At 37.3% G+C, this 72,089-nt stretch overlaps 1 protein-coding gene across 1 annotated transcript; it reads right to left on the minus strand.

Moving 5' to 3' along the window:
- Positions 1-21,624: 21,624 nt before the first annotated feature.
- Positions 21,625-28,043, minus strand: CLEC14A (C-type lectin domain containing 14A). The gene has a single exon (XM_073010940.1). It carries the CDS (start codon positions 27,948-27,950, stop codon positions 26,475-26,477), a length of 1,476 nt encoding a protein of 491 aa, XP_072867041.1. The 5' UTR covers positions 27,951-28,043; the 3' UTR covers positions 21,625-26,474.
- Positions 28,044-72,089: the final 44,046 nt, after the last annotated feature.

Raw genomic sequence — 72,089 nt, forward strand, 5'->3', positions numbered from 1 at the left:
AACACTATGTACCATGGGCAGGTTATTTGTTCACTCATGCCTCATACTGCTTAACTGAAAAATGAGAATAAAAATAATTTCTGTCCCACAATATTAGCAAAGTTATGTTTAAATTCTTTCAGCATTTTTACTTTAATAATCATTCTTATTTACATAACTATCATAGAGATACCAATAGTTCAAGAACACCAAAAACCCATAAACATGTTTCTTTTTACTCATGAAGATACAGTGAATACGTTCTAATTAATAGGAAATAAGTAATTAAGAAATATTAAAATAATTATTACGTACTACCCCCTTTGATAGCTATTAGAATAGGACAAATCCTTGGAGTTTATAAAAGCTAAATTCTAGATGAGTAACATTAGTTCAGTCCCATAAACTACTATAAACAGATTCTAGGACATTCGTAATAAGTAAGGATTTTTTCCCCTCTATTTAAACTAGTAAATTCTGCTATAGCAGTAATGTATAGTAATTAAAAAGCATTAAAGGAAATCTTTTTATCAGGCATTTTTCACAATTAAGTGGTCATACTATTTATCAGAATACCAATTAAATACAATTCACTGAATTATTCAAGTGAATAGAGTCTGGTTAAGGAAAGAGGAGAAATTCAGAAAAAAAAATACTTCTCAAATATTGAAAACTGATATTACAAAACTGTAAAACAACTTATTTTCTTGTAAATTATTCTTATAAATTATCTCATTGAGTCCACAAGCAGAAAAATGAACATGCAAAACAAAGAGGTAAATAGGCAAAATAAAATTTCAAACAGCTGTGGAGACTTTAAAGCTGGGGTCTACCAAACATTCCTCTCAAATGAGTGCTGTCTCACCTGCAGCTGCATCTTGTCTCATTTGCAAACCTAGGATGGATCCATAAGAATAAAATTGATGATTGCATCAATTTCTCTGAGTTTTAATCCTTTCCCTATGATAGCATCTTCAAAGTGAGAATCTCTAGAATCATCACAACCAACATCTGGTTACATTCCTGTTCGAGATAAAATAAAACTGACTCCACTCTTAATTGAACATACATTACAATTTTCCTTTCATTTTTCTGACAAAAGCACGGGAAGGAACAAGGGCAAGAATATGGCAAACCAAGTGAAGGGTTCTTGCAAAAATAACCAGCCATGAGGAAGATGGAAGGTCAACCAGGATTTGCTTGGGCAAGACACAGTTTTTGTTCTCATTTTCAAAAACACAGATGGAAGAAACTTGATTATCTAGTTGTTTTCTATTGGCCTATAAATTCCTCAGGGGACATTTCCTCAACGTCTAACTGTCCATCTACCACAACTAAAGGGCAACAGTACACAATAGTTAGGAACAGGAACTGTGGCACTCAGCTGCTTAACAGCTGCTTGACCTCAGGTCAATAACTTCACTTCGTCATCTTAGATTTCGTTTTCTCATCTATAAAATGGAGCAAATCAAGGTACTTACATCATAGGACTGTTGTGAAGATTAAATAAGTTAATATTTGCAATGTTCTTAGACAAAACTTGACACATGGTCAGTTTTTAAGCACTCAACAAAATATCCTTATATTGAATTGGCGGGTTTATTAGGACAAGGCAAAACTTTGAAGTCATTGATGCTGGTATTGGGAACCATTGCCTATCTGTTGAGAGTCTCTCTCCCTGCTTTTGGTCTTCTAGTCTTTCTCATATAAGCATGTTAAGGCAAACTAAATATGGCCTGAGAAGGACTCTGTATTTGTATATTTGAGTTCTGGTGGATGAACTATAACCTAGCTTAATAGACAAAATTGAAAACTTAACAGGCGTATGTGCCTGTAACAATAACTGAGTCTTGGCCGATCCCAGCGGCCACACTTCAACCACTCATAAACTGCTAAGTGTTCAAGCCATGTTCAAATAAGGTAAACGCCAACCTGTAACCCATCCAGCTGTTTCTGTACCTCATGGCCAATTTCTGAACATCTTTTCCCTTTTTTTGTCTATAAGTCTTCTTCCACCACGTGTCTGCGCTGGAGTCTCTGTGAACCTGCTGTGATTCTGGGGGCTGCCCAATTCATGAATTGTTCATTGCTCAATTAAATTCCTTTAAATTTGATTTGGCTGAAGATTTTCTTTTATCAAGCACCTCACACTCACATGTCAACTAATTTTCCTGAAGAACAAGTTATTGATGACTTAAATTATTAATTCCTTTATTCTTAGTGTGTTGGCTTTTTAAGGGAAGTAACAATGATTTTCTAACTTTGCTGCACATCAAACATATCTGGGAATCTTTTAAAAGCTTTAAGTCCCAATGCCCAGTTTTAGAAACTTCTGAAAACTAGGCCCAGGCATTCATATTTAAACCAGGTTTCCTTGGAACTCTGACACTGGCAGGGTCAGTAACTGGTATTTGGGAAACTTCAAGTATAGAAAATTTGAAACGCTTCACAGAGGAAAGTACTGCATTTTTAGTGAAGGAGTTTTGAGTGCTGTGATTAGTCTATTGGTGGTAGAGGAAGTATATTTTTTGCAGTATGGAAACCTCTTTTGGCTGTTAAAATTGCATTATGCCATCATTAGTGTTGCTTGGTAACCCTAATGGTTCTTCAGAAGCCTTCCTGTAAACTTCCCAAGTACAAGAGTGTTGCTGCCAACTCCTTTTTTACTGGTATCATTTTCAAGGGTAATAGAAATATTTATTCTGATATTCCTCTTTAATATTCTTCCCACAAATACTGCTCTTCAAGGGAATCAGACTTATTAAATGAGTACATTTCCATAGCTTTCCTTTCTACATCCTTCAATACTCCCTTGGGTATTGGTTCATGCTCCATCAGTTATTTAAAATTAAATAATGAGTAAAAAAATATGCTTAACCTTCTGCACCTTTTTCTAGGCATCTCATGTAATTATCATATGCAATATAAAAATCCAATTTACAAAGTACTTTGAGATCCCTGAGCAAAAAGAGGACTTTGTTTCTTGGGTGTATTAGTTCATTAACTGCTGTAAAGAATAGAGAATATACTGAGGCCTGAGAAAGTTGTGGTTATGACTAGTGGGATTAATATGATGATGATGAGAACGGCTATTATTATTTCCATCATTCTTATTATGACCTCCTGGCTGGGCAACTGTAATTAGCAGCTTCAAAGTAGTGGCTTATTAGCTTTCAGATGAGAAACTGTAGGGTCTCCCTGAATATTTAAGGCCACGATAAAAAGAATGAAATAGAGAATTAATGACTTGGAAAAAAATCAAAATGACAGATATGGCTTTGAAAGGAGAATACAGCATCTATCTTTAATACATCAGGACAATATTTAGCCTAGGTGTAAAAGTATAGTGGATCAAACATCAAAAAATAGCTCAAATAAATGTAGTGTTTCATTTGTTTTCCATAAGCTACATACAACTAGAAAAATAAAAATCGACTGATAACATAGAATAAAAGACATTTTGCAAATAACTTTTCAGCAGTAGGAAAACCCTTTTTTCATTTGGTTAAAAGTGTTAAAGAAGGAAAACCAATGCTTATGAGACCAAATGCACTTAATGTATTTCTTATAGTCTTTAGTAATACATAATAAAATATTTTTAGTATTGGGAACAACTTCTTTACAAAAGTTACCCCTCTTCATTACGATTGACTATCATGTTTTGTTATGACTTAAAGGTTACTTCTAAGTTAGAAAACATGTATTTTAATATTATATTCAGTACATTAAAAATTCATATAATATTCTTAGAAATCAAGAATTTGTGATAATATGACTCTAGAAATACCTTGACTTGGCATCCTTGTTTTAATTATTGCTCCTCAACAATGTTTTGTTTCTTTCAGAAACATTGTAAATTTTAGATAGCAAATTTGCACTTGTGGATTCTTAAATATTCTATTTATTTCATTTCCAAAATTATGTACTATTTCTGGATTAACATCACTAGGCAAGTAATATTGGTTAAGGATACTTTTCACAACACAAGCGTTATAATAAAAGGCTCCTTAAAAATATGTTTTTATATCACCTTGGGATTTGCTTTTTTATGAATTCAGAATACACTTTTATGAGCCATCATTCATATCGGCCAAGAAAGTCCCATCTTTGTTGTTAGGAATTGAATATTATTTGTCTTTATTTGTAGCCTAAATAAACAATCTCAGAAATTTTTAGTATGAAAATGAGAAGACATTGAGAAATATTAATTTATTTCACATATTTAGAGAGATATTTGGTAGCACGAGTGCTGATACATTTATTAAACAAATTCCTTACAGAATCTGATTTTTGTTAGAGCACATGAATCTTCAGGTTATCAATGAAAATTACCCCAAATCTTATAAATTGGATAGTTAATGATTTACAGATTTCTTAGTTGATTTATGTGTTGCTTGAAAAATAACTAAATTAGGCCGGGCGCGGTGGCTCACGCCTGTAATCCCAGCACTTTAGGAGGCCAAGACGGGCAGATCACGAGGTCAGGATATCGAGACTATCCTGGCTAACACGGTGAAACCCCCGTCTCTTCTAAAATACAAAAAAAAAAAATTAGCCGGGCGAGGTGGCGGGCGCCTGTAGTCCCAGCTACTCAGGAAGCTGAGGCAGGAGAATGGCGTGAACCCGGGAGGCGGAGCTCGCAGTGAGCCGAGGTGGCGCCACTGCACTCCAGCCTGGGCGACAGAGCGAGACTCCGTCTCAAAGAAAAATAAAAAGAAAAAGAAAAATAACTAAATTAAAAATCTACATAATGTTTCTAGATTCCCATTTCCAGAATTTATTTTCTACCTCAGTGTCCAAAGTTAAATAAAAAGATTCATCAGAGTTATAAACAAAAAAAAGTACTAGCATAATTTAGGGGAGAATATAATTCTTTTTGCACTAAGCAGTGCTGTAAGGAAGTAAACTAGAATTGCGTTTAAATAAGTCAACATATTTACGTTTAAATCTTAACATCTAAGTGTAAATCTGAAGTAGACACAATTATTCTTGCTCCATGTTTAGCAACAATTTAATTAGAAACTCCTTTTTTTTTTTTTTTTTTGTTGAGATGGAGTATCGCTCTGTCCCCAGGCTGGAGTGTAGTGGGGCAAATCTCAACTCACTGCAACCTCCGCCTCCCAGGTTCAAGCTATTCTCCTGCCTCAGCCTCCCGAGTAGCTTGGACTACAGGCGCATGCCACCATGCCCAGCTAATTTTTGTATTTTTAGGAGAGACAGGGTTTCACCCTTTTGGTCTCTATCTCTTGACCTCGTGATCCACCCACCTTGGCCTCCCAAAGTGCTGGGATTACAGGTGTGAGCCACCGCACCGCCTGAAACTTCCCCTTTTTAAAATTAACAATTGTCACTGCCTTTGAAAGAGCCTTTCTTTCTTTTAAGGGTAGTTTTAGACCCACAAAGGATAGATAAGTACTACAGTTTCTAGGTTAGTATTTGAAATAACAGATCAAAGTCAATGTAATGGTTTCTAAAACTTCGTTAAATTTTAGATCCTCTTTGAGTATGAAATCCTTTTTAAAAATCCCATTTTGGGCAGGCACGGTGGCTTACATCTGTAATCCCATCACTTTGGAAGACTGAAGTGAGTAGATCACCTGAGGTCAGGAGTTTGAAACCAGCCTGGCAACATGGTGAAACCCTGTCTCTACTAAAAATACAAAAATTAGCTGGGCCTGGTGGTGTGTGCCTGTAATACCAGCTACTTGGGAGGCTGAGGCAAGAAAATTGCTTGAACCCAGGAGGCGGAGGTTGCAATGAGACAAGATTGCATCATTGCACTCCAATCTGGGTGACAGAGCTAGGCACCATCTCAAAAAAAAAATTTTATCCATATGGCATTAAATATTGTGACAAACATGGAAATGCAATAAAGATATGGTTGTTAGTGAACAAATAATGCTTGTCATTGTGTTCTCATTCACACAAGAAACACTTCAAATTACCTACAACCTAGAACAAAACAGACAAGTTCCTACTTTCATGGGATTTATATTGTAATGAGACAAGACAACAATGAACAGATACAGTAAATAGAAACATGTTAAGAGCTATGATAAAGATAAAACAAGGGATATAAACTAGCATTTCTGGGACACTAAGATTGAGTGGTCAGAAAATGCCCTTCTGAGTGGATGATATTTAAGGCAGGTATTGAATGACATGCAGGAGATTGTCCTGGGAAGGTAAGAGGGAAAGGACACTCCCAGCTGAGGACCTAATATGTGAAAGATATATTCCAGAGACAAACTGGAGATTGAGCAGAGGAGGCTGAGCCAGGAAAGGAGACATGACCAGCAAGCAAGGAGGATTTTAGCAGAGGAAACTGTTCTATATAAAGGAGTGGTGAACAATGTGAAATACCTATGAGAAATTTAGTGAGATAAGGACGATCAAGTGACCATTTGACAGAATGTAGGTTGTTACTGATCTAATATTGCACAGTTTCAGAAGAATAGAGAGTGGTCCAAGGAAAGAATGAAAGGGAGAGAAAATGGTTATAGCAACATAGTCAACACTTTTTGAAAGGTTTTTCTCCAAAAGGGAATGGAGAAATACGGTAGAAGCTGGAAGACAAAAATCAAAGAAACCTGCTTGTGTTAGTGGAATAAATCAGCACAGAGGGATAAATTGGTAAACAAAAGGATTTTTCAGAATGTGAGTCCTGAATTAGGAGAGGCATGTGTTCGAGAGCATGCACGCAGGGCCTGGTTTTGGGAGAAGCAGGGATGCATCACCTCTGGTAATGGAAAATATGAGAAAGTGGGTGCATGGAGGGTGATTTGCATCATGGGACGGAGGTTGGAAGATTGAGGAGATATGAAAATTGTGACACAATCTTGTTTTGGAGAGTGGGAAGTGAGCATTGATTAAAGTATAAGGGTAACAAATCAGTATGGAATGCCCAGTTAGGATTTGTGGTCCTGAGTTTAAATGAAGATCAGTCAGGAGAAATTCATGCTTTTCTCCAGGCCTGTTCAGCTTCCTGCGTAGAATAAAAGATAACCAGAGTTAGAGGTTTTTTACAGAAAATAAAATGGTGGAAAAGAAGAGCAAGAGAGTTAAATGTATTTTTTGAATGTTGCTATAATGATGTAATATGAAATATCAGGTGAATAAAGAGGAAAAAATGAGAGAGATCACAAATAACAAACAAGAATAAAGATTGGTGATTTGGAGAATTCGTTAAGATCAAAGCATAGCTGGAGTGGGAATGAGAGAGAAAGATGGGCAGGAAGTTTGAAGAATTACATACAGAAAATTGGGGGAGTGGTACAATTATCACTTTAAAAGGTCAAGAGTACAACCGTGGGGGTGGGTAACTGCTGTATGATAGGGGAAAAGGACACTGAAAATGGGGTGGGAGGCGGCCAAAGAACCGAGGCCAGGGTGTTGGAGGAGTTTTTCATGAGCGTATTGAAGTCACCAATAAAAATGGCAGATACAGGAGTGGAGAATATGACAGATTCACGTAATGAAATCTTCTGTAGATAAGAGGAAGGGGCCAGGAGGTTAGTAGATGCCAACTGTAAGAAAGGTGGTCTAATACGAGCTTCAAATAAGTCTGCATATTTCAGGTGGGGAGAAGTGACATGGAAGCACGAAGAAAACAGACACCAACTTCATTATCAAACTCCAAAGGTTATCTGCATTAGTGACCAAATTACTATATTTACATCCAAATAATCCACATTGTATGGACAACACAAAATCTATTCCATCAGTTGTTATAGCTAAAAAGGGGTGGTATTTCATTTGAGTTTAACCCTCCTGTCTAATTTTTATTCCATAGCATAAAGATATTTGACGTTACTCACAGAGGTACTCTAGAGAATAGTTATTAGTATTTGAAATTATTATACATTCAACTCTATGTTCATTTTAAGGTTTGCCTTATATGAAATAAACATTGAAATCTTAGCGTATTACACTGGCAGAATAGAGAATTGTGATATAATGACCAGAAAAGAAGACTAGGAAGGCACTTTTTTCTCATGGGTAATAAGAATTCACGCTCATCCTTTCCTTTCCTCTTTCAAACTGCAAACATAACAATTTAACTCTAAAGAGCTGATCTTCCCTTGGCTGAGTGAAGTTAATAATGCAAAATAATCAGCGTATCTGAGGTACAATTTACAGGAACAACTTATAATATACACGTCTTCTAGTTCTTTTGACAAATGCGTCCGCTCCAACACCCTGTGTTAGATCTATTTCTATGTCTTTTTTTTTTATAATGTATCTCAGAAAGAGGGTAAGGAGAATTCGTATTCTACAACACAACAGTTTGTTTTTTCATTTCACGTTCATGATTACTCAAGTCACAAATGACATATGATGCAAACCAGTAATATATGTTTGCGCCTGACAGAGGACATTTTTCATCTTGCAAGTTTAGGTTACAGCTTCAGCAGCAGGTGTTGTGAATCTCAGTGAAGTGAAACGAGCTTCTAAACTCACTTCTTAGGTCCGACATACTTCAGAGTATTTCACGGGACCAGAAACAAAAGGAGCAGTCTGCTTTTTCTACTGTCTAAAATTTCTCTACATCATGAAAGTCTTCAGCTTCCTTCTAGGCTCTATAAGCTAGACTAAATCATTTTGCTGTGGTGGTTTTTCTTTCTTCAGATTAGAGCCTAGTTACCTAGAACCCAACTTTCCTGTCCTTTGCCACACCTCTTTCCTCTGCCCAATTTGATCTTGTTGGATCACAGCAGTGTGGGAGCAATTCCTGTATGCCAAATAATTATCCATACCTCTAGAAAAAATTCTGACTGATAAGACCTGGGTCACAGGAGGCACTTGATAAATACAATCAGTTCTTTATATCCGTGGGTTCTATATCTGTGAATTCCACCAAATGTAGATTGAATATTTGTTTAAATGGATGGTTGCACTTGTACTAAACATGTACAGACATTTTTCTTGTCATTATTTCTAAACTGATACAGTATAACAACTATTTACACAGCATTTACATTGTATTAGGTATTATAAGTAACCTAGAGATGATTTAAAGTCTACATGAGGATGTATGTAGGTTATTTGCAGATACTGCATCATTTTATATCAGGGTCTTGAGCATCCCTGGATTTTGGCATCTGTAGGGGTCTTGGAACAAATCCCCAACAGTTACTGAGGGATGGCTTTACTGACTGAACAATTTGAGTGACTGCAGCAACAGGTTACTTGTGAGTGGACTGTGAATAACTGGGGGTAACTCTCCTACCTGCAGCCTTCTAGAGCGTGCCTCCAAGTGATTTCCAGTCATTCAGGAATGCACTGCCCTAGAACTGCTGCTTTCCTTGCAGGAGAGCTACTTGAGCAGTCAGCACAGGTCCTAATTTCTGTTTGTTTCTTTGCTTTTTTCTATTTTACAAGCACTTTTTGCCATTAACGACTTGGTAGTAACTTGGGGAAGTAAAAGGGAGTGTTATTTCCAGCTGATGCTTACAGAAGTAATGAATTTGTGAAATATACCATCAGGATGAAAATCATCTTCTCTCCAGACACTTCCTCCTGCCTTCTTTTACCAACACAAAAGGACTTTGACTTTTTGAGAAGACTTTAACTGTCCAAGCACATCAACACTTTTGACTGCCAATTTGGTCTAACTTGCCCAATAACCACAGCTCTCAGATTCCTTCTAATCTAAGCAGCCTTGTATAAAAAGACACAGGAAGAGAACATATTTTAGGGGCCTCAGATACCATGGCCTATGAAACACTTTTATGGTAGGGAGGACATGGATATTGTCATCATCATTATGTAACAGCCCCTGCCTGGGATAAAAACTCACCAAGAGACTTCATGTGCTTACCATCATAGCGAACACAAATTAGGTCACTTATAGCCTATCAAGACATTCTAGATTCTGGAGGGAATGAACTAGAGTGAAGCTGCCTGGCAAAATTTGACTTGAGAATCTAGACTTCAAATGTATTCTTCTGAGGGCTGGAATAGGTTGGAACATAAAGAATGTAATTTTGATGAAACAAGTACAAATACCTATCTGGAACAGTTGTATTTGGGGGATTGCTGGGCAAAAATTCACTTCTTGTATTCCCCTGAACTAAGCAGAAATACTACCAATATTAATAAATAAAATGGCAGGTTAATGTCATCCCACTCAACCATCAGTTATTTAACCAACTTGTTTCTAATGACCCACTTAGGCGTCAGAAGCTCTGGGGCCACATTCCAGAGGCCAAAGAACTCTTCCCCTCCTTCCTTTGCCTACATGGCTTACATTACCTCATGGAGGTATTTCATCTTCCATGCCCCAAACTCTTTATCCATATAGCTAAGTAATTTTTTGGCACCATAAATTCGATCATGTATTTCCCTAGCTAAAAACTCTTCACTGGACTTTCATTCACTTAGAACAAAATCCAAAAATTAAAAATAAAAGTATTATATGATCCAACAATCCTACTTCTTATCCAAATAAATTGTATTTATCCAAAAGAATTGAAATCAGGATCTCAAAGAAACTTCAGCACTCATATGTTCATTGCAGCACTATTCACAATAGCCAAGATGCTGAAACAACTTAAATAGATAAAGACAAAAAAGATAAAGAAAATGTGGTGTATATATATGTAGTGGAATACTCTTCAGCCTTAAAAAGGAAATTCTGCAATATGTGGCAACATACATGAACCCTGAGGACATTATATTAAGTGAAATAAACCAGTTACCGAAGGACAAACATTGCATAAGATCACTTACATGAGGTGTCTAAAATAGTCACATTCATAGTATCAAAGAGTGAAATGGTGGTTGCCTGGGGCTGGGGAAAGGGGAATATAAAGAGTTAATAATCAATGGGCATAAAGTTTCAGTAAGAAAGATGAATGATTTCTAGAGATCTGCTTTATGACATTTCACTTATAATCAACAATAATGTATTGCACATTAAAAAATGTGTTCAGAGGATAGATCTCATATTATGTGTTCTTACCAGAGTGAAACAAATTTTTTAAAAATCAAACTCCTAGGCACATGCTATAATGTCCTGGCCCCTCTATACTCAGCTCATATTACTCTTACCCTCCTTTACTAAACCCTAGCCAGTCTTCTTTTGAAGCCTCAATTATTCCATGTGCATTTCAGCCTCAGGGCCTTTGCACATGCTGCCCCTCTGCCTGGAAGGCTGCTCCCTTTTCCTCCATACAACTACCTTCCTCCTCCACACACACTTTATCTTGCTCTAAAGCTCTCATTGTACTTGGTAACTGCACATAGGTGTGCTTGCTTATCAAATGTTTTTCCTCTCTGGAGTGTAAGTTCTAGAAAGAAAAGTGGGGACCTGATGTGTTTTGCTTACCACTCTGTTCCCTGGTACGTAGAAGATACTCATTAAATATTTTTTGAAATATGATAGAATAAAATCATAAGGATGGCAGAGATGGCCACTGGGCTCAGACACCTTCCAAATTCCCATTGACTGTTAAGTGACTCCGAAGTAGCAACATCCCCTCTTTGTCAGTCCTGGCCACTGATCTGACCCAGACAGCCTTTTGACAAATAATAAATATTAGGACTAAAAGGTACATTGGAGATATTAGTTTACAAAAGGGAAAATCTGAGCCTTATAAAGCTGAAGTGACTTATCGTGGGAGGGATTGCTGCTTCTCCACTCCCTGACGTTCCTTGATGAGGGATTTTTCCTAATCACTCCATGCCTCTTATTCCACTTCTACTCACCTCTTGGAGGTGGAGTGAATTAGATGTGTAACGGGTCTGGGAGAGGAACTTGGGATGTGGGTTCAGCCTCTAAACCCCGCTTTCTCTTTGGGATCTGCCACAGAACACAGACATTCTGCACTGCTCCTCCTTGCCTTAGGGTTAGGCTCTTCTCCAAGGTGTGGTGTGTAGCTGTCTGATTCTGCATCTCTTTCGGGTGATGAGACAGACTTTGAAATTCTGGGTTCAGTATTTGCAGGGCCTGCATACATAAGCTGTGTTCTCAAACCTAGCTTTTATGAGTTTAAAAGGAAGTAAGTTTCTACTTCCTCTCTCTTAGTTGATTCATAACTGGGTGAATTTATTCCCCTTACATCCCAACACCAAAGCCCAAAATTCATCACTGTCAGAGTAAGGGATTAGAACTCATCTTCCCAAGCTCCAGCTCTGATTTCCAATGTGTGATCCTAATAGCTTAGCCAGTTCCCTGACAACTCCCTTCTTAGCCACGGCCTAAACTGTCAACACTACAGTCAACACCCCCACTGACCCAGCACACAGGGGCAAGACCGTCCTCCAATCCATATTTTTCCCAATCATTATAAATATGTCCGTATTTATAATGATTTCACATGAATATGTTTTCAGGCTAGTGAAATAAATGTTTATATAGACAACTTAATAAAAAAATTGAGTAATGATTAGATTAATGAGAAAAATAACTCATCATAAATTAAGTTGTTAATACATATTTTAACATCAACATGTTGATTTTTACTTTTCCCTATTTTGTTAATAATTTTCTCAAAAGACAATTGTTTTATTTTAAATTGTCTTATATAGCTTCTTTAGAGCTGGACATTTATCTGGACATGCAATCACAATATTAATCCTCTTCTGGTTGATGCATATTTCAGTTAGTAATTGGCTAAGTAAAGACTTCTGGTCTGTTATTGCTATAACCGAATGACTATAATATTGCTAATGGGCCAACAGGTGGGCCTTGCCTATGTTCTAGTAGAATATAAAAATTATTGGGTATGATTATGACCTTTCTTGTTAAAACAAATACCTTCCATGGTCATTCCAGAAACAGGAGGAAGAGAAAATTACCTGCAATGAAAAAGTAAAAGAACCACATCTCTTTATCAAAAATGTTAACCACTATTACCTCTTAGGCAAAAAGAAAAAGAACAATAATAAAAATATATAAATAAAATAAACTTTCAAGCAAACAAATGAAAGCATCTCCCCTATAGTCATGTTTTTTAGACTGAGGTAGCAGTGTTGAAAAGGGTAAAGCTATTTTAAGTCATGCATTTGGAGGAGCAATGAATCAATGGATGTTTTAACATTTTCTATTAGGAGACTGACATTCTAAACTTTTTTCTGTGTCAAGGTGGCATATGTCTTTCTTAGTTTGGAGGCTGTGTGTTATTTCAAAGATTCTTGTGTTTTGGGTATAGAGGATATAGTTTTGATTTCTCATATTTTTGTTTTTTCTTATCATTAATCAGCCAACAACTATCTGCAAAGAACCCCCCTCTGGATATAGAAATGTTCTAGATCTTGAAGAGACCAGATAAAGATTATTTCTGTTTTGGCCGGGCATGGCAGCTCAGGCCTGTAATCCCAGCACTTTGGGAGGCCGAGGCAGGTGGATCACGAGGTCAGGAGATTGAGACCAACCGGGCTAACACAGTGAAACCCCGTCTCTACTAAAAAAAAAAAAAAAAAAAAAAAAAAAAATTAGCCAGGCACGGTGGCGGGCACCTGTAGTCTCAGCTACTCGGGAGGCTGAGGCAGGAGAATGGCATGAACTGGGGAGGCAGAGCTTGCAGTGAGCCAAGATTGTGCCACTGCACTCCAGCCTGGGCGACAGAGTGAGACTCTGTCTCAGAAAAATAAAAAAAAAAGATTATTTCTGTTTTAGCTCCTACTATCTCAAAGCTTATCATTGGTTGGAGACAAACAGATGTCTCTGTGTGTGTGTGTGTGTGTGTGTGTGTGTGTGTGTGTATCTTTTTTTTGAGACAGTATCTCACTCTGTCACCCAAGCTGGAGTGCAGGGGTGCAATCTCTGCGTACTGCAACTTCTGCCCCGCACCACCCCTGCCCCCACTTCAGCCTCCCAAGTAGCTGGGAATACAGATTTGGGACACCACACCTGGCTAAGTTTTGTATTCTAGGTAAAGATGGGCTTTCACCATGTTGCACAGACTTGTCTCAAACTCCTAAGCTCAAGTGATTTGCCTGCCTTGGCCTCCCAAAGTGTTGGGATTACAGGCGTGAGTCACCGTGCCCGTCCACAGATGTGTCTTGACATTCCCTTTGTGTATTGTATGCAGTCACACTACTCCCTTACACAAAAACTATCTCCAGTCAGGATCGTTGTCTCTCTTGATTTTTCATCTCTTAGATGGGGTATAGGCTAAGCTACTGAAAGAAAGAGACCTGGAGATACAGGGGCTTGAACCTGAGAGAAGTGTATTTCCCTCACACACAACAGTCCAGAGGAAAGGTTCCAGGCTGCAATAGTGGCTCTGTTCCACAAAATCATTTGGGGTTAGGTTCTTTTCATCTTGTGCTTTTACCATCCTCTTGAGTGTTTTTATTGTTATGACCAAAAACTGGTTGATGTTACATGTGTGTTTCAGCCTTCAGAAAGCAGAGATTAAGCTTATGATATGCAGTTCCATTTTATGTAAGTGTCATTGACATAACAATATTTACCAATATCCAGTTATTTTCTATTTTTGGCCACACAGAGGATTATACTTCTTCACTCTTTGTAGTTAGGCATGGTCACATGGCTAATTTTGAGCCAATGTGGCATAAGTCACTTCCTTGCTGAAGTTTTAATTGTTACTGCTTGACTCTCCAGCCACAAAAACCTACGTTGATGTGGAGGTGATACAAGATAGAAACCTGCAGGAATCCTGAGTCAACACATAGAAGATGGCTGCCCAAGAGAGTCATCTGGACTTGCAACAAATTTCTGTAAGAAAAGAAAACATTTGCTGTTTATTGCACAACGTAATCTATCCTAGTCTGTCTATTACAACAGATGATGTGAAAATTGTACACATAATTTTTGTCCATGTTTCATTGCTGAGAACATAGTCACATGGATATACCTGGTTCAAGGGCTAGCTAGGTTGTTTATATTGCATTACTATGGAAACAGAGGACATCAGATGGTGGAGGTGTTGGGGGCATTAGTAGTCTGCCTTATTTCCTTGTTCAGTGTTGCACTTGCTTGTAATAGCCTCCACCCACTTCTCAGTCTGTGCACATCCCACTCATCCACCAAAGCAAAGTCTTCTGCAGACTTTCTTCTTAGAGAAATTGACTCTTTAATTTCTCTAAGTTTTGATTGCTCGATATTCATATTTTATTATGGGATTCATTCAGAAAGGTTATGGACTACCTACCCATCTTCAGGCATTGTATGACACTGGGTATATGATGGCGACATAATTCCTAACTTCCAGAGCCTGCATCTTTCAACTTGCTTAGCACAAGTCCCTATCCAAATTACACAGTTAATAAATACTCCTTGATGGAACTAAAAAATAAGTCAGTCATGTATCAGCAGGTAATTAAACATTAGGGGACAGAACCCTATTGGCAGATAAGAGAAGGGAGAAAATCCTGTAGTAGATTATAGGAGGCATGAGGGCAGTGATCATGTCTGTCTCAGATCCAGGACAGGAAGGAGGAAATTCTAGCATGGAGAACTGTGAGGCAGGGGGCCTGATGGGTGATGGTGGGTCTTGAGGAATCTTAGGACATAAGGTTTGACAAGCATGTAGGGTGGGGCCAGATATCAGGAAGTCACTCATGGATTTTTGCATCTTCATGTGCTACAAAATGGAAGCATAACCTTTAAAAAAAATTCAACGGGCTCTAGAAAGACGAAACTGTTTTGTTAAATGGATTTGAATATAAATATTAATATTATAGTCAAAAGAGGACTAAGGGAACACTAAAACGATGAAAACTTAGACTGGGATGGTGATAGTGTACCTGGATGGAAAAGGGCAAATCTCATGGACATTTCAAAGGGAGGATAAATACGAATTGGCTACATGAAATATAAGAATTAAGGAGAAAAGAAGGGTTGAAAAGAACAATTGTGGATTTCAGCCTGGAATTCTGGAATGAGAGTTACACCAATAAAGAGATAAATGTATTTTACAGAAGGAACATGCAATGGGTTTAATCTGAAACATGTAATTGCTATGACAGGGGGATGTCTTTGTGGGGATGTTGAGCAGGCAGCTGAGGTCTGGAAAGCAGGGGTCAATAATGAGGATGTTTGGAAGCCACATTCCGTGGGCATGCAGACTCAAACAGACCTTGGCTCGGCTTTAATGTTTCCCAGCACATGTGAAGGTAAACATGACCAGTCCTCAGTACAACTGTCAATTGCCTTGCCCTCTCATGGACTCTCCCCTTGTTGGTGGAGTTCCTGGCCCATATGTACATACCAGGGAAGTGGAAGATGCCAACTCATCTGGAGGAAGGGTAGAGTGGATGACGGCTGGAGAGAAGGAGAATGGTAGAAGGAATGCATCCCAGAAAAAAAAAAAATATCATACCTAGGAAGCACAGAGCTCTAGAGCAGAAGCACACGGGCAACTTCTGCAGAGCTGCAGAGGTAAAAGATACACTTATATATGTGTACATGTGTGTAGGCACAGTCAAATGCATATGTATTCATAAAAGAGCAGCAAATGTGTCTCCCTTACTAACCCTGCCCCTCAGCTATGTTTCAAACCACCTATCTCTTCCCCCATTCATTCAATAAGGACTTACTGAGTTCCATTTATGTGCCAGACACTGGGAATGTACAAAAGGCTCACACAGACATAGTCTCTGCCCTTACAATACTTATATACTAAAGAACCCATATGTAGGTGATGAATACATACAAACTAATTTGCTAAATCTGTGGTAAGTCTGAAGGAGAGAACTATGTGCTCTTGGTTTTATCAATTTTGCGTCCTCAAGGTAAGAGAGTTTAAGTAGAGTTTTGTGGAAGTAACATGTATTTTGGGTCAGCTGATACTTTGAAAATGGATCATTTAGGAAAATACTAACCTGAAGGCTTGGAGAGGAGGGCCTGACCTTGGGTGCTTAAAACTATTCCCACTCCATCTACCACCCAAAATCTTGGCACCTCATTCAAAACGCAATCTCAATGAGAGTAGAGGCCTATGTGCAGCTTCAGAGGCCTGGAAGTGTCTGTACAGACTTCTTCTCAGTTATTTCCAATTGTAATGGATTAGTCTGTCTTTGTGTTCAAGAAATAAGGGAAGTAAGGCTGGTGGAAAAATAATACAAATGGGATGTCAAGAAGATAATGGTGATGATAGTGGAGATTTGGGGTGAGGTTAAAGAATGATAGATGTGTAATTATTTTAAATTTAATTTGTATTTCCTTTTCTTTTTTAACCCATTGGTCACAGATTTGTTGTGTAGTAGAGTCAGGATTTTTGTCATTGACTGGAACCACTAGACTTCTAGTTCCACAGACCTTTGAGTAGAGAAGCCAGTGTTCCAGGGAACCTCTGTCCTCCTGAAGTTACAGTTGTAGAGCTGTTGGATAGGTTCTACTAGAATGCAGTTTTGTCCCTGAGGACACAGACCATTGCCATCTGTCCTTCAGCTCCCTGCTAGACTTAGATTTGCCCCCAGCAGTACTCCTCCAAACAATGGCACCTCAGCTAACTCAGCTTTTCACTCCAGAATTCCTACTGCTTTGAGCCATCAGGACATCTGACACTGGTCTAAAGAGGGGAGGACGTTTAGCAGCATGGGTGGAAGAGGTGGTGTTAGAAGATATTAGGAGAAACAGATTCCATCTGCAAGTCTTATTTATAGATGTCTTTGTAAGAAAAGAGATGGTCTGGGGAGGAAGAGTGTCTCAGTTCTTAACCATGTAGGAGGGTAGATGTGGGTGAGTGGAAAGTTAGACTTTCAGGAATACAGATCAGAAAACTTTGTTTCATAATTGTCTGAGTTAATATGTATATACCATAAAGTGAAAAACTATATAATGTGGCTATGATACCTTTTAGTGATAATGTATAATACAGTTACTTAATTAAGTTTAAGGATTTGAAATTGTTGAAACTTGGATTTTCAGTAAAAAATTAATAGCCATTTAAACTATTTGTTGCCTATATAACTTATTTAGGAAACATCTGTTGATAGCTTGCAATATGAAAACAATTTGCTTTTCACAAAATGTGTAAGGCATAGCCCTTGACTTAAACAACATGGCATGTGGTTGAGAGATTCAAATAAAGTGATAAGGGATATCCGAGGATTGGTTTGGCTTTTAGGTAACTGGGGAAGATACCTTGGAAGAGGTAGCATTTAAACTGGGATATGCAGCATGGACACATTTTAGCATTCCAGCTGGTAATGACTGGAATCTCAGGTAGAAAGAATGTGGATTAAAATCATGAAGCTACAATAAAGCAAAGGAGTGGGTAATTTAGTTTGGCAAAAGCACAGGGTGTAATATGAGAGAAGTGTGGACTAACCTGATAAGGTCTTGAAGGGCCCTGAGCCAGCACAAAGAGCATGAACTTTGTGTAATGAGGATGCCTGGGAACCTTTTGAGCAGCAGAGCTGAATGGTAGAGTGGTATATTAGGAAGGTAAATCTGATAGCAGGCTGGGGTAGATCACCAGAACAGATGAAGTGCAAATGGAAAAAGCAAGATAATGAGATTTCTCCTTGTGCTGGTGTTTTGGCACAACAGACCTAATGGATGTATAACTCAAAGGAAAGATCAGTGCAAAGAGAAAAACTGAAGGCAAAAAAGAGACTAAATTATTTTTAAGGAATTAAAACTGTTGAAACTTCAGTCTCAAACAATGGAGGGAAGTGTCAAGACTACAAATGGAAGCGTTAGCCAACCCTCCCACACCTATTCTAAGACCTGAAATGGAACAAAAAGAAAAAAAATTAAAGTATACTTCAAAATTACTCAAAGAGTATATTTAAACATTTCCAACCTTCTCATCACAAAAAAATAAGTAGGTGAGGTGATGGGTTGTTAATTGGCTTGATTTAATCTTTCTGCAACATACATGTCAAAATATCACATAAATATATACAATTATTTTTGATCAATTAAAAATAAAATTAGTTAACCAATTAATTTTTTTTAGAAGGTGGCATGAGAGGTTCTAATGAAGGTGCTAAGGTCTGAGATAGAGAATTTCCTAGCATTGGCCCATATCTCCTTATTCACCTGCCAAATATAACCGAAGCATTAAAAAAAAAGTTTTAATTCTGACTTGGCTTTCACAGAAACCTGAAAAGTTCAGTCAAATGTGACTCAGCTTCAAGAACACAGAAATTTTACTCCCTATAAAACTCTTTGGTTTCTTACCTTTTCAAGGAGAAGGACTTCGTGTTAAAATGAGGAACCTTACTGATCTGCCTATGATAACAGTCTCAATGATTCTGTAGGACCCATCTTGAGAACTGTTGTAGATACTGCAGCTATTCCTCCCCCAGTTTCACAGGGATTTTGTGAGGCTAAATAAAGCAAGATAGCAAATGTAAAATATTTTCTCTATAAAAAGTTGCTGTGCAGATATTATAGCCCTATAAAAAAGTGCAATGTGGTTATTGCAACATATCAGAATAATCTGTGATTGTTTTTCTGTTCTTTGTTATTTCTATTCAACCATCTTAGAAAAAGAATTTAAAGCCGTTTTATTTGGCTTATCATTTTAGGAGCTTCCTATATATGCTGATGAGGAGAGTAATGGGGAAAAAAATACTTTAAGCCAAGCAGGGGGTGTATGGGTAATAATGATACCTGCCAAAATGACACCCTTAACATTGTTGATAAATAAACAATTACAGCACTGGAGAGCAGACCATCTGGGGCTTGTCCAGGGAATAAACTATTGTTACTGCATTCTATGGCACAATAATTTCAGAATAACTTACCTATTGAGGTGGATCATTCAGAGGACATACTCATATTCTGGGCTTTAAGAAGGAAGCTTTCTGGCCACGTGTAAGTATCCATCTAGTACCCTTCAGTTCAATACTATATGGACCCAGTTCTGTCATTGGAAAGAGGGGTAAATGTGGGAATTGAGTAGAGCTCTCTTTTCCAAATAATAATGAGAATCACTGCCAGCTCCCATAACATCTCATATCACATAACTGGTTAGTTAGTAACTAACTAACCAAAAGTATGTATTGGTTAGGAACATTGCCTGCCATCCCTGGATACATTTAAAGGCTTTTCACTTTTTCAGAGTTGTGGACCCGTAGACTTGTTTTCTCATTCTCAGGACTCTTAAATTGTGTTCACTAGTTTATAATGACATTAATAAGATTTCCTAAAATCTCTAGTGTGTGTGGTCTGAGCGATTTATAAATATGATACGGGCGTTTCATAGCTTTTATCTTCAATCTGCTACTAAGATTGTTGATAAGTGCTTACACTACTCCAGGATGCTGTAATAAGTCTCTATATTCATTTTTTTCATAATATTCTTATGAGGCAGTTAACATTACTTCCCTTGTAGAGACAAAATATATGTGATATTTTCTAAACAAACCACTACTAATACCTAAATATGTACAAATAGAAATGTCTTTATTCTTCAGTAAGAGAACTCAGTTTTTGCATTCTATTTCTGATGACAGAAATCTAAACTTGCCACAAGGTAAACTCAGCTCCTTCTTATTTTTCTTAGTGCTGCCTGGTTGACTATTCACTGTAAGATTTTCTCCCTCTTAGTTCTTCACTTACCCATAAGAATGACCTATGTTCCAGGAAGTTTCCATCTTGCCCTGGCACTGACAGATAGATGAACTACTAGAAGAAAACACTGGGAAAATGCCATAGGACACGAATTTGGGCAAAGATTTTTTGGGGTAAGACCTCAAAAGCACAGGCAACGAAATCAAAAATTGACAAATGGGATTATATCAAGCTAAAAAACTTCTGCACAGCAAAGGCAACAATATAGTGAAGAGACAACTTGCAGAATGGGAGAAAATATCTGCAAACTTTCCATCTGACAGGAGATTACTATGTTAATACATGGTTCCAGAATGTATAAGAAACCCAAACAGTTCAATAGCAAAAACAACAAATAATCTAATTAAAAAATGGGCAAAACACCAGAGTAGACATTTCTCAAAAGAAGGCATACAAATGACCAACAGGTATATAAGAAAATGTTCCACATCACTAACAATTAGTGAAAGGTAATTCAAAACCACACTGAGATATCATGTCACCCTAGTTAGAATGGCTGTTATCAAAATGACAAAAAATAACAAATGCTGGTAAAGGTGGGGAGAAAAGGGAACATTTGTACATTGTTGACAGGCATGGAAATTGGTACAGCCATTATGGAAAACAGTATAGAGTTTCTTTTAAAAACTAAAAATAGAACTACCATGTAATCCAGCAATCCCACTGCTGGCTATGCATCCAAAAGAAAGAAAATTAATACATTGAAGAGATATCTGCATTTTCATGTTTATTGCTGCACTATTCATAACAGCCAAGATAGGAAATCACTTATACTTCATGTAAGTGGAATAATACAGCATTTGTTCATTTGTGACTGGCTTATTTCACTTAGCATAATCTCAAGATGATGATAAGTGTCCATCAATGGATGAACGGATAAAGAAAATGTTGTACAAATTCACAATGGAATAGAATTCAGGCATCAAAAGAATGCAATGCTGTCATTTGCAGCAACATGGCTGAGACTGGAGGTCATTATGTTAAGTGAAATAAGCCAGGTGCAGAAACACAAATATCACATGTTCTCACTCACATGTGAGAGCTAAAAAAAGTATATCTCATGAAGGTAGAGGGTAGAACGGTGGTTACCAGAGGCTAAGAAGGGAAAGGGGAAGAGTGGGATGAACAGAAATAAAAGATAAACATTTGAGGTGATGAATATCCCAGTCACCCTGATTTAATAGTTACACATAGCATACATGTATCAAAATATTACATATACCCTTAAAGTATATACAACTCTGATAATTTTCTACTCATGAATTAATAATCACTCAGTTTGGCTGAGGAGACATGCCAATAGTTTCGTGTAAAATATTTAACACTAAGCAGCATAACCTCACAAGGTGTCCTCCAATGTAAATGAGCTGCTAAATATATCTCTAGGTAACTAAAAGAACTTGACCTATAAGTGAAGATATTTCATCAAATCAGTTATATTTTTGCAAATATCTGCCAAAACAAGGCTTTATTTTTAACTTGATGATTTTTTTCCTTTTTGGCAATAAAGAGATACTGGAATCAATTAATTTTTAGAAACCTCTAAATAGTGAACCTATAGTAAGACACATTCTTCCTATTGCATTTAAGGTGGCATAAGAACCTGCATTCGATCCTTCTAAATAATCACTAGAAATTTAAGATATAGGTTAAACAGGGTGATTAAAACATACACACACATATACATAAAACCTCCTATGTGCCATACACTGAGATGATAGGATATGTGACCATTAGATCCTATTCTGGAGTTAAGACTTTGGAAACACCTTTCAGGTAAAATAATATTCAATCTTACACCTGAAAAATAATGGGGGTTTTCCAGATGAAGTGAAGGGAACAGGTTGTTCTAGAAAGTTATTTTTTTAAAGACAGTTTTTTAAAAGTACATGGATATGTATAGATGGGTAAGCATAACTTGTGATAAGAATTCAATATCTCTTCGTCTTCCCTTCCTTTCCCATTTGAAACAATTTAGCCAAAACATCATTAAGTGGGACCAAGGAGGGTCAGTGTCCATGCCAGTAGAATGGGGAGGCATCATGCCCAAGAGCAAAATGTTATAGAGTCTGAGTGGTGTGTAGAGAGTGGCCCAGATGGTGGCCCAGTTTAGTGTCTGAGCCTAAGCAGGAAGAAGAGAACTTTCACAAAGGCGGGGCTGCTAGTAACAGGCAGCTGTTTGGGATTAGAATCCAAGTGATTTGAAGAGGACATCTTCAATGGATGGCAGCCAAGAGCAGAGTAACAGAGACCAAGTGGGATGAGAAGACTAAATCCTATGGTGTTGGATTGGAATTAGAGATATTGGTGTTAGTTATGGTTTTCAATACAAATGGAAGTATGAATAGATAAGATAGATTTAGGAAAAATGTAGGTATAAACACACATGTATATGTGTGTGTATATTGTAGGTTTATGTATATTTATGCACACACATACACACAGAAACACAAACATACATTTCCTAACTCTGTTGAGAAGACACCTAGTAACAACAATAACATAAAAGCAATGAGTATATCTAGGGCACAGATCATGTTTTCTGATGACCATTTTTCCCTAAAATTAACTGTAGCTTCTTGGACTTGAGCAGAAGTACAAAATGAGTCTGGGCTATTTTCTTGTGCCGGAAAGCAAAGAACTATCCAAGAAGGTTGGGAGCCTGTCAGAAGGACACAGGAGACAACCTGAAGGGGATCACACTGCCTAAATCTGAGATAATTTAAATATCAAAGTAAATAATGAAGGTAACTTTTTGAATAAAATAGAAGTTCATAAATATATACTGATACAAGTAAGATATTGAAAGTTTCATAAGGAACCGTGTATTTACACAGTCTCAAATTACCTCCCCACAAAACACTTATTAATTAAGAAGGAAGAATTTAGAGTTGAGAAGTCTGGCAAACACCACCTTAATTGAATGATCAAAGTTGACATCACAAATAATGTGACAATTTGAAATCACATGCCAACTGCTAAGAAGCAAAAGCAAGGGAAACAAAGCATCACTTCTATAATATTCCATCCAAAGATGGGCCACCTGGATGAAAAACAAACCCTAATTAAGAACATGCTACAAAGTAAATCTGTCCAATAATCTTAAAAACTGCTGATGTCATGGAAGTCAAGGAATGACTGGGGAACTCTTCCAAACTGAAGAAGACTACAAAGACATCTAAATGCAACACATGGGTGGTACTTCCAGATGGCAAAGTAAGTTTCTCTGAAAAATCTGCTCCTCCTTAAAAGCAGTGAGGAACCTGGAAAAAATTGTCTAAATCATATCTTTTGGTACTCTTAAAATTAACCAAAGACTTGCAATAGCCCAAAAAGTGTTTATTCAAGAAAAATAGCTAAATCTTGGTAAGAATAGTGAGCTTTATGGTATTTTAACTTGGCCTAGTTTCATCTTCCATTGCCCAGCTCTGCAGAAGCCTTCAAAAGCAGCAGCATTGCAAATAGTAGCTGTAAAGACCATCATCCAAGCAGCCACTAGGAGGGGCAGAACAGGTTTGGAGCTTTAATAGAGCCCCATCCACGCAGAATTATCACTATTTGACCTGTCACTGAGCTTCATGGAAAAGCCCCACTCACAGGAATTATTATTTGACATGATTCAGAGTTCACTCAGTGGGAAAAGTCCTATTTCTAGAGTATTTCTTCAAAATATTAAGTGGCAATTAATTAACATAGCAGCTTCTCAAAGGAGGAAAAACATAGGTCTATAGCTTAAGATAAAAGATATGGATTTGAGAAGCTTGAGATAAAAGATATGGATTTGAGAAGCACAATATAAGAAGAAAAATATTGTAGAATGCTTGTTGTGGATTGCATTGTGTCCTCCGAAAACATGTGTAAATTAGCCCCTGGTACCTGTGAATACGACCTTATTTGAAAATTATTATTTGTGTTAAAATTGCCTACAATATTCAGTGCTGTAACATGCTATACCATCTAGGTTTTTGTAAGCACGTGCTATGATGTAGACACAATGACAAAATTGCCTCAAAACACATTTTTCAGAATGTATCCCTATTGTAAAGCAATGCATGACTATGTATACACACACGTGCACACACACACAACAGTTCAGCTCAGTTATAAAGCTATTTTTCAAATTACAAAAGAAAGCATCATATGTCCTACTCTAATTGTTACCTTCTCTACTGAGAGGTCATGTGAAGAGGAAAGATAAAACACCAAAATTGAGATGAACTGAGATATAATGTGACAAGTCAGGTTGGGGAACATGGGCAAGCCATTTACTGTACTTACCTGATTTTTAATTTAACTTGTAAAGTAATATCTAAAATTCCCTTGAATGTTGTTAATTCTATTTTTTCTGTAATTTTATTTAAATGTAACTATTTAGAAACATATTTAGTATATGAGGCAAATTACCTATTGTTTTATTCTTTTAATGTTACAGTACTAAATATATATATTTATACTTAGGAAATGAATTTATGGATTGAGCTGTTTTAATTTTTTAGTAATATTTTATAATTGGTCACTTACTAATTGTCTGTTTTCCATTGTATACATTGTACATGCAAGAACATTAAAATAATTCTGTGAAAATAAAGTGTAAGCTTCTTTTGTTTTTATTCCTGTTACTAAGCTTGTTTCTCTGCCTCTCTGTATGCACCAACCCCCATACTCTTAGTTTTAAAGTCTCAGCATACTAATAAAAGTGGGATATCTTCTAGGGACCTTGATTCCACGAGACAGTGATTTTTATTATGTCTTAATTATTTTTCATAGGAGTGCTTCATTTAGATTACGTTCTAACACTCCCCAGTTATAACAAGATGATAGGTTTCTAAAAATTCGTCACTTATTTCTTATACTATTATTTCTTATGGTGAACTGTTTACCATGCCTTTGCCCATGTAAACACTTGTTAAATTATCATCATTGCAAGATGAACAAGTATTGTTATGGCACAAATTCTTATCAAGAGAAAAAGAAAATGGCTTGGTATTCAAGTTTTTCCATGGGTTTAAAAATGCACAAGAACCTAGCAACTTTGGAGGAAACCCAGCTTACTTTTTTTTTGATGCAACCAGAAGATTGCAAATCAATACTTAGCATTAACGTTTTAATTGAGAATTAACATCACCATAATTGAAGATGAGGATGAGCACCTTGATGTTTAGGAGGGGGCTATTTGCTTGGGGAGGTCATTACATTGGAAAGCACAAACAACGGAAGGGGAAAACGCAAATCATGTGTTTCCTTGGGCAAGGACATAAAGTAAACACTTGAATTGGTGGTCAACTATAATTTACTTCTAGAGCCAGCAATTCTGGCAACACTACACTTTGGATTTATAGCAAAGCACACAAGTAGCGGTGACTTTGAAAACAAAGGATAAAAGAACCAAGGGAAAAGTTACAAGTTCTTAAAGATCCGTGTCTCCTTCCAGGAACGTAAGGATCTTTCCCTCAATCTAAGAGCAGAATGCACTCTTGCTGCTTACGCCCAGCATGCCCTCAGCTGTTCCTAATTATTCCCGGAGGACGCCAGTGATATTTGAGTCTGGGTTATCAACAATCCTTATTCTTTTTTTTTTATTTTTTTTTTCCCCCTGGGATTTCAAACCAATATACTCCCAGCCTGAACAACACAGAAGATTTCCTTTCCATTTTGGTAGAAATTATTTTTTAATGTAAATTATATTGTGTTCTATTTGTTTCCAATGTCTTGAAAAGTTCAATCACTTCTCCAAATCCTCCAGAATAAACATAAGAAAATATCTCTCCCCAGCACAACCTGGTCCCCCAATATCACCATCCTAAAGGCACTTCCACTTCCTCTATCTTCAGGGAAGGAGTGTGAGTTCTGATTTAGTTCCTCGGTAGATTAGAGGGAATTTAGAGGAAGGGGGATTTCTTCAGAAATCGTCAGTTACACAAGTAAGTTTCTCTTGGTTCCCTGTTTCATCAAAAGTGAAAAACTGTTCACAGGAGTTCCCATGTCCCCTGTTTCCCTATGCATCACTAGAGCCAAGAGAGGACTCGGCCAGCAAGGCACCCTCTGCTCTGTCCCGCAGACCACAGTCCCCGACCTTCACCCCATTGTTTGTGCAATGTGCAGAACTGGAGCCCAAAGCAGCGGGCTCAGGATCACCCTCCAGGCCCGGCGGGCCCACAGACTCCTTCCTTGGCTGGGAAGAGGGGCTCTTGTGAAAGCAGAGCTTGACAAGCCCCAGCACTGTCATGGTCAAGATCACCAACACTACTACTGCTGTGCTCACAAATATGAAGACCACGGCGGAGGAGGTGTCAAAAACCTGAGGAGTGGCAGAGGAAATCGTAGAATTAAACTTCGAAATCACGCTCCCTGATGGGGTGATGGTGGCCTTTGACTCGGCTTGAAGGGACATTTGAAGGGTAGACACCGTGCTCTGTGATCCCCACCGCGGAATCTCAGGAATAGATGTTACTGAATTGTCTTGTTCAGGGATAAGTGATCTCTCTCCCGGCTTCTCGTCGACCCTGATTGACCACGTTCTCTGCTGCACGGGGCTGGCTGTAGTGGCAGGCGGGAGCCTAGTGGACACCCTGGTCCCCCCAAGGGTCGGCTGTCCTTCCCCACTGGTCACGCAAGAGCGGCCGTCCTTCCCCAGCTCGAAGCCGGTAGCACATTCGCATGCAAAGCCTCCCAAGTCGTCTAGGCAGTTAGGGAGCTCTGCGCACTTGCCAGCACGGAGGTACCTCCCGGGGCAGGGACACAACACATCCCCTGAGGATAGTTTGTCCCAGCGAGCGCCGATTTCGTCCGCGATGCAAGTAACTGAGATCGGAAGCTGTCCCCCGCAGAGCGCACTCACCTTGGTCCCAGGTGGACTGAAGTCCAGAGCGGCGCTGTACAGCTGGAAGGGCGCGCGATAGCTCAAGTTAGAGGCGGCCCCGGGGCGCGGCGCAGGACACAAGACCTCAAACTGGTACTTGCACAAGTAGCCGTTGGCGCGCAGGTGGCATCGCATCTCCTTCCAGCCTGCGGGTTCGACCCCACCGGTGGCCTGGAGTACCGCGCATCTCCGCGCGGTGCACGAGCGTTGGGGCTCCTCCACCCACTGCAGCGTGTCGCTTTCGAACCCGCCGGCGTCGGAGGAAAGCCAGGAGAAACCCCGCAAAGGCTCGTTCTCCAGGGTGCAGTGGGAACGCCCGCGCTCCAGTGCGACCCAGAACAGCAGGTCTTTGGAGCCCCCTCCAGGCCCTGGGCCTGCCCGCAGGAGCGCGAGAACAGCGCGCAGCTCGGCGCCCCCACGCACGGTGCTGAGCGCCCCACCTCGCAGGTTGCAGGCCTCCTCGGCCGCCTGCCGCTTCATGGTAGCGTGGTGCAGGCTGTAGCAGGCCCCCGAGGCCGAGCAGCCAGCACGGTCAGCAGTGGGGTGTTCGCCGCCGCCCGGCCCGAGCCAGAGCGCCTGCCAGAGGAGGCACAGGGCGAACGCTGGCCTCATTCTCTGAGGCCCCGCACGCAGAGCTGCTCCCAACTTGGTCTGTCCCGCTCGAGGACGCGGAGCAGTCTCTGGAGCGCGGTCACCGCCCTCTACAGCTGGCTTCCCCAACCCGATTTCCCCTCCCTTCCCCTCCGCCCTCGCTCCCGACGGACCCCCCAGCTGCCAAGAATCCCCTCGCGGGCCCAGCGGCCAACAGCTTCCCTTAGGCCGCGACAGGAAATGTGTGCGGAGCGCTGCCAGGCCCCGTGCAGCCCTGATTTATTCTGGGGTCAGGAACACAGCTGGCGCCGGGGCACAGAGGACGCAGTCGACTAGAAGGTCAAACACCCTGCTTAGAGCAAGAGGAGAAACTCGCCACTGGGATGAAGTGTGTGGTTTTTCTCCGTTCAGGGAGTTTCATCAGGACCGCAGAACCCATAACACGTAGGCGAACATAGGCAGAAGGACTGGAGAAAGGAACTGGCTTATGATTGTAAGACCACGCCCGTCTATTGTGTTTCTGTCCGGAGCTGTGGAGTTAGCGTCAGAATAATTCGTAGACGGCTCCAATGTTTGGGAGGCCTGCGCCTGTGGGAGAAAAATAACCTTGTGGAACAACTTAGCATCTCCTTTCGCCACCAGAGGCAGCGCTATTTAACCGCATATCTCTCTTTGGGTCTCTGCTTCTCTATTATGTCAAGAGATTTCAGGAGTGCTAACTGCTAGTTAAAGAATTTGGAGTTGTTTGGGTATTTTAAATGGGAAATTTTGCTTCTTCCATCAGCACTTGCTTTAGAAGTGGTCAACTATAATTTGGTGTTTTTCAGTTCCACTTGTTTCTCTTTGAAATGGACCATATTGATTCATTAAAGAAAGGAAATATATTTCTAGGACTAAATGAAAAGTAATGGCCATAGATCTTACTGTTAGGTTGTTAGCTTTCCTTGCCACTATATTGGTTCATAAATTCTTCAAGTTTATAGGTTATACATAAGTGAGTTCGTGGCCTTATAAATATTCGAGAACAATTGCCCTATGTGTGATTTTAGCCTTGAACTATTTTAGTATCATTTTCTCCTATGATTGAGTGGCAGCATTTATAATAATAAGTTGTAAACATCCCCTTTAAGGAAAATTAGAGTCAACATCCTTAAGATATTAAAATGTTTATTCCATTATAATGAATATTGTATACTGTCAAAAAATATCTTGTAGTTTGAAAGATGGGTGAGCCAATTTCTTCAGAATTCCGGTGGGTGTTTTGTTTTAATATAAACATTTCAATTCAATGGGAAGTAGCAAGGAATTAAAGATGAATAAGGGAAGTAAAGGTTAAAAACTGTACTGTTATGAAAGGATTTCTTGTTAGCAATTTAGACAATTCAGTATCAGTTTAGGAAATAGATCATCTATCTTGGTTCATAATGGCCAAATACGTTGCAATCAGAAATACATAAAGAGTTTCAGCTAAGCTCTCTTAGAGATGTCTGATGCTTTTAAGTATCTTTAACCAGAATGAAAGTTGTGATTCCATGAAGAAGGCATATAAACTCACTTTGTTGTACTGCATTCAGGTTAATGAGGGGTGGGAGGGAAGGTTTCAGGATCACATCTGTATGCTTCCGTCTTATGTTTACGATAATTCTCATTTTTCTTTCCTCCGGGAAATTCCTTGTATCTTAACAAACAACAATAAACCCATGAGTCATCATCACACTTACCTTGCTTTTGCTGAGGTAGAGCTTTGCACTAGGATTTCTCTCCTGCCTTTTCTATCTCCTGATTTAAAGAATATTCATCAGTTCTTCTCTTCAGATGTCTGAGAATCACCTTAAATGTGGCTTTGCATTTAAATTAGGTAACTTAATGTCTTATAAGAAAGAAACATGAAAATCCAGAAATCGAATTGAATGGATTTTAAAAAATACTTAGTCACTTGGGCCAGCTCTCTACAGACCATTGCACTCTTATGACTGTGTTTGTAAATGTGTCCATGTAGCACAGTACTTTTAATACAATCTTTTTCAAACTTAAGTAGTCAATGGAAATTTCTTAGATATCTTTAAAAAATCATTTGGGATGAGATGAGATGTCTATAGTAAGAAAGAATGAATGGCTGGAAAGCTTACAGTAAATCCATGATCTCACTCCCTGACATTCTGTCTAGGGAAGTGGGATTACAGCAGAGAACACATTGGCCATAATGACTGTATATCAGAGTACTGAGCATGACCATGACCATATCATGGAATGACACAAGAGTCAGAAAAAGGACATAAATAGTTTTGTAATTAGTTTTAAATATACAGTTTATCTGACCAAATTAGAAATGGAGGAAAGTTTCTATTTTTAAATAATATTTATTAAGATAATAATATAGAACCATTTTACCCCCACTGGATTCCAAATGCCTAAAAATCTTATAATACCAAATGTGAATCTATTGGCTCTTTTACATGTTACCGATTAGAGCAACCACTTTGGAAAAATTTGACTTTTTTTTCCACTAAAATTGAATATTTGTAAACTCTAGCACTTCCATGGTAAGGTATAAAACTAAGAGAAATTTTTACACATGTACAACAGAAGATATGTAAAAAATGTTTATAGTGACACTATTCATATTAACAAAACCTTGAACCAATCCAAATATCCAAAACCAGTATAAAAATAAACTGTAATATATTCACTAATTTAATATTATATAGGAGTCAAAATTAGTGCCATATAGTTTCAAGTAACAATATAATTTTAGCAATACAATGTTAAAGGACAGAAATTCCAAAAATTATACAGAGCCTGACAGTTTTATACAATTAAAAGAACAGTACTATATATATGTTTGTATATTCTTTAGAAAAATAATTACAATAAAATGAGATAAGAGAAACAATAAACATAAGATTCTTAGAGATGCACCTTTTGGGTGAGAGGAAAGAGAAGGATGGAATGTTGGGGGAAATGGAAGTCTTGATATGGGCTGTTGATAGAGTCCTAGCTTTTGTTTTGTGCAGTGGCTTTGTGTCACTACCCAAATAATGGAATCTTTATTCCGTTATTAAAATAAATAATTAGTAATGAATAAATAAATCAAAATGGCTATATCTGAATAAATAATAAGTGAATGGACATGAAGCAGGAATTAAAATTAACTTAATTCTGAGTGACTGAGTTTTAAAATGAAAAGTAAAAATAAAATCAAAATGTTAGTTACATTTAAAATATATCTTCAGTATGTTTTCTTTTTTTTATTATTATAATACTCTAAGTTCTGGAGTACGTATGTAGAACATGCAGGTTTGTTATATAGGTATACATGTGCCATGGTGGTTTGCTGCACTCATCAACCTCTCATCTACATTTCTCCTAATGCTATCCCTCCCCTAGCCCCCCACCCCCTGACAGGCCCCAGTGTATGATGTTCCTCTCCCTGTGTCCATGCGTTCTCATTGTTCAGCTCCCACTTATGAGTGAGAACATGCAGTGTTTGGTTTTCTGTTCTTGTATTAGTTTGCTGAGAATGATGGTTTCCAACTTCATAATGTCCCTGCAAAGGACATGAACTCATCCTTTTTTATGACTGCAACTATTTCATGCTGTATATGTGTCACATTTTCTTTACCAAACCTGGGTATTTTGCTCCACCTGAGTGCATTGCTTGCGGCCTGGAAGCACTTCAGATACCCTAGTGCACCCAGAACCCAAGCCCAGGGGTCCACAGGATGGAGCCATGAGTCAGTCCTGGCTCCCCAGGACTACAGCGCATAGTTCAGCTGTGCTGAACCAAGATCATTGGCCTGCACTCAAGTAGTGGAGAAGCCCACATTCTCAGAGCACTAAGAAGGGTAAGATGTGTGGGTTCTTGGGCTGGCAAAGGAGCAGGACATACCTCCCTTTGCAGTGACAGTCTGAAAAAAGGTGTGGCTTATCTCTCTGCCATGGCCTCTGCTGGATGAATCCCTGTGGCTCAGAACACCTAACAAAAGAAATGTGGGCATGGTATCAGTGACCAGAGGGAGCTCCCCTAAGGCCCAGGAAAAGTCCTGGTAGTGGAGTCACCTCTCTCCCAGCACATCCCATACTGCAGAGCACTGCTACAAATGTGAGGACAGACAAAAGAGCTGCACACCCAAGTGCCTATCTACCAACCGTTACTCTTAAGCACTATCTCCTGAATCACAGTCCAAACTACAATACCAAAAATATTTTGCTAATATACCACCTGCTGAAACCAAGGGCAAGAATTCAACCACAAATAAAGACCCTGAACAGAGCCTTAGCCCTCTGGAAACATACAGAAATGACTATACTCAACTTACATCATAGCTAAAGTAACATTCAACCTTCCCAGACAAGAAAGAATCAGCACAAGAACTTCAGCAATTCAAAAAGCAACAGTGTCCCCTTACCTCCAAAGAAATCCACTAGCTATCCAGTAATGGTTTTTAACCAGTCTGAAATGACTGAAATGACAGACATAGAATTCAGAATCTGGGTGGCAAAAAGCTCACTGGGATTCAGAAAAAAGTTGAAACCCAATCCAAGGAATCCAAGCAATCCAGTAAAACAATCCAAGACTGGAAAGACAAAATAGCCATTTTAGGAAAGAAACAAACTGAACTTTTATAACTAAAAAATTCACTATAAGGATTTCATAATACAATTGGAATTATTAGCAGAATAGAACAAGTTGAGGAAAGAATCTCAGAGTTTGAAGATTGTTTTTTTGAATCAGACAAAAATAAAGAAAAACTGGAAAAAATTAAGAAAACCTCTGAGAAATATGGGATTATGTAAAGAGACAAAATCTATGACACATTGGCATCTCTGAAAGAGAAGGAAAGAGAATAAGCAACTTGAAAAATATATTAGGATATAGTACATGAACACTTCCCTAATCTCACTAGAGAGATTTACATGCTAACTCACAAAATACAGAGAACTCCATCTGGAAACTATACAAGATGACCATCCCCAAGGCACATGGTCATCAGATACACCATGGTCACTGAAAAAGTCTTAAAGGCAGCTAGTAAGGAGGGTCAGGTCATATATGGGGGAACCTTGTAAAGCTAGCAGTGGACCCTCTCAGGAGAAACCTTGTAAGCAAGAAGAGATTGGGGGCCAATTTTTAGCATCCCAAAGAAATTTCAACAAAGAATTTCATATACCACTAAACTAAGCTTCATAAGTGAAGGAGAAATAAAATTGTTCTTAGACAAGCAAATGCTGATGAAATGCATTTCAACTTGACCAGCCTTAAAAGAGGTCTTTAAGGGAGTACTAAACATGGAATTGAAATAACAGCACCTGCTACCACAAAACACACTTAAGCACATAGCCCACAGATACTATAAAGGAAATACACAAGTCTACATAATACCCAGCTAACAATGTGGTGACAAGGTCAAAATCTCAAATACCGATACTAATCCTGAATCAAAATGGGCTAAAAGCCTCACTTCAAAGAAATATATAATGCCAAGATGGATAAAGACATGACCCCAACTCTCTGCTGTCTTCAAGAGACCCATCTCACACGTAATGACCCCCATAGGCTCAAAGTAAAGGAGTAAAGAAAGATCTACCATGCAAACAGAAAACAAAAAAGAGCAGGAGTTGTTATTCTTACATCAGATAAAACAGACTTTAAATCAATAACAAGAGGGACAAAGAAGGGCATTACATAATGATAAAGGCTGTGATCCAACAAGAAGACTTAACTATCCTAAATATATACACATTCAACATTAGAGCACCTAGATTCATAAAACAAGTTCCTCTTAATATATGAAAAGACTTAGCCACACAATAATAGTGAGAGATTACAACACCCCACTGACAGGACTAAACAGATTATTGAGGCAGAAAACTCACAAAGAAACTCTGGACTTAAACTCAACACTTGATCAACTGGACTACTAGACATCTAGAGAACACCCCACCTAACAATCACAGACTATGAGATCAGAAGATAAGAGATCAGAAGATGAGATCAGAAGATGAGAACACTCTTCTGATCTGTATACAGAATATATTCTAAGATCAACCACACGCTCACTCATAAACTCTTAATAAACTCAAAAAAATTGATTTCATACCCAGCACACTCTCAGACTACAGTACAATAAAAATAGAAAGCAATACTAAGAAGATCTCTCAAAACTATACAAATATATGGAAATTAAACAACTTGCTCCTGAATAGCTCCTGGGTGAACATTGAAATTAAGGCAGAAATTTAAAAAATTTTGAAATTAAATAGGGACACAACTTACTAAAATCTCGGGAATGAAGCTAAGGCAGTGTTAAGAGGAAAGTTTATAGCACTAAATGCCTTCTTCAAGAAGTTAAAGATATCATAAATTAACTTTGCACCTAGGAAAAAGAAAAAGAAAAAAACCAACTCTAAAGGTAGCAGAAAAAGAAATAACTAAAATTAGTGAACTGAACAAGATTGAGATATAAAATTCATAAAAAGATCAATGAAACCAAGAGTTTGTCATTCAAAATAATAAACAAGATTTACAGACCACTAGCTAGATGAACAAGATGTAAAAGAAAATATCCAAATAAGTACAATCAAAAATGACAAATATGACATTACAAGTGATCACACAGAAATGCAAAAGATCCTTAAAGGCTACTATGAACAACTCTATACTCACAAATTAGAAAATCTAGTGAAGATGAATAAATTCCTGGAAACATGTAATCTCCAAAGATTGAATCAGGAAGATTGAATAGACCAATATTGAGCTCTGAAATTGAAACAGAAATAAAAAACTGAGCAACCTAAAAAAGCCCTGGGCCAGATGGAGTCACAGCCAAACTCTACCAGATATACAAAGAAGAGCTGGGGCCAATCCTACTGAACCTATTCCAAAAAATTGAGGCAGAGGAGCTCCTCCCTAACACATTCTATGAAATCAGGGTCAGCCTGATACCAAAATATGGCAATCACAATGTAAAAGGCAAACTTCAGACCAATCTAATAAACATAGACACAAAAATATTAAAAAAAAAAACTAGCAAACAGAATCCAGCAACACATCAAAAATTAATATACCACCACATGAACAGAATTAAAAGCAAAAACCATATATTTTCAATAAATGCAGAAAAAGCATTTCTATACACCAATGATGTTCAGACTGAGAGTCAATCAAGAACACAATCCCGTGTAGAATAGCCAAAAAGGAAGTGAAATACCTAGGAATACAGTTAAGTGCCACCACTCCCGGCCAATTTTTGTATTTTTAGTAGAGACAGGGTTTCACCATGTTGACCAGGATGGTCTCCATCTCCCGAACTCATGATCCACCCATCGCGGCCTCCCAAAGTGCTGGATTACAGGCATGAGCCACTGCACCAGGCCCACATACGTCTTTATGGTAGAATGATTTATAATCCTTTAGGTATATACCCAGTAATGAGATTGCTGGATCAAATGGTATTTCTAGTTCTAGAATCTTGAGGATTCGCTACACTGTCTTCCACAATAGTTGAACTAATTTACACACCCACCAAACGTGTAAAAGCGTTCCTATTTCTCCACATCCTCTGCAGCATCGGTTGTTTCCTGACTTTTTAGTGATCGTCATTTTAACTGGCAAGAAATGGTATCTCATTGTGGTTTTGATTTGCATTTCTCTAATGACCAGTGATGAGCGTTTTTTTGTATGTTTGTTGGTTGCATTAATGTCTTGTTTTGGAAGTGTCTGTTCATATTCTTTGACCACTTTTTGATTTTTTTTTCTTGTAAATTTGTCTGAGTTCCTTATAGATTCTGCCTATTACCCCTTTGTCACATGTATAGATTGCAAAAGTTTTCTGCCAGTCTGTAGGTTGCCTGTTCACTCTGATGATAGTTTCTTTTGCTGTGTAGAAGCTCTTTAGTTTGATTAGATCCCATTTGTCAATTTTTGACTTTTGTTGCAATTGCTTTAGGTGTTTTAGTCATGAAGTCTTTGCCCATGCCTATGTCCTGAATGGTATTACCTAGGTTTTCTTCAAAGGTTTTTATGGTTTTAGGTATAATATTTAAATTTTTAATCCATCTTGAGTTAATTTTTGCATAAGGTATAAGGAAGGGGTCCAGTTTCAGTTTTCTGCTTATGGCTAGCCAGTTTTCCCAACACTATTTATTAAATAGGGAATCCTTTCCCCATTGCTTGTTTTGGTCAGGTTTGTTGAATATCAGATGGTTTTAGATGTGTGGCATTATTTCTGAGGGCTCTGTTCTGTTCCACTGGTCTATATCTCTGTTTTGGTACCAGTACCATGCTGTTTAGGTTACTGTACCCTTGTAGTATAGTTTGAAGTATTAGCCTGTAATATAGTTTGTTCCATGTTTTTCCATTTGTTTGTGTCATTGCTGATTTCTTTTGGCAATGTTTTATAATGGATCTCCTTGAAGAGATCTTTCACTTCCTTGGTTAGCTGTATTCCTAGGTATTTAACTTTCTTGGTGGCTATTTTAAACAAGTGGTGGATTGGACAAAGAAAAATGTACATATACACCACGGAATACTACATAGCCATAAAAATAATGAAATCATGTCCTTTGCAGCAACATGGATTGAGCTGGAGGCCATAATCCTAAGCAAATTAATGCAGGAACAGAAAACTAAATACTGCATGTTCTCACTTAAAGTGGGAGCTAAACATTGAGCACACAAGGACATACATATGGGAATAATAGACACTGGGGACTACTAGACTGGGGAGGGAGGGAGAGAAGTGAGGGCTGAAAAACTACCTATTGGGTAATATGCTCACTACCTAAGTGGGGTCCATACCCCAAACTTCAGCATCCTGCAATATAGCCATGTAACAAATCTCCACATGTACCCTCTGTCTAAAATAAAATATCAAATTTAAAAAAATAATAAACTTCTCTTTCAAGCTAAAAAAAAGTTAGTCTTATTTAAAGTCATACACTTACACACAATTAGACACACACACCTCTCACCTAGCATTTGTTTTTGTTTTTTTGATGGATGATAATGAAGGTGAAATTTGTGGGGTTAATATCATTCAGCAAAGAACAGAACAGATCACTGCTGTATGGGTTTTGGCAAGTAAATGGGTTGCAGATGTTCTTCTTGGTTGAAGTTTGGTGTTTTAAAAATGATATCAGGTCCATAGTTCATGGAGTTCTTTAAGGCTTAGTCCTGGGTCCCCTTCTGCTTCCACTGAATAGTCTCTCCCCCAGCTAAACTCATCTCATGCCATCCTGTGGTTTTGGGTATCATGTCTATGCCAGTGATGCCCAAACTTATATCCCCAGTCAACTCTTCTTGACTGAGCTCTAAATTGATATATCCGTCATCTACTTAATGTTTCCATTTGGATATCTCATCGGCATCTTAAACTCTTATTTGCCAAACAGCTTTCGTTCTTCCCCGTTCAAATGGCTTCTCATCTTTTTCATTATTTTAGTAAATGGGACTTCTATCCCGCAAGAAGTTCACTCCACCTCCCTCACCTCTTATACTGGTCAGATTTTTTCACTTGTAATTGGCAGAAAAAAAACTCAAACTAGCTAAATAGAAAAGAGAATTGTATGATTCCTATAACTGGGTGAAACTCTGGGGTAGTTCTGGTAGTCAAATGGAATATTGTCAAAACTACAGCAACCAGGAGACTCTAACACTTGGGATTTGTCTCAATTTCTCTTCATTTCTCTTCTCTCTGCATGGCTGCCTTCACTCCTGCTTCTTGTGGGCCTTCTCCAAACAACACCTTCATACCAAATCAGCAGTTCTCAAGTCACAGCCTTAAAACATTCTACAGAAGAAGGAATCTTCTGCTGTAGCTCCATGAGGAAAACCCCAAAAAAGGATTCTGACTGACCCAGCTTAGATCATTTGTCAATCATTGGTACAATCGCTGTAGCCAAAAATAAAGGATTAGTCAAGCTTAGGGGACACAGTTTGTTCCACAAGTATTTGTAAGGAGTGTTTAATTCTGAGCCTACCATATAGTTTGAATAGATCCGGTTTTGCGTATCAACTTCAAACATACTGGCCATCACGTGTCTTCTCACTGGCCTGCCTCCACCATTTTGGGACCCATCAAATCCATTCTTCAAGATCATCAGCATGATCTTAAAAAACCTTAGATTGGTTATGTCTCTCTTCTGTGTAAACACTTTAATGGCTTTCCATCTCCAAAAATGAAGCTCAAAATTCTTAGTGAGGAACCTACAAAGCCCTGTTCCTATGCCCCTGCCCAGCTGTATCTTCTTTTCCTTCTGGTCTCAGTTCAATTGCCAACACCTTGACAAGATCTTTCCAAGTAATCCAGTCTCAATTACCCACCAACCAAATATTTATCTCAGTCTCTGTGACATCAACTTATTTTTTTCTGCATAGCAGTTATTAATCTCTGAAATTATTTTAATTTATTTGTTTGATTGTTTTTTGTCTGTCTCCCACTCAATGTAAGCCCCATAAAAAAGGTAGTACTTGTCACAAATGAGTGAATGAATGTAGGAATGAATCTTCCACCATTCTCTGTTGTTCATTTTACTCCACCCAGAATGACCTCTTCTCTGTTCCTCCAAAACACCTAGCTTCTTACTTATTTCTCTTTACTTAAAATACTCTAGTGTTTGTTATATTTTTTAAATTACATTTTTAAAATTATAAAATATAATGTGCATACAAAAAAGTGCCTAAAACACTTATGCACACTTTGCCAAACAACCATGCACCCACCATCCAAGTCAGGAAATAGAATAGAGACAGCTTATAGTTACAACTTCTTTGGGATATTTCCTCCCTGCTCCGCTCAATCCCAACACAATTTGCCTTAAAGTTTACTAGGATTAGAAGGTACAGTTTCTGTTTTATCTTGACATTAAGGAGGCAGTTCAGTTGATTGGTAGGAGGATCACCTTTGGTGGGACTGGGTTTAGACACTTGTTCCCTTCTTTCTGAGAAGGCATTAAAACAGAAGTTTAAGATCATCAGGGTTGGCAAATGCCCAAGAACAAAGGCAATCTCATTGTTCACTTTAGGTCCCTGTGTTCTTTCTCCCCCTTATATTTCCACCTGGTTTTGTGTGTGTGTGCATGTGTATATATACATACACTTATACACATATCTACATATACCCTTAGGCACACATATGCACATATAGAGTGTATATTTTGGCATTGTTTGTCATGCTCTCTGAGAGGGTTGATTTCTTAAGTTTAATTCCCTCAAAAGCAAACCCTGAGACAAGGATTTGGGAGCAAGTAATTTATTTGGAGACGAACCCAGAAGTCATTGGCAAGGAAAAGGGATGTGAGACAGGGAAAAGAGGAGTACTGAAGTTAATGTAAGTGTTACAGTTGTGGGCAACTAGAGCCCAATCCTGCTGTGAGCCCTCTGAGAGCCTAGGAAACCCAACTCAGCATGTCCCACCAAGGGGTGATGAAGCTGAGATATTTATTTACAAATTTCTGTCCTTCAACCAATTAGCTCCAGGTAAGCTGGTCTTATGCACTTCCAGCACCCCCTGAGCACACGCCACGCACACTCTGGTGTATGGAGAATTGTAGTCAGAGAGACACCAATGGTATGTGTAGCAGTAACTGTAGTTGGTTCCAATAACTTAGCCTGCCATATGCCCACCATCCTTCAGCTTTTGGTCTCCCAGCCCTGAAGTACTGTAGATTGTGTCCCCCACTTTATTTTATCTCATGGTCCCCTGTACTGTTTTATTTATAGTATGATCACAAATGTAAGCATATAGTTATTTGTGTGATTTAACATCTGTGTTGTCTAATACCTTGCTACTCAAATGCCAGTAACATTAACAGTAAAGGGAGTATATTAGAAATGCAGACTCAGACCTACTCCAGACACACTGATCCAGAATTTGGATATTAACAGACTCTTCTTGTTTTCTGTACACACATTAAACATTTGAGAAACACTGCTTCACTAAGCTATATTTTCTTGAGGGTGGCAGTTGTGTCTGCCTTCTTCAGCATTTATCCTAGGTTCCTAATAATGTGGCTGTTATATAGTTAGTACCCAGAAAATAATAGTTGATCAAACACACACACACACACACACACACAGAGTGCATGTGTGCTCCCACACACATACATAGTACAAGTACACACAATATGATAAAGTGCCAGTGATTTAGAAAAATATCATATATTAGTCATAGAACACAGAGAATTTTGTAACTTTTTATTAATAGATTACTATTATAATGAGACCAGCGGTGTTCTAGGCCCATTGGCTAGGGTGCCTCCTGATAAATTGATCTGATGTACTGCTTTAGGACCTCTTGTTAAGAAACTCTTATTATAACAAAGTGAGCAGTATATTATTTAGATTTTTGGACAGCTCATGATGTCCAATCCAGCTGTAGCTCCACGCTACGATCTAGTCTGGGAGGATTTGCATGGTAAGTGTGCTTGCCCATCAGGGCATGCCTTAAGTCTGAAAGTGTGCCTTTTCTGTTGGTACTTGCAGAATTTCCAATTCACAGAGCTGGAAGAGGGAGGGAAAAAAATCACAGCTACTTAAATTCAAATCCTATTAGGCTTATCTGTGATCACTTTGTAAGTACTAGGGATAATCAGCAGTTATTTAGCATTTACCTTGTAGAGGCAGTAGAACTTTGCAATTATTATTACCTAGGCTTAATATCTGGTTCATTTTAAGGCCTATGTATCTGACAAATCCACATACCCTTGCACAACAGATTCAATTTTGGCTTGTCTATTCCAGATATATGATTTATTCTTACAATTATAAAGCATTTCAAATCTGGTACATTCAGATGATTTTTGTTTGACCTTTAGATTTAGCATCTGTTTTAAAACAGCAGTGATTTAGGTAAATCTATTCAATAAAATTGGATGCCATCTAACTTTTTGGTATATTATCCCTTTGTTTTGTATGGATGACACATACTATGATGTGATTTACGACAGTAGGAAGAGATGAAAAAGGGCTGCTTTCTAAATATACATTAGTTGCAGCATACCCACATCTATCTATGAAAAACTAAAGTTTATTATTATTATATTTTTGCTAAATTACACCTTTTTTGAATGTTCTTACTGTGGGATTGGCTTTGGAGTTTATTAAGATTGGAATAATTTGGACCAACTTTCTTTCAAAAACTCATATTTAGGATAGGAATTAATCATCTTATACACATTTATGAATATGTCATTGTTTAATAACCCTTCTGAAAATACTCTTTATATGATTGGATAGATGCTAATTGGAAATTTGACTGGGAATCCTCTTGAGCATTTTAGTTTTTCTGTTCTCTATTTAAAAGGGTCTCTCCTCTATTTAAAAAGAGTCACAGGAGATGAAGGTGGAGAACAAAGAGGGAGTTTAGAAATGCATTGTTCTTTACAATTTGGTGCCTTGAATGACTGCAGTGTTTGAAGAATGATATGTAAATGTGCATTCAGAATGAGGTGAGGGAGATACAGTGGCTTCTTATGTGCTTTAAGTCTTCTACCCTTTGGCATCAACACTCTCAGCCAAGGAAAGAGCTGTGTAAATCCCTGCTCACTCATTCCCAGAGCCTCTTTGAGGCATAGTAGGAGAGTGGAGAGAATTCAGAAAATGTTTTGCTGGGTCCCGTTTGCTAAAGGACAGACACATTGATTTTGCTGCATCTAGTAATCACAACCCAGTGGTGATGGGCAACTTCCCTGATCCTCCCCTGACTCTTTCATGTTACAGATAAACTCTGTCTTTTGAGATTATAAAGAATAGGAATAAGAGCTCAATTTGCTGGCTGCTTGAATAAACAACCTCTACCTATGTTATTTCTCAGCCTCAGATGGACTTTCCACCAGTGTTCCAAATCTGTTCTAGCTTGGAGTAATAGAAATATTTTAATCCATCTGCATGAAAATTCAGGGCAGTGATAAAGTTAGAAAGGATTTATTACTCAACCCTCCTTTTCTTCCCACTAACTCCTCACTGAAACATTTGGCTTTGGAGATGCCAGGATCATCCAAAAACTTTGTCAGCCGGGATGCTTCTGGTATGCTTAGCAGCACCCATTAGGCACCCAATCAGCACTTTACAATTTTTTAAATTGTGGTTAAAAAAAACACATAACAAAAATTTACCATCTTAACCATTTTTAAGTGTACAGTTCAGTAGTGTTAAGTATATTCACATGTTGTGCACTGTTAGTAGCAATGTAAAATGGTGCAACTGCTATGGAAAACTATATAGTGGTTCCTCAAAAATTAAAAATAAAATTACCATATGACTGAACATTTGAATCTGAGTACATCTCTAACTTAACTGCTGAGATAGAGCATAACTCTGTGGCCTGTGGTGCAGCAGTCCCCAGGCACAGAGGTTGGAGAAAGAAAGTTTATAGTCACCCAGTTCTATGTCACTAATATCTCCCTCCTTCATACCCCATATCTATTTAGCTATTAAATTCAGTTAGATTGTCTTGTCAATTTTTTTCTTTTATCTTTTACTTCTTCTCCAATCACATAAGATTGACTATCAAATTCTTACTCAGGAAGACAATGTATGCATGGTATCCAAAGCATCAAAAGCAAACGAATTGAAACAGAATTTGTCATTTATTTAACATATATCATTGAACACCTACCATGCCCTTGGTACTGAGCCATATACTGAGAACGCAGTGACAAATAAAAATAAAATGTCTGCTTGCTTTAAAGGAACTTACAGTCTAATGAAAGGCAATAAATAAATTAATAAATGAATAATTATGTAGTATAAGTCTATGAAGGAAAGCAACAGGGAGCTACCACAGAGGATTACAGAGAAAATCCAGTTAGACTCCTTGGTCCTGGAAGGACCAGGCTGCATCACTGAAGCAGAAGTCCCAGGAAAAGCAGCTTTTCTAAGTGTGGAAACAGGGTCAAATCCTATTGGAGGAGTGAATGCGAACAGTAGCTTACCATCACATCTGTGAATCCCCAAGTGAATGTTAGAGCTGCCTTTTCAGGGTGCTGGTGGTGAGAACACTCAGGGCCACACCTGCTTTCCACTTGTATACCTGCATTACCTGCAATCAGTTGAGCCCCGAGTTACTTCAGAAGCGTAACCTACAGTCACAGCACTTAATTCCATTTTTTTTTTTTTTTTTTTGAGACAGAATCTCTCTCTTGTTGCCCAGGCTGGAGTGCAATGGTGCCATCTCGGCTCACCACAACCTCCACCTCCCAGGTTCAAGGGAGTCTCCTGCCTCAGCCTCTTGAGTAGCTGGAACCACAGGCGTGTGCCACCATGCCCAGCTAATTTTGTATTTTTAGTAGAGATGGGGTTGCACCATATTGGCCAGGCTGGTCTCGAACTCCTGACCTCAGGTGATCCACCCGCCTCAGCCTTCCAAAGTTGCTGAGATTACAGGTGTGAACCACTGCACCCGGCCTTAATTCCATTCTTAACACTAAAAGCATCTTGGCTTCAGACAGGTTTTGTTCCATGCCCAAATGACACAGACTGCCTATTTCGAGTTAAGACCCTGCTTCAAGAGAGAAACCACAGATATCTTCCCATCTTTCTTGTCTCTTCTTCCATTAACATTAAGCCACTCTGTTCTGTGGTGCCACCTCAGATATGCCTTAAATGCATCCACTGTGCTCTTTCTGTTCTCAAAACCTCAGTTCCTAAGTCACATAGATTCTTACAATAGCCTCCAAACGAGGCTTCCAAATCCACTCCTGCAACATCTCTCTACCTCTCCTGCCCCAGTGCACTCTGCCCTCCACACCACCTCCAGTGTTATTATCAATTCACATACACTTAGGTGGCCCTCCTCTACCCATCCCCTATCCTGTTAAAATATGACATAGTTTCTTATTTACCTCTAGTAGAACTAGAAGCCTTCGCTGCGTGAATATACGACTCTGTATCATTTGCTATTGTTTTCTGTGTGTTCAGCTTGGCTTCCCACCTACATGTCTTGAAGTCATTAATATTTTGTAATGGGACTATATCTGTACCCTCCAGAACAACTAGAATAGCAATGAGCACATTGTTTGCTTAATATCAATAGCTATTAAATTAAGCTCATGAGTATCTTATTGCTAGAGTTTAGTCAGAACCATGATTTATCTTTTCATAATTAAAATAAGTAAACATCTGCTTTATTTGATCAGTTGGTTGCCTTTGGTGGCTACGGGTCTCATTTTGAGACTTTGGTCATGCTATATGCTAGTGGTCATTTTTGTGGGGTGAATGTTATTCTCACAATGAACCATCCACTCAGTTACATCAGACACTGCTCATAGAGTTGAGCAAACAAATGCGCTCTCCTTTCAAAGCAGTCGGATGGAAAATAGCCTCAAGGTGTAAATCTTTTAGTTCTTTAGGTACAAAGGGGACACATTAAACGTGATCTCAAGTTTAAACTGTGTATGCTGCCAAAGAAATTCAAATGGAGGCACCTCTTATTATGTTGGACACAAGGTGAGTCTGAAAAATATACCTTCCATTGACATGATGAGAGAGAATTTCTTTCTTTCTTCTTTCCACTAACATACTCCAAGGGATTAATTCTGTGCCGGCAAAGCTCTTGGAGAATTTTCATGTTGTATCCTGAATAGTTATCAGGGGTTATATTGCTCTCATACCTTTTATTAATTTCAAGTATTCTGCAGTCTTAAGCCAAAATAAATCAATAAATAAACACTAGAAACTACTGAACTTGGCAACTGTCTCCACTTGAGACCCACTAGGAAAACAACCAAGATAGTCTTTAGTACAAATTTGGTTTGGTTTGGATTTCACCATCAGGGAATTCTCTTTGATTTGTAGATATACAACCTCATCTCAGGAGATTGCTTCAGTTTCGTCCCATCCTGAATATAAGGGAAGTCAAATTTTTTCTTTGCATTATGTTTCAATCTTGTCTCTCTTAACTGTTATTTAATTTGTTTAAAATTATAATTACTGGGGGTCTAATGCATTGAATAATACGAAAAAATAAGTTATTATAGGTTGAAAATTATAGTCATCTAGCATTTTAAAAATTCACTCAGAACAAATTTTAATAAGATAAATTTTTCGGTTCCTTCCCAATTAAAGTGCAACCATCCACTAATCTTCACTACTGGAAAACTAGACTTGTCACAAAAGAGAGTTGTCCCCTCCCATGCAGTTGCTCTATGTCAAGCCCCTTGCTACCTATTGCGATATCAATTTTCCTGATATATATCCATCGCCTCTCTTCCACCTACTCACATTATTTCTCCAAAAGGAATTACTTCCTTGATTTTTGGTTGTAATATTTACTCACTTTTAATAGAAAATGTCGGGATAGTAGGAAGGACTTGTTTGATATTTATAATTTTTATAAGAATCCCTAAGTTATTTTCTCTGAATTAAAAAAAAAACATAACTTTGAAATTTCAGAATGTATCTGTTAATCAACACAGAGTGCCTAAAACAGTACGTATATTCATTTACATATCATATTTATGCTCTCATAAGGCCAGATTTTTAAAAAATGACTTCTAGTTGCTGTGCTCCCACAAATTGTATTTGTCTCCTTTGTCCACATATACAAGTGTGTCTTTATTGCTTGAAATGAGTCAATTGAGATCCTAGTAAGGTTACAATACAAAAGGAAGTCTATTGGTTTGGAAAAATGAAAACTGCCTATTACACCTATATAGCCTGATTTTTTTTTTAAATTTATTTATTATTATTATACTTTAAGTTGTAGGGTACATGTGCACAACGTGCAGGTTTGTTACATATGTATACTTGTGCCATGTTGCTGTGCTGCACCCATCAACTCGTCATTTACATCAGGTATAACTCCTAATGCAATCCCTCCCCCCTCCCCCCTCCCCATGATAGGCCCCGGTGTGTGATGTTCCCCTTCCCGAGTCCAAGTGATCTCATTGTTCAGTTCCCACCTATGAGTGAGAACATGCGGTGTTTGGTTTTCTGTTCTTGTGATAGTTTGCTAAGAATGATGGTTTCCAGCTGCATCCATGTCCCTACAAAGGACACAAACTCATCCTTTTTTATGGCTGCATAGTATTCCATGGTGTATATGTGCCACATTTTCTTAATCCAATCTGTCACTGATGGACATTTGGGTTGATTCCAAGTCTTTGCTATTATGAATAGTGCTGCAATAAACATACGTGTGCATGTGTCTTTATAGCAGCATAATTTATAATCCTTTGGGTATATACCCAGTAATGGGATGGCTGGGTCATATGGTACATCTAGTTCTAGATCCTTGAGGAATCGCCATACTGTTTTCCATAATGGTTGAACTAGTTTACAATCCCACCAACAGTGTAAAAGTGTTCCTATTTCTCCACATCCTCTCCAGCACCTGTTGTTTCCTGACTTTTTAATGATCTAATACCATAAAAATCCTAGAGGAAAACCTAGGTAGTACCATTCAGGACATAGGCATGGGCAAAGACTTCATGTCTAAAACACCAAAAGCAACAGCAGCAAAAGCCAAAATTGACAAATGGGATCTCATTAAACTAAAGAGCTTCTGCACAGCAAAAGAAACTACCATCAGAGTGAACAGGCAACCTACAGAATGGGAGAACATTTTTGCAATCTACTCATCTGACAAAGGGCTAATATCCAGAACCGACAAAGAACTCAAACAAATTTACAAGAAAAAAACAAACAACCCCATCAAAAAGTGGGCAAAGGATATGAACAGACAGTTCTCAAAAGAAGACATTCATACAGCCAACAGACACATGAAAAAATGCTCATCATCACTGGCCATCAGAGAAATGCAAATCAAAACCACAATGAGATACCATCTCACACCAGTTAGAATGGCGATCATTCAAAAGTCAGGATATAGCCTGATTTTTAAGGCACTTAATCAAAATGTCTAAGAGTTACATTCTGAAAAATTCTTATAAGAGCATAGTCTAAATCGTTCTTAGCTACACTCTTATTAAACTTAGAGTGCTATTATATCCATGTAAGTTGTGGTTAAATGATGTTTTGATTACGACTAATAGTCACAAGTATGGTAAAGGGTATCCATAGGTGGAGAAGGAGGGTACTAGGAAGCTGAGAGGTGGAAAGAGTGGGAGTAATGAAGGGCAGGTCTGCTTGTTCATGTTTATTTCCCTACAGGATAGAGACGGAGTCATAGGGTCAGGCTTCCTCCTTATGGCCATTCCCATTTCTTCACAACCGGGGAGACTCAGCTGCAAACATGGCTTATTAAGGAATCACCGGGAGAAGGCTGGGAAGTTAGCCATGTAAAGGAAGAACATGGCTGCTGTCGACATGTGATATCTTAGTGCTGGGCATGAAGTAGGTTTTCCTTCATCATCCACCTGGAAAAGTAACCTGGAAATGTGTGGTGTATGCACAGCATGTGTTGTTACTTTGTCTTAGATTGAAAGAATAATGATAGGTTTGGTGGGGAGGCTATTGAAGAGAAGTAAATTCTCCTTCCCTCTTCTTGTTCTGAAACAGTTTAATATGTCATTTTTGCCTGGGGAATAAAAATAAAAGATGGAAAATTCTTTTTAGCAAATAATATGTTACAATTCATTTCATGTTTCTATTATAAAACAAGAAGCAATTTGACTAAACAAAATTTGGAACCGAAGTAGTTTATGATTGTGCTTTTTTTTTTTTTTTTTTTTTTTAACCTTTTATTGACAGAAAGCTATTTCGGAAACATTGAGAATTTGAACAGTGTGTGTGTCTGAATTAACAAATTATTGTTTAAATGTTTAAAACAGCATTTTATTACCATTATGAATGCCTCAGTCAGGTAGGGAATTTTGCAAATGAATAGGGAAACAAACAAAAGAATGTTACATGGACCATTTATTTTCTAATAGTTGTAGCTGAGAAATGAAATTTGTCTGTTGACTGTGGGTGGTGAATGTTGCCATAGCAACCTATTCCTTAGGCGAAACTGGAGGGTAATCATGGTGACGAGGGTAAAAGTCAGAAAGCTGACTTGTGAAGATATATTTTTAGGCAATGTGAGATCATGAATATTTTTGTTTAAGATATGTGTGGGAGAGCAGCTCTGGAAGAGTTAAAGGTCTTAGGTGAGAGGTGCCGGGTGTGCTTCGGCTTAAGCATTTTATCATTATGGGGACTGATCATTTTTTTTTCATACAGTGATAAGTATTGCATTTGCTAGCTGCAGCACTAGTCAAAGGGAGAAATAATTAAGACTATTTTCTCATAGGTAATAATAACATCAGGAGCTCATACCTGTTTCATCAGGTGCTCTTCTGAGTACCTTACACATATTACTTATTGTAATCTTCACAAGGAACTCCAAAGTAATATTGTTCATGACATTTTATAGATAATGAAACTTAGGCACAGGAAAGTTCATTAACTATCTTAAGGTCATTCGGTTGTTAAGTGACCAATAGAAATGGAAGCCAGACAATGATCTCTGAGTCAGTCTGCCCTAGCTCTTATGTTTTGCTGCCATGCAGTGTGATAAAACAGCACGATGTGAATGATGAAAATACATCAGTTTTTGAGAGGAGGTTCTACTTTTTATTTCCTCAGAAGTTATTAATTACCTTAAAGGAAGAGGGGATCCTAGCAGTAAAACCTTGAGTGAAATAAACCATAGAGGCTTTCTCCCTGTTGGGAATTTTTAAAAGAAATAGTGTGTGGGAAGGACAAGTTGGGCACTATTGGATTGAAGCTATCCAAGCTCTTAAGATCTGTCAGTAGAACCTGCTCTACAAGGGTTGGGTAGAAGGTCTATGGCCATGAATGTAATGCCCTGAGTTCATGATCCTCCTCTAGGAGACCAAAGGCAAGCCATTTTAACCCTTCTCCTTCAAACATGAAAAATAATAGTTTACATTCCCACCAGTAGTATAGAAGTGTTCCCTTTTCACCACATCCATGCCAACATCTATTATTTTTTTATTATGGCCATTCTTACAGGAGTAAGGTAGTATCACACTGTAGCTTTGATTTGCATTTTCCTGATCATTAGTGATGTTGAACCTTTTTTCATATGTTTGTTGGCCATTTGTATATCTTCTTTTAAGAATTGTCTATTCATGCCCTTTTTGATGGGATTGTTTGTTTTATTCTTGATAATATGAGTTCTTTTTAGATTCTGGATATTAGTCCTTTGTCAGATGTATAGATTGTGAATATATTCTCCCACTCTGGGGGTTATCCGTTTACCCTGCTGACTGTTCCTTTTGCTAGTACAACCACTATGGAAAACAGTGTGGAGATTCCTTAAAGAACTAAAAGTAGAACTACTATTTGATCCAGCAATCCCACTACTGGGTTTCTACCCAGAGGAAAAGAAGTCACTACATGAAAAAGATTCTTGCACATGCAAGTTTATAGCAGAATTGCAAAAACATGGAATCAGCCCAAATGCCCATCAATCAACCAGCGGATAAAAAATTGTGACACATATATGTATATATACACACACACATGCACACACGTATATATATACACACACATATATATATGATGGAATACTACTCAGCCATAAAAAGAAACAAATTAATGGCATTCTCAGCAACCTAGATGGAACTGGAGACTATTATTCTAAGCAAAGTAGCTCAGGAATGGAAAACCAAATATTGTATGTTCTCACTCATAAGTGGAAGCTAAGCTATGAGTATGCAAAGACATAAGAATGATACAATGGACTTTGGGGACTCAGGGTAAATGGTCAGTGGGGGTGAGGGGCAAAAGACTACAAATTTTGTTTAGTGTATACTGCTTGGGTGATGGGTGTACCAAAACCTCACAAATCACTACTAAAGAACTTATTCATGTAAGCAAATACTACCTGTTCCCCAAAAACCTATGGAAATAATAAAATAAGAAAATAAAATAAAGTAAAATCACTGAACTATCTGCAAAAAAAAAAAAAAAAAAAAAAAAAAAAAACAGAAAAGAATGTTTGGCTGGATTTGTTGCAGAGGTGTTATGAAAATCCAATGATGCAATGAATGTGAAAATGATTCATAAATTCAACAGAACAGAGCAAACACAGAGAGTAGTATTAGAGCTAATGACCATCAGCATTATTTTCAGATTTTCCAGGTTTTGATAATAAGTGTGTATGTATTTGCTTATCTAGGGAAGATGCGAGACTGGAATCTGGTTTTAAATGGCAAACCATTCTTTCGGGAAGATTATTCAGAGTATAGAGAAGGAAATCTATTTAAAATGAATTCATAGGACCATGTTAAGAGCTAACATGTACTGATGGCTTACCACGTGCAAGGCACTGTTCTTAGCAATTTTGCCTGCTTTAATTCATATATTCTCTACAATAATTCTAAGTACTAGGTACCATTTCTATTTTCCCAACATTTATAGACGAGGACCTGGAGAAGATAGATATAAAGTAAACTTACCCAAGGTCATGGAGCTACAAATTTCAAAACCAGGTCTCAAAACCTGGCGCTTGACTCCAGAGTCAATGCTTGTAACTGCTATACTTTATTGCCATTTATTGTGTATTATTATTTCATAAAAATTGGTGTAAATGTAATGCATCAGCCTGTGTGTGTGTGTGTAAATTTTTGTTTATTCTTAGTTAAAAAAAACTCTTCTGAACTATTTGGGCAAAGCATATGTTTAACTACTAAGATAACAGGAGAACATTAATTCAATAAAATGTGTAATTTTAAAAAATGTTAGTTATTTCACAGATGGACAGTTTTGTGAAAGTGTCATAAGAAAAGGGTAGTAAAATCCTGGCTAAGAAGCCTAGGTTATGCCATCATCCATTTAATGTATTTATGCAGCGGATCTGAATACCAAATATTCCTAGGAGGAAAGGATACATTTGTCATTATGTTTGTTTTCTGGGAGCTTTCAGTCCAGATGTGGAAATAGGATGTGTACATGGTAGGAAAATGTAGCAAACAAGAAGTTCACGTAAAATGCTAAAAGCCTTCAAAGGGATATAAGTACTTCTGGTGGGATTGGGAGTGAGACATGAGCATGACTTGTTTTTCTCCCTTTTGTCTATAAGTAACATTCTTATTTGTTCCATTATATACTCCATTAACTTTATTGTTAATATGTGTGACCGGTTACTAACTTACTGTCTTACGGATCCTGCCTATGTCTCACAAGCCACTTGTTTACTCATTATACTTAAGTAGCATACACCATGACTTTTACTTGCATTTCTGATGTGGTCTGAATGTTTATGCCCCTCACCCCTGCTCCCAAATTCATGTTCTGAAATCCAATTACCAATGTGATGGTATTAGAAGGTGGGGACTTTGGGATATGATTAAGTCAGGAGGGCAGAGTGACCTTATAAACGAGGCCCAGAGAGCCGCCTTGATCCTTCCACCATCTGAGGACACAGCAATAAGGTACCATTTATGAAGCAGGAAATGAGCCTTCACCAGATACCAAATCTGACACATCATTGCTCTTAGACCTTCTAGCCCACAGAACTGTCAGCAATACCCAGTTTATGGTATTTTGTTACTGTAGAATAAAGTCAAGGTCATAGGCTATCAACTTATTATCTATACTTAACACTTCTTTTGCATTTCACCATCTTGTTTGTTTTATAGTCTTTTATCACAGAATTGAATATTCTCAAATAATACAGCAAACTTATATTAGAAGGTCTGATGTGACATGGTCTGTCTTCAGTGCTTCTGTAAAGTTTACCCAGGACGCCACACAATATAAAGACTGAAAAGAAGGAAGCTAAGGATAGAACTTATGGGAATGTCCACATACAGCAAAAGGGGAACAAAGGTGAGCCAAAATTCCAGTGTCACTTTCTTTGCAGATATATGAAAAACAATTCTCAAATTTGTATAGAACCAGAAAAGATCCCAAACTGACAAAGCAATCTTGAGCAAAAAGAACAAATCTGCAAGTATCACATTCCTTATTTCAAAATATATTTTCAAGTGATTGTAATCAAAACAGCATGGTGCTGGCATAATAACAGATACCAACCAATAACAGAAACCAATGGAACAAGATAGAAAGCCTAGAAATAAACCCAAGTCTTTATGGTAAATTTATTTTCACTAAAGGTGCCAAGAACACACAATGGGAAAAGGACAGTCTCTTTAGTACGTGGTGCTGGGAAAACTGGATATTCACATGCAGAAGAATGACATTGGACCCTTACCACACACCATTTACAAAAACCAACTCAAAATGGATGAAAGACTTAACATGGAAGACCTGAGAGTATAAAGCTGCTGGAAGAAAACAGGAGAACAGAAGAGACAGCATTGGCATGGGCAATGATTTCTTGGATAGGACTCCAAAAGCACAGGCTACAAAAGCAAAAATACACAAATGAGATTACATCAAAATAAAACTTTCATGCAAAGAAATAAAAATTAACAGAGTAAAAAGACATTCCATGGATTAGAGGAATATATTTGTAAACTGTACATCTGATAAGCAGCTCATATAAAAAATAGGAACTGAAACAACTTAATAGCAAGAAAGAAATAATCTGATTTTAAAAACGGCAAAGGATCTGAACAGACATTTCTCAAAATAAGAGTTAAGAAGGGTCAACAGATAAATGAAAAACTGCTCAACATCTGTAATCATTAGGGAATTACAAATCTAAACCACAATGAGTTATCATCTCACACCTGTTAGAATGGCTATGATCAAAAAGACAAATGAGAAGTATTGATCAGGATGTGGAGAATAGGAGAATCGTGTACACTATTGGTGGGGATGTAAGTTAGCATAATCATTTTGGAAAACAGTATAGGGGTTCCTCAGAAAACTTAAAGTAGAATTACCATCAGCAATGCCACTTCTGGGTATATATCCAAAGGAATTAAAATTGGTATGTTGAAGAGATATCTGCACTCCTATGTTCATTTCAGCATTTTTACAATAGTCGAAATATGAAAATGAGCTAAGTGTCCAATCTAAGAATGAATAACAAAAATGTGGTATATATACACAATGCAATACTATGCAGCCCTCCGAAAAGAAGGGAATTCTGTCATTCAAGACAACATGAATGGAACTGGAGGGCATTATGTTAAGTGAAGTTAGGCAGGCACCAAATGACAAATGCTATATGATCTCATTGGTGTGTGAAATATAAGAAAAGTTGATCTCATAGAACAGAGAGTATAAGTTGGTTACCAGAGGAGGATGAGGGACAGGGTAGTAAGGAGGCAGAGAGATGGGGACAGGGAAGATTTTCATCAAATAGTACAAAGTTTCAGTTAGACTGAAGGAATAAGTTTTAGTGATCTATTGCACTGCACGGTGACACCAGTTAATAATGATGCATATTTCAAAATTACTAAAAGAATAGATTTTTAACATTCTTATGAAAAAAGATAACTTCATGAAGTGATGGATATGTTAATTATCTCGATACATAGATGCATCAAAATGTATACATAGATCAAAAGATCACATTGTACCCCATAAATATACACAATTATTATTTGTTAATTCAAAAGGAAGGAATGGAGAGAGAGAGAGGAGAAAGAGAGGAGACAGGAAAGGAAGGAAGGAAGGAAGGAAGGAAGGAAGGAAGGAAGGAAGGAAGGAAAGAAGGAAGGAAGGAAGGAAGGAAAGAATGAAAGAAAGAAAGAAAGAAAGAAAGAAAGAAAGAAAGAAAGAAAGAAAGAAAGAAAGAAAGAAAGAAAGAAAGAGAGAGAAAGAAAGGAAGAGAAGAGAAAAGAAAAGAAAAGAAAAGAAAAAAAGGAAAAGAAAAGGAAGGGAAGGGAAAGGAAGGGAGGGAAGGTAGGTCAGAGAAGTAGGAGAGTCAAGTTTTGTTTTTGTTTTTTAAGGATCATGAAAACCAAGGGAAGATATTTAAATTTAAGATATGCTGAAACTGTGAGATTAGGGAATCAAACCAAGAGAGTCCCTGAAGATGCTGGTACAGGAGAAGCCTTTCGCAAAAGATAGAATCTCTGTGGAAGCTTTGACCATATCCTGACTGTCAGAGAACAATGGCAATAAGCAATGAGTGGTCTAAGTGAGGAGTATGGACTTGGGATGGTGTATAACACGGAGGTCAAATGTACAGGTGTTGACATCTATTGGATAAAGTCCTAGCTGGCAGTTTGACTTTGGACAATTTAACATCTAAAAAGACTCAACTTCCTTAATTGTAATAACATAATGATAGTATTTGTAGGGCTGTTATAAAGCACATAAAAGAAAGAACCTAATACATTATAGCTATTATTTTTATTTCTATTTTAAGGGATATTAGCAAAAAAATGTTAAGAATATAGAAAATTCATTCATAACTAAAGAAGAAGAGGATTTATTTCACAGGCCACAGCAAGGAGGTTAATAGAATGTAAGATACAAATACAGAGGGAAAGATCTAGGCTTCATGTGGGGAAAGGCAGTGGCCAGAGAGTTGATAGTCCGATTATCCAAAGCTAGATCTCAGGGTGGGCTCATCCTACCTACCTCCCAGTTCTTACATAATTTCATTAATGTGTATGCCTGGAAAAAGATGACTAAATAAAATCCCAATAACTCTAGTTTTGGGTCAGTGCCAGTAGGGAGAAGCACGATCATTTGGGCATAATTTTATTACTGAGAGGTCTGGGAATGAGTTTAGATGCAGTCCTTTTCAGGTATTGCAAAATTTCTTCATAAGGAGAAAAAATTTGAAACATAAACTAATTCATGAAATCCTCTTATTAACTGTTACTGTAATAAAAATCTATGTTACAAAATTATACACAAGGTTAAAATCATAGACCATTCATTTTTGCTTAAAAAATGTTTAAGGCCACAAATCCATTGATTCCTTTGGAAATGCAAAATAAAATTTAACCTTGACCTAAAATGTACTTCCATTCCCTTCTACCATGTTTCTTTCCATCAATTACAATTCAGTCTTGCTGGTTTAGTTGTGAGAGGAGGAGGGGTAACAGCAGGATAGCAAGGCAGTGGCAGTGTGGTATGAATTAAAGTGATGTTTGAGATAATGCAAAAACAATACGAGGACAGAGTTACTGAAACACATTTGAATCAATGTAAAAAAAAATAGCATATTATTACTGGACCCATTGAATAGCTCAAGGAACCTACTCAAGTAGAGAAATGCCACTTCAACAAGAACATCTTGTTTTCTGGTTGAAAAGGGACAAAGATTCACCAAGGTGTGCCAATCAGAGAAAATGTGTAATTTATATAGATGAGAACTTGATTGTTTCTAGACACATGATAGGTAAGAAAATTTGGGCTGTGCACGGTGGCTCTCACCTATAATCCCAGCACTTTGGGAGGCCAAGGATCACCTGAAGTCAGGGGTTCGAGACCAGCCTGCCCAACAGGGTGAAACCCTATCTCTACTAAAAATACAAAAATTAGCCGGGCATGGTGGCACATGCCTGTAATCCCAGCTAGTCTACTCGGGAGGCTGAGGCAGGAGAATCACTGGAACCCAGCAGGCAGAGGCTGCAGTAAGCCGAGACTGCGCCACTGCACTCCAGCCTGGGTGACAGAGCAAGATTCCATCTCAAAAAAATATAAATAAAATGAATAAATAAATAAATAAATTTGAAGACGAGTAAGATCTTTCTCATGATATGTTCTGCTATTAACTAGGGAAAATGGGAAAAATAGACCCCCATTTTCACCAGTATGCAAAAGTTTAATGATAGTCAAAGAAAATTTGGTATATGTGCACAATGAAATACTATTCAACCATTAAAAAGAATGAAATCCTCTCATTTGCACCCACATAGATAGAACTGAAGGACATTGTGTTAAATGAAATAAGCCAGGAACACAAAGTTAAACACCACATGTTATCACTCATATGTGGAAGCCAAAAGAGTTGATCTCATAGAAGTAAAAAGCAGAACAGAGGGTATTAGAGGCTGGGCAGGGTAGGGGGAAGGGAGGGTGAGGGAGAGATTTGTTAAAGAATGCAAAATTACAGTTTGATAGGAGGAATAAATTATAGTGTTCTCTACCACTATAGGATGATTTTAATTAACAATATATATAGTTTCAAATAGCAGATGGAGGATATTGAATGTTTCCAACACAAGAAATAATAAATGTTTGAGATTATGGATGTGCTAATAACCTGGATCTGAGCACTATACATTATATGCATTAAAATGTCACTATGTACCCATGAATATGTATAATTATTATTTGTCAAATAACAAAATAAATTAGTCAAGAACCACACTTATTAGAAAAATTAGAAGTATTTTTCTAATAATTGTATTTGAAAGTATTTTAAAAAGTATAAACACAGGTTACATCCTGTATCCTGGAATATCTGGTTAAATATACATTAAAACTCCTTTAATTTGCACTTTGTCTTGCTTTTACAGAATGGGAGGCAGTGCAACATGCCCTTGTGAAAAAAGGGAGTAAACATTTGGTGTGAAACGAAAACAATTTTTAACCTAATAATAAAGAATAATAAATATTTTTGGATATAATTTTGGTAGTGTCATTTATATTCAAAGTATAAATATGTAAATCACATATACCTGTTATTGATAGTATACTCTTTTCTAGAGTCACTGAATTGACCAAACCAAATAATTTCTGAAAGCATCATTGATATGGTTTGATAAGGTAATATGGAGTGGTGGATAGGGCAGTGGGAAATGTTATTTGGTATTAAAATTTCAAATAACTGAACATCTGGATGATATATGAGAACCACATCTTTTCTCTTTAAATTTATTTTCTATTTCATCAGGTTTTACATGTACAGACTTAAAGTCAAAAACTGTAATTACCCTTGTTATTAAACCAGTACTTCCCAACCACTGCTCTCCAGTTACATCTTTGTATTTTCATGTTGACTTCTACATCTTTAAGTAACATGTTTATATTTTAATCTCCTGATTTTCCAATTTTAGACTTTAGAAAAAATGAAGGCTCTTTTTCAGTTACTACCTACTACATACACGCACCACCTCCCTGACTCTTGTGTCCCATTAGAGATCTACTTTTCATTTTAGAATCACTTCAGATTTTCAGAAAACTTGCAAGGACGGTACAGAGAAGTCATATGTACCTTGCACCCAGTTTTCCATATGTTAAACCTCCCCTTAGCTCATTATGTATACTGGTGTTCCTTCCTTCTCAGAGAGGCCTCTTAAAGCCTCATAATCTGCTCCAATATAGATGAATTAATCTCTGAGCCTACTAGAGCTCTGTAGTCTTGGAATCTTCATTCATATTTGTGTTCTCTTACTTCCTGGACACACACACGTACACACTCTCGCTCTGTTTCTCTCTTTGTTTACTCCCTCATTTTCATAGAGCATATCCTCTACAAAGACCTTGCATGTCTTAAAATGACTTTATTCTACTCTCATATTTAGTTGATATTTGTTTCGGTACAAACCTTCTGGAAAAAAACCACAATTGTCCTTGGTATTTTGAAGCATGACTCAATTGATTCTAACATTCATTTGTTGTCCTTGTGATATCCAAGCCATTCTTAATTCTTCTTACAAAACCTACTTTTTCTTCCTTGATACTTTTAGAATCTTCTCTGTGTCCAACTTTGTCTTCCAACTATTTATTGAGTCTTTCACAAATTCTTATCTTATTTTTAATTTCTAATGCCTCTACTGTATTCTTTGAATGCTATAGGAAGTTTGTCAGCAAACTTTAGAAAATTAAAAGCAATGAACTAAACAGTTTATTGAAAGCTCTGTGTGTGCAAGCATGTGGCTTATTGTCTAAGGGCTTTTCTGCAGAGTGACCTGTATGACAGAATCTCTACAGTCAGTCAGTAATTTTTGCTCCTTTCTCTTGACTAGTTAGACTAGTTAGAGTCCTCAGCAAATGTGCCTCTAATCTCCTACCTGGGGGACAAAAGCCTGGCTGCTCACCCACTATGTTACTGTACAGTCTTTCAGTATAGAGACAGTGTATTTTATATTCTGGAGATATTAAAACTCCTAGGGCAAGGAAGAAACTGTTGTCTAGCTGCACAAGAAAGTGGAGAGAATCTGAAAACCAAACTCTTTTTTATAAAAGACTTTCAGCTACAATTTAATTTTTAGCCTGTATCCTTCCCGCTCGCATCTGCAGGGGTTACTGGTATCATTAATGCAGATCCTTTTTGAGTTCTTTGGTATAAAATTAAGTTGCTTTTCAGATGTTCACTGCTAATTTAGAATTTAACTTTCTAGTCCATCTGCTTTCCAGTTTCCAAAAATTTATCATGATTGTGTTCTCTCCTATTATCTTTGTCCTTGCTATGCTATCTAAAAAAATCCTTTTATTGTTGGGTTACTGGGGTTTAAATGAGCAATGGAAGCTAATGCATATGTTCAACCCACCATTTTAACAAATGTAACCCTGTTATTATTAACCCATAATAATAGATTAAACAGCAGATATGTTAGAAAGGGAAAAAATTCATATCTTCATAGCCATTTTCTCTCATTTGAAGGGAGATCAGGGTAAAAATTAGAACATATGCATAAATGTTTAATAATTTTAGGTTTGCCTAAGACCCCGAACTGGGTAATTCTAAGTCCATAAATCTTTCCTTACTGTTTAAATTCCAGTTTATTTCAGTGTAATGAGTCATTAAAGCAGAGAGTTCGTGAGAGAGGAAAGCAGTTGGCTCATGTTCCAAAACAACTCTGAGTGTTTACTGGACTTCAGGAAGCTTATCTTGGTACTCTCAGATCAAAGCTATTCACACAATGACTGAATAAACACATTGGCTAATGATGATGGCAAAGATTCTGATATGATACTAAGGAACATACAAATACTAGGACAAGAAAAGTTTGAAAAGCATTAAGAATTTAATTGAGAAGTAAAACTTTCCACTTCATGGGAACGAGTGTGCTAAGTCATCAATCTAAGCCTGTGCCGGTGTGATTGCATAACTGCAACTCTTGCTAGACAATTATTATTTGTTATTCTGGGATATTCTCCTAGGCTATCATATCACTTTTAAATAATATATTCAAAATTATTCCAGTAAATATTTGTTTATGACACAAGATCGTAATTGACATTAGCATTAAGTTAGGCAGTATCTAGATTGTTTCTTTAGATTCTTCGTATCAAAACAATGTGTTAACAATGAGATGAAAGAAAGTAGCTTCCAGTTTCTGAACTGGAGATTTTTCTTTGCAGGATTTTTAATGTTATTGTTCTTTTTAAAAAAGTGGAAGTATGTCTCATCCTAGAATAATTACGCTATGCTCTAAACACTTGTCCCTGGGAAAATAAAACTTACAGGTAGGGATTAAAATAGAAGCAACTTCCTAGAAGGGCAATTTTTAAAGTGCTTCCAAAGAGTCCATATCCTCTAATTTTTTATTTCAAGACCTTTTTTCTTGCCTCAGATAAGAACCTTTCTAAATGCACCCTACAAAAGATATTATACTTTTTGGTATAGGAATCTAACATCAGAAAACTCCCAAATGAAGCTGTGCTTCCCTTCACAATTTTTGAAGTGCAAATCTGCACTTTGGTATTTTTCTGCTGATGAGAAACAAAAAAGTGGGGGCAGGGACATTAAAGATAGCTTTTACGTCAAATGTTAGGTGAAAGGTCTCTTGGAAATCATGTCAGATTACTGATTTTGGGGGAGAAATCAGGCCTGTCTGTGCCCTTACAGATAACACTGATGTTAGTAACTTTGAGTCCATTATCTTGGAATCTACTCTGTGATACCTTCTGCAAATGGCCACTGAAGTATTTTGATAAATGGGATTTTTCTTGTCTATTTTTAAGTGGTAGTGAACAGAAATGTTAAATTGCCATAGAGACTGGCTATGGGGTGGAGCCCCAGATATAAAGCACGTAGCTGCCAAATTTGGAGGTATCTTTTGTTAAAGGAAATTCTTTGAAGAAACATTCAGATGATTCTAGCCACACCGAGTCACCCTAATCACTGAATCTTCCTAACTGAGGCCTCAGACATTATAGAAAAGATACAAGGATTTCTTGAAAAAAAAAAAAAAAATCATCACTGTTTAAGCCACTAAAATTGAAGTAATTTGTTGCACAGCAGTAGCAACTGGAGTAACTGCTTGTATTATTTTTCCTTCTAGTAGCTCTGTCAACGTCTTCCCCAAAAAAGGCTGAAGCTGTGCTGCATACTCTTACCTAGCCGAGGAAGTCATGAAACATCAGTCTGCTGCATTCTGTTGGATACTGATGAGTCAAAACTTGCCATTTTCAAAGGAAAAGAATGCAGACACCTCTTAAAAGAACAGGTGAGGTGGGAAATGCATTGTGGCTATCTTTGGAAAATACAATCTGTCACCTGAATCATTAACTAGAACACGGCACATCGAAATGTTAGAATATAAGAAACTGAGGAAACCTGCTTAAAAAGTACTTAATGATAAGGGTTGTTTCTGTTGCAATTTTAAGTAACATGGGATATAAATATAACAACGTTTTAAAGGTGGAATTAAATGGAATAAGAGAAGATAGGGATCCAATACTATTCCTCAGTAAATACGAATATTCACAAGAATCATAAATGAATAAATGTCTGCAATACTATAATGTGCCAAAATGAGCATGAGAATAAAATATGAAAGCTGAATAGTACTAATTAAAAACATTTAAATAATACTTAAAGATTTTGCCAAAACCTAAAATATAATAAATGAAAAGATATGCTTAACCAAGCAAGTTAAAAAATTATTTCTATTTCAATAGTTTTTGGAGTACAGGTGGTTTTTGGTTACATGGATAAGTTCTTTAGTGATATCTGAGATTTTGGTACACCTGTCACCTGAGCAGTGTATACTGTACCCAATATGTAATCTGTTATCTCTCACCACCCTCCTCCTGTCTCCCTCATTGAGTCCCAAAAGTCCATTATATCATTCTTATGCCTTTGCATCTACATAGCTTAGCTCTTACTTATAAGTGAGAACACCTGATATTTGGTTTTTCATTCTGAGTTACTTCCTTTAAAATAATGGCCTCCACTTCCATCCAAGTTGCTGCAAAAGACATTATATCATTCCTTTTTATGGCTGAGTAGTATTCCATGGTGTATATGTATCACACATTCTTTATCCACTCATTGGTTGATGGGCACATAGGTTGGTTCCATATCTTTGCAATTGCGAATTGTGCTGCTATAAATGCATGTGCATGTATCTTTTTCATATAATAACTTATTTTCCTTTGGGAAGATACGTAGTAATGGGATTGCTGGATTGAATGGTAGTTCTACCGTTGGTTCTTTAAGGAATTTCCATACTATTTTCCATAGTGGTTGTTCTAATTTACATTCCCACCAGCAGTGTAAAAGTGTTCCTTTTTTACCACATCCATGCTGATGTCTATTGTTTTTTTACTTTTTAATTATGGCCACTCTTGGAAGAATAAGGTGGTATCTCACTGTGGTTTTAATTTGCATTTTCTTGATGATTAGTGATGCTGAGAATTTTTTCATATGCTTGTTGGCTGTTTGTATATCTTCTTTTGAGAAATGTCTATTCATGTCCTTTGCCTACTTTTTTTATGGGATTATTTGGTTTTTTTCTTGAGATTTATTTGAGTTCCTTGTAGATTTTGGACACTAGTCCTTTGTTGGATGTATAGTTTGTGAATATTTTCTTCAACTCTGTGGCTTGTCTGTTTACTTTGCTGATTATTTCTTTTGCTGTGTAGAAGCTTTTTAGTTGAATTAGGTCCCATCTACTTATTTTTGTTTTTGTTGTGTTTGTTTTAGGGTCTTAGTAATAAATTCTTTGCCTAAGCCAATGTCCAACAGAGTTTTTCTGATGTTATCTTCTCCAATTTTTATGGTTTCATGTCTTAGATTTAAGTCTTTGCTCCATCTTGAGTTGATTTTTGTATAAAGGGAGAGACGGGGATACAATTTTATTCTTCTACATGTGGCCTGCCAGTTTTCCCACCACAAGTTATTGAATTTTCTCCAATTTATGTTTTTGTATGCTTTGTTGAATATCAGTTGGCTGTATTTGACTTTATTTCTGGGTTCTCTATTCTGTTCCATTGGTTGTTCTAATTTACATTCCCACCAGCAGTGTAAAAGTGTTCCTTTTACACTGCCTCTTTTTTAATAACAGTACCTACATGCCTCTTTTTTAAATAACAGTACAATGCTCTTTTGGTAACTATAGCCTTGTAGTACAATTTGAAGTCAGGTAATGTGATACTTCCAGCTTTGTTCTTTTTGCTTAGTATTGCTCTGGCTACGTGGGCTGTGTTGTGGTTTCATATGAATTTTAGGATTTTTTTTCTAGCTTTGTGAAGGATGATGATGGTATTTTGATGGGAATTTCATTGAATCTGTAAATTGCTTTGGGCGGTATCATCATTTTTACAATATTGATTCTTCCTATTCAAGAACATAAGATGTGTTTTCATTTGTTTGTGTCATCTATGATTTCTTTCAAAAGTGTTCTGCAGTTTTCCTTGCAGAGATCTTTCACCTCTTTTTTTAAACCAAGAAACTTTTACAGGTGATTTCCATCAAACATTCCAGGAACAGATAATCCCTGTATTTTACAAGTTGCTTCAATTATTTTTTAAAAAGCTATTAAAGCATTTTATGAGGCCAGTATAACTTTGACTTTCAAACTAGATGAGCATAGTACAAAAAGCAAAATAAATCCAGAAGCCTAATTAACACATATGAAAAATTCTAAATAATTAGTTAACTGAATGTAACAGAATTTTTAAAATACACAATGTAATTTTTAGAGATTATTTCAGGAATGCAAGGATGATTAAAAATTAAGACAAATTTTCAATGTCACTTATCAAATATATCTCAATGAATGCAGAGAAGGCATTTGATGTAGTTTAATATTTCACTGAGACAAAAATTCAAAATCAAGGAATCGAGTTAAACTTCCTTAACTCAATAAAACCTCTACACCAAGCTGACAACAAATTTTACAACTAACAATAAAAAATAGACACATTTATTCCAAGTTAGAGAAGAACACAAGCGTGTCGGCTGCCTTCACAAAGCTTCAACATGGTATAGTCAGGACATCCAGGTTAATTCAGTATGAAAACAAAGAAAGAAGACATAAAAATTTGAAAGAAAATGACAAACCATGATCATTTGCAAATACTTAATTATCCACATAGAAAACCAACAAAATCAATATATAGAGTTAATAAGAGTTTAGCAAGTTTACTAACAAAACATTGTCTTTTTAAAATCTACCATATTTCTATCAATAATAACCAACTGCAAATTAAAATAGAAAATAAAAATAATATTCACAGGAGCAACAAACACTATAAAGATTTTAGAGAGTAACATAAAGAATACATAAGACCTTTATGGAGAACATTTTAAAACTTTATTAAAGAATATACAAAACAAAATGTGAATAAGTGGAGAGGTAAATTATGCTTATGAATAAGATAACTTATTTTAAAGATAAGTCTATAATTTCAATGTAATTTTAATTAACATTTCATAAGGATTGTTGGAGAATCCTGAAAAGTCATAAAATATATTTATAAAAATAAACATTGGGCCGGGCACGGTGACTCACGCCTGTAATCCCAGCACTTTGGGAGGCCTAGGCGGGTGGATCATGAGGTCAGGAGTTAAAGACCAGGCTGGCCAAAACGGTGAAACCTCATCTCTAGTAAAAAACTACAAAAATTAGCTGGGTGCGGTGGTGGCAGTTGCCTGTAATCCCAGCTATTCTGGAGGCTGAGGCAGGAGAATCACTTGAACCCGGGTGGCAGAGGTTGCAGTGAGCTGAGATTGCCCACTGCACTCCAGCCTGGGCAACAGAGTGACACTCTGTCTTGAATAAATAAATAATGAATAACTAACAAAACATTTTTAATTAAAGAGCAAAGAGGAAGGTAAAATTGCTACATAATTACAGAAATAAAATGATGTGCCACTGGCTAAAAAATAAGCAAATAAAATAGCAGAAATAAATAAAAGAAGGGCCCTGCACAGGTATGTCACTCTACTCTGCTATAGTTTGGAGAGTACAATTAACTGTGTGTATCTGAAATATAGGAAAATACAAAGAAAAAGAAATTACGCAATGTTCAAAACATATATATGAGTAACAAAGGAAAAATGTGGGAAAAAGATAAAGAAAAAATTATTTGTTGTTTTTCATTGAAAAGAAAACATGAGGCAGGGTGAACAGGTACAAAGGCATGGCTGGGTGAAAGAGTGTGGTATGTTTGGGGAACTGCTAGTGATTTAGACTGGCTGGAGCTTGGGATGCACACCTGGGTAGGTGATAGAGATGAGGCTGATGAAGTCTAGAGAGCTCAGATCGAGAATACCTTGTGTTTTATAGTAAGGACTTAAAAAATGTAGGGAGGCCATTGAAAGCTTTGAATAGGAAGAATGACAGACTGCATTTGACATACTCAGTACCACAGAGATTGGATTGGAAAGACTGAAGCAAGGAAGACGAGACTATTGCAAGGTGTTTAATTTGATGTGATAGCAAAGGGAGCAAAGGAAGTAAAAAATGTAACTCTGAGATTCTGAGTGAAGTACACAGTGATTTCATTAAACAAGATAGAGAAGATGGTGGTGTAGACAAGATTCTCCAGATCCCAAGAGTCAGTGTGTAAAATCATGCTTTACGGATAAGACCAGTTAGATATATGTTAAATGTAATATATAATCATCTTTGCTTAACCATGAGAATATGGTCTGAGGAATGTGTCAGGTCATTTCACGGCTGTGTAAACTTACACAAACCTAGATGGTATAGCTTGTTTCACACCTAGGCTATGCGCTATAGCCTATTGTTCTTAGGCTACAAGCCTGTACAGCATGTTACTATAATGAACACTGTAGGTGACTATAACACAATGAGAAGTATTTGTGCATCTAAACATTTCTAAACCTAGAAAAGGTACAGTAAAAATATTATATTATAATCTTATGGGACTACTGCCATATATGTAGTCCGTCGTTGACTGAAACATCCTTATGGGGTGCATGACTATATTCTGAACCAAAGGCAAGAAGTATAAAGTCAGGCTACATTAGTGTATATATATAACTGCTATGGGATAGTCTAGTATCTCATTGTTTCTATCTGAAACATGACAAAATTAGATGATAACTTGTCAGAAAGTAGAAGTTGTGGCATGCATTCAGTACTTTTCATTGATGAAAGAGATAAAATATGTCAACAGCAATTAGTATGTTAATAAGGAAGAAGCCCTTCAAATGGGGGAAGATGTTTATGGTTTCTCCTTGGTCTGGGTATAATATTTCTGTAAGGTCAGAGCCGTGCTTGAATAGCTACCACTTTGCTCTACCTCTGCTTATCATATAGCTTCTCTTATCGATTGCTTCAGGGGTGGGTGCAGAGACACAGAGACAACTGTGTTTGCAGATATATTGATCTGTGTAAAAATTTTGTATATTTTTTGTAAAATAGAAAACTGGCAATTTAATTAATGTCTCTTGTAAACATATTAGGGTCATTAGGTTTGAACTAGACAAGATCAGGTTCATGAGTGTAAACAGCTGAGGCCTGGTCCCACATCATGATACATTCACCAAATTTCACCCAGGGAGATTTCTAGGCAGCCAGCCATTTGGGTTTGTATATGAGACAGTTAAGTGGAAATGTTTTAAAATGTTGGAATTGGAGCGAATCTGGGCTGAAGAAAGAGAACTTGGAGAACTGGTATTAGATGTTGCTTTAGGAGGGAGTGAGATTTCCCCAGAAGGAGCATGTAAATTAAAAAGAAAAGCAGGTTATGACTTGAACTAGCACAACCCTTACATAAAAGGATAAGGGGAGTCAAAGCAATCAGACAATTTTCCTTTTCCAAAATACTTATCAGGATGTCAACAACTGAGGCAAAGATTTTAAGTGTTTAGCATTTAAGTGAGGTTGTTGTTAGCAACAAGAAAGGAAAAGACAAGATGTCAGTGAGACAACTGGAAAAAAGAAACAAAAATATTATCTGATGAAACATGGAATAATGAGGAAGAGGATGACAACAGAGTTATAGCAGAGATTTTCTGAACTGAGACACTGGGGTGGCAATTCAAATGACATAGTAGAAGAACATTACAGAATATTTAGTTTTGGTAGAAGAACAAGAATTTGTTTGGAGGCATATCAAACATAACCCTAAGAAGACATCAAGGTGAGGTTTTGAGCAGCCATATTATTCTTGTACTTTTGTATTTATTCATTGTTTATTCCCTCACAGGTAGTTAGAATGCAACACTGGAAGAATGTGAGTCTGAGACTTAGGCTAGAAAGAAAAATTGAGGTTGCATTCATATGGCAGCATCATCTGACTTGATGTGAGTAAAAGAGATTTCTGCTGGGGGATGGGGAAGTGGTCTGTGTGAGACAAAAGCTAAAATTATAACTTTGGGGAAGTTTTGGAGGCTGAGGTCAGAGAAATCTAAGGAGTTTCTAGTGCAGAGTCCTAGAAATAAAACGAAAAAGTGAAGAGATTTTTTGGTGCCTGATCCCTCATGTAAGAAACTTAAAAGTCTTCACTACATCCTAACAGTAAGTAAAAAGCTGAGCAAACTGAAAAATCAACAATTCTTCTTAGATTCATCAGAGAAGTGAGGTCACAGGGCAAACCACTGCAACGCAAAATTGAAGAGACAGACAGGTGAATACTGAGATTCACAACTTATGCGAGCAGAAATCCACAAGCAAAATCCTCTGTGGGAACTAGTGCCAGCGAAGGCAAACCCAAATTGTAATTGATGACTTTCTGATTGCTGTATGTTCAGTGTGGACAAGACAAGAGATGAAAACTCCAGGGGGACCCAGCTTGAGGTGGAGGAGACTCATACTTTTGTGAACTTTATCTCCAGGGGCTATACCAGGTTCTAAAAATGCATATCAGAGAAAAATTCCCTCCTGCTTCCAGGAGAGGATAGATAGGGAATGTGGGGAAAGTGACCATTTTCAAATATACCAGAACATTCTGTTCTTAACAAGACCTGACCTCAAGATGATGGGTTTTTTTTGTTTTTTGTTTTTGTTTTTGTTTTTTTTACATCATAACTGACTTGGGGGAAGAAAAATAGCCAAATCCCATCCCCTCTATCCTGAACCACCTAAGGGGCTGAAAAATAAAAATAAAAAAATAAAAAAATAAAAAAAACCCTGAGAAGTGCTTGTGAAGCTCACAGTTCAGTAGCACGAGCTCTGTAAATAACTGAAACCTAATCATATAACCATACAACACTTCTCCTCCTTCTACATCTCACCACCACATTAGTAAAAGTCTGTTTACCAGAGTTCCCTTTACACAGTACATCTTGTCCACCTTTCAACAGCAACAAAAAGAATGCAAGGTACACTAAAAGGCAAAAAGCACAATTAGAACAGTCATTGCAAGCATCAGAACAAGACCCAGATACAGCAGGGATGTTGGAATCATCAAATCATAAATTTTAAAAATAATTACGATTAATAAGCTAAGGGCTCTAATGAGAAAAGTAGACAACATGCAAGAACAGATGAATACTATAAATAGAAAAATAGAACTTCTTAGATAGAAGTAAAAATAAATGCTAGAGATCAAAAATGCTGTAACTGAAATGAAGAGTCCTTTGATGGGCTTATTAGTAGATTGGCTAAGAAAAGAATCTCTGAGCTTGAGGATATGATGATAGAAACTTCTAAAACTGAAAATCAAAAAGAAAAAATACTGAAAAAAAGTAGAACATATATCCAAGAACTGTAGGACAACTACAAAGGATGTAATATCTATGTAATGGGAAAACCAGAAGGAAAAGAAATAAAAGGAAACAGAAGCAATATTTGAAGCAATAATGACTGAGAATTGCCCCCCCACCCAGTTGACACCAAACTACAGATTTAGGAAACTCAGAGAACATCAGGCAGGATAAATGCCCAAAATACTACACATAGGAATATTATATTCAAACTAGAAAAAATAGTGAAAAAATCCTGAGAAAAGTTAGAAGAAAATAAAACCTTAATTATACAAGAGTAAAGATAAGAATTATATCTGACTTCTCCTTAAAAACCATGCAAATAGGAAGAAAGCAGAGTAAAATATTTAAGATTTTGAGAGAAAAGAAGCTCCATCCTAGAATTCTGGGGTTTGCAAAATTATTCTTCAAAAGTAAAGGAAAAAGACCACCTCAGACAGAAGGAAGGAATTTGTTGCCAGTAAAGCTGTCTTGCAAGAAATCTTAAAATAAGTTTTTCTAAAAGGAGGAAACTGATATTGTTCAAAAACTTAGATCTGTATAAAGAAAGGAAAAATATCAGACAATGAATAAGTAGAGGCAAAACTAAAACTTTTACTTTTCTCATTCTTAATTGATGTGATGGATAACAGTTTGTTCTAAATAATAGCAATAATGCCTTTGATAATTATATTGTACATAAAAGTGAAATGAATGACATCAATGATGTAAAAGACAGGAGGAGGAATTAGGGATATTTTATTTTAATAACTTGCACTGCCTGTGAAGTGGTATAGTGTTATTTGAAAGCATTTGTTAGTTGTAAAGTTGTGTGGCAAACTCTAAGACAACCACTACAAAGTATAACAAAAGAAATATTATTGATGTGCTAAGAAAGAGAAAATAGAATCATATAAAATGTTCAGTTTAAACCACAAAAGGCAGAAGAGTGGAACACAAAAAAAATGGGGGGAAAGGACAAAGACAATAACTAGAAAATGATAACAAATATGGTAGATATTAATCCAGCTATATCAATAAAAGTAGTCTAAATACCCAATGGCATGCATATGTGCGCACACCTCACCACTTCATCAACTGTCAGAGCAAGTTTATCCTGCCACCCCACCCACCCTTGCTAGTGGTCCACCCCTACTGAGGTGTGGGCAACCCACTGCACTGCTGCCACTGCTGCTGCTGGAGAAAGTGCTTGCACAGGTGCTGGAAACTCACCCCTGCTGGCACCCTGCCCAACTGACACCCTACCCCGTGCCAGTGCCCCAGAGTTAGAGCACACAGCTGAACAGTGCTGAGTCGAGCCTTGGTCCTCTGAAATCTTCCAGAATTGAAGACAGTCTACTGAACCCACCTGATAGCACAATCAGACTCTCAAGGGCACTAAAGAAAATAAAAGTTTTTTAAAAATCCAAAGGACAGCAACTTCAAAGATAAAAGGACCATCAGCCCACACAGATCAAAAAGGCCAGCACAAGAACTCTGGCAACTCAAAAAGCTAGGGTGTTTTCTTAATTCCAAATGATTTCACTAGATCCCCAGCAATAGTTCTTAACTGTTCTAAAATGATAGACATGGAATTTAGAATATGGATAGAAACAAAGACCATTAAGATTCAGGAGAAAGTTGAAACTGAATCCAAGAAATCTAAGGAATACAATAAAACAATATTTGAAGATATTGTCCACAAAATTTCCCCAACCTCCTGAGAGCAGCCAAAGTTCAAATTCAGCGAATGCAGAGAACCCCTGCAAGATACTGACAAGGTGACCATCCCCAAGAAACAAAGCCATCAGATTCTCTAATGTTCATATGAAAGAATAAATATTAAAGACAACTAGAGAGAAAGGGCAAGTCACCTACACAGGGAACTCCATCAGCTAACAGCAGACCTTCCAGCAGAAAACTTACAAGCGAGAAGAGATTGGTGGCCCATATTCAGCACTCTTAAAGAAAACAAACTCCAATGAAGAATTTCATGTCTGGCAAAATTAAGCTTCACAAGCAAAGGAGAAATAAGATCCTTTTCAGGCAAGCAACTGCTAGAATAATGTGTTACCACAAGATCTGCCTTATAAGAGATCATTAAGGGAGTGCTAAATATGGAAACAAAAAACCGTCACTAGCAACCACAAAAACACACTTAAATACATAGATCATTGACAATATAAAGCAACTACACAATTAAGTCTGCATCATAACCAGCTAACAACACAATGACAGGATCAAATCCATATGTATCAATATTAACCTTCAATGTAAATGGGCTAAGTGTCCTAATTAAAAGGCACAGAGTGACAATTTCGATAAAGAAGCAAGACCCAACTGTATACTGTCTTCAAGAGATTAATCTCACATTCAATGACACTCATAGGGTTAAAGTAAATAAATGGAGAAAAAAATCTACCAAGCAAACAGACAACAAGAAAAATCAGGGGTTGCTATTCTAATTTCAGCCAAAACAAGACTTTAAACCAACAATGATCAAAAAGATAAAGAAAAGCATTACAGAATGGCAAAGGGTTCAACTCAACAGGAAGTCTAACTATCCTAAATATATATACACCCAACACAGGAGCATCCAGATTTATAAAACAAGTTCTTAGAGATCTAAAAGAGCCTTAGATATCTACACGGTAATACTGTGAGACTTCAGCACCCCAGTGGCAGTTAGATCATCGAGGCAGAGAAACAACAAAGACATTTGGGACCTAAACTTGACACTTGACCAAATGGACCTAACAGACATCTACAGAATTCTCCAACCAAAACCAACAGAATATATATCATTCTCATCTGCACTTGGCACATACTGTAAAATCAACCACACATTTGGCCATAAAACTATTTTCAGCAAATTCAAAAAAAAGAAATTATACCAACAACACTCTTAGACCACAGTGTGATAAAAATAGAAACCAATACTAAGAATATCACTCAAAACCATACAATAACATGGAAATTAAACAACCTGTTCCTGAATGACTTCTGGGTAAATAATGAAATTAAGGCAGAAATCAAGAAATTCTTTGAAACTAATGAGAACAAAGATACAACATACCAGCATCTGGGGGACACAGCTAAAGTAGTGTTAAGAGGAAAGTTTATAGCATTAAATGCCCACATTAAAAGAGTAGAAAGATCTCAAATTAACAGCCTAACACCACACCTTGAGGATCTGCCTTACAAGAGTTCTTTAAAGAAGTGCTAAATATGATACAAAAAAAACATCACTAGCAACCACAAAAACACACTTAAGTATATAGATCATTGAAGAAATCAAGAAAAACAAGAGTAAACTAACCCCAAAGCTAGCAGAAGACAAAAAATAACCAAAATCAGAACTTAACTAAATGAAATTGAGATGTGAAAAACCATACAAAAGATCAATGAAACCATAAGTTGGTTATTGAAAGAAAAAATTACATTTATAGACTGCTAGCTAGACTAAAAAGAAAAATGAGAGAAGACCCAAATAAATGCAATCAGAATTGAAAAAGGCAACATTACCACTGATCCCACAAAAATACAAGAAACTTCAGAAGCTGTTACAAATACCTCTATACACAGAAACTAGAAAACCTACAAGAAATTGATAAATTCCTATAAATATACAATCTTCCAAGATTGAACCAAGAAGAAATTGAAACCTGAACATAACAATGGTGAGTTCCAAGATTGAATCAGTAATAAAAATCCTACCAACCAGAAAAAGCCCAGGATCTGACAGTTTTCAGCCAAACTCTTAACAGACATATAAAGAAGAGCTGCCACGGTTCCTGCTGAAACTATTTCCAAAAATTGAGGAAGAGAGCCTCCTTCTCAACTCATCCTATGAGGCCAGCATCATTCTGACACCCAATTAGTGGCAGAGACACAACAAAGAAAGAAATCTTCAAGCCAATATAGCTAATGAACATAGATACAAAAATCCTCAATATGAAAATCAATAACTGTGATTCATCACATAAATAGAACTAAAAGCAAAAACCATATGATCATCTCAATTGATGAAGAAAAGTCTTTTAATAAAATTTAACATCTCGTCATGTTAAAAACCCTCAACATGCTAGAACTGAAGGAATATAGCTCAAAATAAGAGCCATCTATAACAAATCTACAGCCAACATCATACTGAATGGGAAAAAGCTGAAAGCATTTCCCTTGATAACCAGAACAAGACAAGGATGCCCACTCTCACCACTCCTATTTAACATAACACTGGAAATTCTAGCCAGAGCAATCAGCCAAGAGAAAGACATTAAAGGCATCCAAATAGGAAGAGAGGAAGTCTAACTCTCTCTGTTTGCAGACTACATGATTTTTTTTTATCTAGAAAACCCTATACGCTCTGCTCAAAAGCTTCCAGAGCTGATACACAACTTCAGTAAAGTTTCAGCATACAAAATCAATGTACAAACCTCAGTAGCATTTCTGTAGACCAAGAACATCCAAGCTGAGTGCCAGATCAAGAATGCAATTCCATTCACAACAGTCATAAAAGTAAATACATAGCTAACCAGAG

Source organism: Chlorocebus sabaeus, chromosome 24, assembly GCF_047675955.1.
Source record: "Chlorocebus sabaeus isolate Y175 chromosome 24, mChlSab1.0.hap1, whole genome shotgun sequence".
In the NCBI taxonomy this organism is placed as follows: Eukaryota; Metazoa; Chordata; class Mammalia; order Primates; family Cercopithecidae; genus Chlorocebus; species Chlorocebus sabaeus.

Excerpts from the sequence above, each read along its gene's own strand:
- CLEC14A (XM_073010940.1), bottom strand. The coding sequence starts at position 27,950 with ATGAGGCCAGCGTTCGCCCTGTGCCTCCTCTGGCAGGCGCTCTGGCTC.